Below are 66,817 nucleotides of genomic sequence, written 5' to 3' on the forward strand. Positions count from 1 at the left end.
AAGGGATGCATAGAAATTTGTGGATGTAATAAAGATTGTAGTCATAATTTGGGGTGTAAGCACAAGTAAAATCTCATCAAATTGTACTTTAAATATGTGCAATTATATTGTACATAAATTTTATTTTATTAAGAAGTGAAACTGAAATAATAAAGTATTTTTAAAAAGAAGATAGGGTATCTACTCTCAAAGATTTTTATAATCTAGATCTGGAGATGAGATACAGATGAAACAGTAAAATAAAAAGAAATTAAGGTACAATAGGACCAAAAAGTAGAGTTAAGGACAATAATTTTTAATATTATTCTAGTCCATCTAAAATCTAATTTTTAGATGAATAAGCAGGGTTCATTTACCATTTAATGACTTCGTTCAGGCAAAGGTAACCATTAATCTGATTATTAGTACTCAAGGCAGAAAGCAAGTTTTAGTTGTCTAAGTTTTAATTGAAAAATATTTTAGGGGATGCCTGGGTGGCTCAGTGGTTGTTTCTGCCTTCGGCTTAGGGCATGATCTCAGGGTCTCAGGATTGAGTCCTGCATCTGGCTTCCCGCAGGAAGCCTGCTTCTCCCTCTCTCTGTGTCTCTCATGAATAAATAAATTAAATCCTAAAAAAAAAAATTTAGAATGATGTTTGACAGTAGACCTTAACCGCCCCCCCCCACCACCACCACCAATGCTTACTCCAGAACTCTGCATCTATGGGCCTTTACTTCTCAATTATTGGGACAATGATGATAGAAAGTGACAGCTCCTACTGAAAAAGCATTATCATTAAAAAAAGTAAGTCTAGAACTTTAAGGCACCCTCCATCTAAATCTTTTAGTGAAAAGGACTTTGTTTTAGGTCATCAAGCATTTATAAAATTATCTTAACAAGTCTGATACTGCGCTAGGCACTTTGGGGAAGGAGGAAAAACATGGCATGAGCCCCTGTCCCTGCTCTCATCAGTGTAAAAATTAACCCAGCACACATAGAACAATTAAGGAATAAAAGATAACATTTATTATTATAAATGTTAAGTGTGCTTGTAGTGGTCAAACTATAAACGCAAAAGATTAGGAAAGAAAAAAAAAAACAAGAGAGAAAAATAAGTGAAAGGTCCGTGTTTGGACTTGAGAAAGGTAGATGGGGATCCCTGGGTGGCTCAGTGGTTTAGCACCTGCCTTTGGCCCAGGGCATGGTTCTGGAATCCTGGGATCGAGTCCTACGTCGGGCTCCCTGCATGGAGCCTGCTTCTCTCTCTCTCTCTCTCTCATTAATAAATAAAATCTTAAAAAAAAATTTTTTTAAAGACGATGAGAAAGGTAGATGGGTTTGAGCAGAAATGGTTCCCCCATTTCTTATCATTCATTCATTCATTCATTCATTTAATGGATTTTGAGAATTTCCAATGTAGTAGGCACTGAGCTAAATGCTAAGAACCCATTGGGGAAAAAATGCACATAATCCCTACCCCCTATGTTTCTTCCAGATTAATGGAAGGAGCCATTGTCAAATAAACAAACATGCAAATGAAAACATAATTGAAAAATATGATTAATGCTAGGAAAGAATGGAACATGTGCTAAGAATAAAACAGGGATAATATTTCAGTTGGGAGGGTCCAAGAAAGTGACATTTCACCTGAGACTTAACTGATGGGAAGCAGCCAGGAAAATAATAGGGTTGGGAGTAAGTGGGATGAAGTAAAGCAATCCATACAGAGAGAAGAATCTGTATGAAAACATAGAGGAGGCAAAGGACTTGGTACCTTTGAAAAGCTTCAAAAACAACGTGACAGTGGGCAGTGTGTAAGTGGAAGAAAGGCAAGAGCTGAGAGAAGGTAGGATATGAACAAAACATGTAGGACCCACATGTTCAGGATTCCAGACTTTATGGGCAAATTTGTGACCAACTGGCATAAAACAACATGCCTTTTGAGGTCAAATAAATTAGTGTAGATAGTACACTAGATTACATGTTTCTGAAAGGCAAGCTCTTTTCACCCATGCCTCCTAGCACCACCAGCTCCTCTGTCTCTGCTTCTCTTGGGGTTCACTTCTCTAGCTCCCAACCATCCTTTTCCTTTGATTATTGCCTGATTCACTCTTTACCCCTTTAAAGTCCTGAGAAAGACTCTCTGCCTGGCACAGTTCATTACTTTCAGCCTTGTCTGGGCAGAGAGTTTTATAAAAGGCTACGTGATTCATTATTGGCCAATTTATGAATTGGTTGCCTTTGGGTCACATGCCCACGTGGTATAGAAGTGGCTCCTGGAGACTGCCACCTAAGTAGGAAGAGCAGTTTCCTTTGGGAAGAGCCGTGAGGATGGCAAGCACTGTGATTGATCTGCTGCAAAGTGAGAAACAAGGCTGCTCAAGTATGGTAGGAACAAAACATGGAAGCCTTGAAAAGTCAAAGAAACTGAGACATTTTATGGCAGTGACTGGAATCATATGAAGAGATAAAGAGAAACTGACATGATAAAAGTAGTCTCAGAAAGACAGTAAGTTTATCTTAATTTTCTGCTTCTTTTCCAATTAGACCATGCATTGAAATTTAAAGGTCATATCATATTGCCTTTCTTTTTAAACTCTTGGATCAAATGTGATGAGAAATATGTACAGAAGTCAAAGGATGGAACACCAGCCTCATTATTGATAAAGCTAGAATACAGAATATGGCTTGGCTTCGCCTTTCCCTAGAATTCCTCCCAGGCCCAGGAAGGGTGGTGCATAGACTGAAATAGAGGAGGAGAAGGCATTGTTCCATGGCAGGGCTAACCAAAGACCCAGGGAGAGAGAGAGAGACCCTGGGTCCAGTCTCATCATACAATCACCTCTCTGACCTTAGGAAAGAGTGAGTGGGAGCTATTTGTCATAATGGTACTTTCTGAAAATTTGACAAATGGCAAGTAAGTTCTTTCCCCCAACATCATCTCTATCCTGAACACTTATGATACTTCACCCACCCCTGATTTGTCTGTTTCATCTTCTGCCAATACATGAGATGCCTTCCTCTCCCTCCTCGCCATCATCTGTTACTCCTCTCAAAAATATGCTCAAAATTCAATCTGGGGATGATGTCTCCATAAAAGAAACGCCTTGACTTAGCATACCTTTATTGTGTACCTCAGAATGTAAGTTTTTTTTACAACATAGGTAATTTCCACTTTACATCATCACCTTAACTCAACAAAATCAGTTATAAGAGGGTTCTCTCTGAAGCAATGACATTTTGTCTTTTTTCTAACAAAGGGCCTAATCTGTTTTTTGGATCAGAGGTTCTCAATAGATTGAGTGGAGGGTAGGAGAAAAATATATCAGATTATAAATATAATTGAGAGGCCAAGGGGAGGAGAGAGAATGGATACAATTTGAAATAGTTTTCTACAGCATCATCCTATTAGATACTGAAGCAGTAGATTTTGGGTAGTTTGTTGCAGGAGGAGGAGAAACAATATTGTGGCATCTTTGAACAAGTATCCAATCTTTCTAATGTATTAAAAAAATCTGAAGACTACTCTTTAGGGCATTAACAAAAATGCAGAGGTTATTTCCATGTAGAACTCTATGAAAAAGTTTGGAAAAAAAAAAAAAACCTTGAAGAGAAGTTTTAGCAGAGTAGGGTACTAGAAATTTCTGGCAGGTGAACTGTTTGCTTTATTTTGCCTCACTTACTACTCATCTTGAAGTACCAGCAATCACAAAGGTCTTATAATAATAAGACCTAATAATAATAATATAATTGTTTGATGACTACAAAATCTAAAAAAGAGAAGTAAAATATTTACTTTTAGCACAACGCAGGTACATCCATTCCTGGGACATGTGGTTGTGAGAATTAACTACAAACAGTACACAAATTCATATAGAGCTTGACTCCTTTCATCTCAAACCATGTTTCTTTAATTAAAGTCTCATGCTCTCATTAATGGCATTTACAAATGTCTCCTAATCCTGGCTAAGTGTTTCTGAATACTGGTCTTTGATGCTTAAGTAGTCCAAAACAGTTTACCAGGGCTTACAAATGCTCTAAACTTGAGGGAGGAACCGATCTTAAATGTGAAGTTGTGATTTAATTCATGCATTTCTTAACTATGGAATTCTAGGTAAGCATTTGTGAAGCAAAGGAAACCTTTACTAATGAACCTTCAGGGACCAGTTAGCACAGTTTGTTAAATTGGAATACTAATTAGGTGTAGGCAATAGTCTAAATCAACCTAAATGCTTGTTAGTTTGACCAATTATAGGTGCCCAATAAGTGTTTGTTTAAATCCAATAATTCTATGTCCAGAGGGAATATTCCTGACATGCATGGCTGAATTGAAAAATATAGGCTATTAGTCATGAATAAATTGTGCATAAACTGGGGCATTTCAACATAGCTACTGGAAGGCCAAGGTCATGGCAGTAATGGTTTACGCACATCCCTTTCCTTTGCTAGGTCCTGTGCAGTGATATTTCCAAATGTACCTACATTATTTCGAAGCTTTTCCATGGCTTGTGTAATATAATGAAAATTGCAAGAGGCTTAGAATGACAAGCAGGGATTATAAGGCAGTCAAGAACCACCCAATGCTTTAAAGACAAAGTAGGTCTGGGACCCACTTCACTGACTTGAAAAAAGTCTTCCTTCTATTATGTCCTACTACATCTTCCTGTGATCTAGATTTCTCCCTTTCCTACCCCAAAATCCCACATTGCTTTCCACTCAGTGTATTCTCAAGTACTGATTTCTTTAGGTTCAGACTAATAGCTGTGGTCTACAGCCTTTGATTCAACCATCACAGTGTTCTAACTCCACAAAACCAACCCAGAATTGTTCACACCTCCCAGATGCCAGAAAATGCAAAGGCCAGTGTTATGACAGCATAAACAAAGCTAGCTCCAAACCTCCAATTACACAAGAGTCTGGGGCATGATGGACCAGGTTAAAAGAGACTCCAGTGTGCTTTTTGGGTCATTTAAAAGAAAGCTGGTAAATCATTGTGTTAGGAGAACCTATTTTACTTTGGTGTCAGAAAGAACCACATAAAATGTAGGGCAAATTCCAAACTGTCACTTCAGAGGTTAAGTATTAGATCCAGCTGCATGTGAGTGCTCACTTCGGCAGCACATATACTAAGATTCGGCTGCATGTGACAGCTTATTTGAGCTGCAGCCATGATAACTGCATCCCAGCTAGCTGGAAGAAGGAACTTACAGGGTTTCCTTTTTTCCCGCAAATTTATTGGAATATAATGAATATACAAAAAACTGCTCATAATCAGTGTCTCAATTTGGTGAATTTGGACACATGTAGATACTCATTTTGCCATCATCGTAATCAGGGCAATAAATGTATCTATCACTTCCAAAAAGTTCTTTGTGTCCCTTTGGGGTTGCTTGTTCTATTTTTAATTTTTTGAGGAACCTCCCTATTCTTCTCTATGGCAACTGTACCATTTTACACCAACAGTGCATAAGGGTTCACGTTTATCCACATCCTTGCAAACACTTGTTATCTCTTATCCTTTTGGTAATAGCCATGCTAACAGATATGAGGAATATCTCAGTGTGCTTTTGAGTTGCATTTCCCTGTTGATTAGTGATGCTGAGCATCTTCTCATGTGTCTGTCAGCCATTTGTGTTTTCTCTGGGGAAAATGTCTGTTTAGACCCTCTGCCCATTTATTTTAATAGGTTATTTCCCTTTTTGCAGCTGAGTTCCTTATATTTTTTATATGTTTTGGACACTAACCCCTTACCCAACAGATGGTTTGCAGATATTTTCTCCCATCCCATAGGTTCCCTCTTTATTTTGTTGATTGTTTATAGTGCTGTCCAGAGGCCTCCCTTCTTTTAAAGGTAACTGCCCATAGACTTACATCACTCATACCTTTAGCCCATTGGCTAGAACCTACTGAAGTAGACTTACCAACATGCAAAGAAGAAAAATACCAGGAAACCAAATGTTCTTTTGCAAAGGAAGAAGGCAGAGCAGAGACCAGAGACAAGCACAGTCTCTGTTTCAACCTCTCACTACCTATGGGACTTTGGGCAAAAAAAAAAAACAAAAAAACAAAAAAACAAAAAAAACACTTCTGATGAATATTCTCATTCTTTAAATTAAGATAATACCTCCTTTGTGCGAATTATTTTGCTTCATCTCCCAGCAGTTATCTGTCACTGCTCACCAGGAGCTCCTTCCTGAAACTATCCATGCTTCCTGAGACTTCCATGGCATAACACTGTCTTGATTCCTCTCCAATCTCTCTGGCTATTCTCAACTGTAGCTGCTCTTATTGCCTTCTCTCCCTCTGTCCCTTACTGTTCCTATTGGCTCTCTCCTGGGGCAACTTTGTGCCCCACTTTCCCCTTAAGCCAGTCTCACTGTTCCACATGGTGAAAGAAAGTATAACACACATTTATTGAATAGTTACTATATGCCAGGAACTGTAAGCACTTTATACATAGAAGCTAGCTTAATCTTATCAACCCCAAAGGTAGATGTCGCAGTTGTTCCCATGTTTTACATGGAGGTTGATGGGATTTGTCTACCCTTGGTTTGGGCTGGATGTGTATTTTATCCAGGTTATCTGTTTTTGAGCTTATTACCACATTCCACCATCAAAAACAAAACAAAACACCACATTCCATGGGTATACTCAGTTGCTTACTGCATAGCTCTGTTTGGCCACCTTGCAAGCATTTCAAAACTCAACATGCCCCAGAGTAAACTCATAGTTCTTTCAACAATCATTTAGTGAGCACTTACTGTGCACCAGGTACTGTTCTAAGTGCTGAATCTACCAGTGCAACCTAAAGAGACAATCTCTGACTTCATGAAATCTACTATCCAGCTGGAGAGACAAAGAGTAAAACAAGTAGCATCATTGTGACCAGCCTTGTGAAGAAAAATGAAGGAAAATAAGTAGATGGAGAGAGATGGAGAGGGCCATGTGGTAGATAGATTAATTGCTCTACTAAGATGGTGACTTCACCCACTAAACCCTGGAAGCTCTAAGTACATTTCACTATATGGGAAAAAGGGATTTTGCAGATGTGATTAAGGGTAAGGACTTTTAGATGGGCATCTTATCTAGGATTATGTAGAAGGACCCAATAAAATCACATGGGCCCTTAAAAGTTAAAGAGGAAGGCAGGATGGTGAAATCAGAGCTATGTGACAATGACAATGGAAGAAGAGTCAGGAGAGATTCAAAGTATGAAAGAAGGGATCCCTGGGTGGCGCAGTGGTTTGGCGCCTGCCTTTGGCTCAGGGTGTGATCCTGGAGACCTGGGATCAAATCCCACATTGGGCTCCTGGTGCATGGAGCCTGCTTCTCCCTCTGCCTATGTCTCTGCCCCTCTCTCTCTCTCTCTTTCTCTGTGACTGTCATAAATAAATAATTTTTAAAAAAGTATGGAAGGGACTCAAACCCCCACTACTCGCTTTGAACATGGAGAAAGGGGCCACAAGGTAAGGAATGTAGAAGCCTATAGAGGCTAGAAATGGCCCTCCATTTACAATAAGCAGAAAACAAGGACATCAGTCCTACATCCACAAAGAACTAAATTCTGACAACTTGAATGAATAGAAAACAGGTTCTTCTCCAGAGTCTCCCGAAAGTAGTACATCCTTGCCAATCCCCTGATGCTGGCCTGGCAAGACCTGTGCCAGCTAACCTACAGAACAACAAGTTAATAAATTTGTGTTGGTTTAAGGCACTAAATTCCTGTAATTTGTTATGGGAAAAAACAAATGCAGGCTATTTTGAGTGGTTGGGGAAAACCACTCTAAACAGAGTCCTGCACAGATACCTAGAGGAAGAGCTTACTGGACCGAAACGAATGACTCTAAAGTGAGAGGAACTTGGAATGTCTGAGAAACAGCAAAGAGCTGATGTGTCTGGAGTGCAGGGAGAGCAGTGGGAGCTGAGATAGCAGGAGATGCCAGGGGCCAGCACATGTGAAACTCTGTGGGTCATGAGCTTTGGATTGTATCCTAGGAACGATGGGAAGGCCCTTTGGCAGAGGAGAGACACAAGCTAATACTCTTAAAAGGCTCCCCATGGGTGTTGTAATGAGACTGGACTGCATAGGGCAAGAGGAGAAGCAAGGAAATTCACTTAGGAAGCATTTTTTTTTTTCACTGCATTTTTACAACAATCTAAATAAGAGAAGAAAACAGTTTGGACTCAGATGGAAGAGGCCAAGTTATAAGAAGCGGTCTCATAGAGGATGTATTTAAAAATTAGAGTCCGCTGTATTTTCTGGTGGCTAGGAAGTAGGGTGGGAAGAGAAGTCAGATGAGCAACTGAGTACACGGTGGTGCCAGTTACTGAGATGGGAAAAGAAAGTTAGGGGATCATGAGTTTGCTTTTGGACATGTTAAGTATTAGATGCTAATTAGCTATTCAAGTGAAGATGTCAGATAACTAATAGGTACCTGAGTCTGAAGTCCAGGAGCAATTTCGGCTAGAGGCATGTGGTGTACAGAATAGTGCCTTCCACCCTGAAGATGTTGCTGTCCTGATCCCCAGAATCTATGAGTACATTTTGTTACCTGCTAAGGGGGCAATAAAGTAGGAAAACAGCTTATTTTAAAATAAAAATATTTCCTGGATTATGTGAGTGGGTCCAGTGTAATCAAAAGGGTTCTTAAAGGGCACCTGGGTGGCTCAGTCCATTAAGCATCTGATCCTTCAGCTGAGCTTTCAGCTCAGGTCATGATCTCAGGGTCCTGGGATCCAGCCCTGTGTCAGGGCTCTCTGCTCAGCGGAGTCTGCTACTCCCTCTCTCTTGCCCACTCCTCCCTCTGCTCATATGCACACTCGCTTTCACTCTCTCTCAAATAAATGAATAGAATCTTTTTTTTTTTTTAAAGGAGGGGGCTTCTTAGTTGGGGATGAGAGAGGCAGAGGACTCAGAACGAGAGAGAAAGCATCATGAGATAGATTTGACTAGACATTGTTGGCTTTGAAGAAGGCAGAAGGGACCACAAGACAAGGAATGCTGGCATAGGGCAATAGTCCCTCTAGAACCTGGAAAAGACAAGGAAACAGATTCCTCCTGAGAGCCTCCGGAAAGGACAGCGCAGAAAATGCCTTGATTTTAGCCCAGTGAGATTCATTTTCGACTTCCAATCTTACAGAACTGTAAAATAATAAACTTTGATATTTGAAGTCACTAAGTTCCTGGTAGGTAATTTGTTAGAGCCACAATGGGAAGGAAACTAATCTAACTAACTAAACTAACAAGTCATAATTTCACTGAAACATGTTTTTCTTCAGTGTACCCTATTGGTAAATGGCATAAACATCAGCCATCTGTTCAAGCAGAAACATGTGTCATCTTTAATTCCTTCCTCTCCTTCATGCTCCCATCAAGTTCTTTAGATTCTACCTATATTTACTCAGTTACCCACTGCAGTATTTCTCTACTACAGATCATCTTCATCATTGCCCTCTTTCTTTGGGAGGGAAGAAGGAGACAGTACATACCCACCATTCTCCATTTTGCAAGCCAGAATGAACCTTCCAGATTAAATATTTCTGGTAATTATTCCTCTTTCCTGAAACTCTTCAAAGGGTTGCTGTTTCACTCAGAAGACAGCCCCAACTGACAGACATGTCTTAGAAGGTCCTCCAAGGTTCGCCTCTGTCCTCAGCCTCACTTCCTGACACTCATCCTCACACTAAACTTCAGACCCCAGAAAGCATTTGGAGGCCTTCTCACTTCCCACTGGCCTTCCTCCTCCCTTGACCCCCTCATAGAAAAGCCTCCAATGGTCAACATCCCCACCCACCCACCATCAGGGCCCAAGTTACTCCCTTAGATTGTTCCTGATCTCCTAAATGGTTAGCACCTTGGTATGAGGACCTCAAACATTTGTTTCTAAATACCCATCACAATAGTTGGCTTTGCCTTACCTGTCCACTACTGTTATCTCTATTCCTAGCACCCAGCCTATAGGAGGTATTTGTCAAATGATTGCTCACTGAGAATCTATAAATCACTACCTTTAAAATCTCTACAAAGGCTCCTGTACAATTTTTAGTTACCATTTCCTTTATAAAGCCCTTACTAATGGAGTGTTCAGATACTTTTTAAAATGCAATACTTTTGGGCCTATCACTATTTTTCACATTCTTCATTTGCCCCCAACCCCTACTTTAGATACGGGCAGTAGGAGGTAGGTGGTAGAACGACTTTATGTTTTCTTATATTTATGTCACCCAACATGTAGCTATTGAGCATCTTTTATACGCCAATCACTAGGTGCTGAGAATATAATTAGTCTGGGTTTTTTTGTGTTTTATTTTATTTTTTTATTTTTGCATAGTCTATTTTTATGGAGTTTGCGTTTTATTATAAGGTGAGGGGAAATCCAAAAGTAAAGAAATCGAAAATTATACAGAACATGGACAGTAATAAGTGTCAAAGTCAGAAAAGTAGGTAGGGCGGTGGGGGAGGGGGGAAGGGAGTGTAGTGTTATTTTTATATAGGGTGATCAGGCAAGCTTTTCGAATAAACCAACATTTGAGCAGGGACCAAGAGCAAAGGAAGAGTCCGTATCGGGTTACAGTGAAGCCTGCAGGGCCAGGAATTCCGTTTTCTAAACTCAAACCCCAGCTTTACCAGTTGCAAGGTGCATGCGACTAAACAAGTCAAACTAGTCCCTCTGAGTCTGCTTCCTGGCTGCAAAAGGATAGCAATACTGCAAGCCTCGTCGCGAGTACAAGCTCCGCAAGCAAACTAACACAGACTAGGCGCTCTTGGAGGAATTCCAGGGACAGGGCGAGACCCTAGGAAAGAACCCGGGAGAAGACCCCAGGGGCCTCACAGCACGAGCTCCGCCCCCTGGCTGGGGTGCAGCCGCTGATTGGCTACTCGACTCCTCCGTCCCGCCCCACCCGGGCGTCCGGCCCAATCGCGGCCGGCTTGGCGCCGAGGTTAGGTTCCCAGGGGCCACCAAGGGGGGCGGTCCCCGTTGACGCTACGGTGACGTGTTACGTCACGGTGGGCGGAAGTCCCGGGCGCTGTTTTGAAATCGGGCCGCCGGAGTCTCGTCGGCGTCTTCCGCGGCGGAGGCCGGCGGCACCGGCGGCGGGCGGCCCCCTGACCCCGGTCTCGGCCCCGCCGGCCTGAGGCCGCAGCCTCGCCATGTCCACCCCTCCGCTGGCGGCGTCGGGGATGGCGCCGGGGCCGTTCGGCGGGCCCCAGGCCCAGCAGGCCGCCCGGGAGGTCAACACCGCGTCCCTGTGCCGAATCGGGCAGGAGACGGTGCAGGACATCGTGTACCGCACCATGGAGATCTTCCAGCTCCTAAGGAACATGCAGGTGCGAGGGGAGGCGGGGCGCTCCCGCCCGGAACGGGAGCCGATTCCGTCGTCGCCTGGCGGTGGGGCCTGGGCGTCGGCGGGGCTCCCTGGGCGACCTCCGGTACCGCGTCGCCCCGCTTACCTTCCAAGTGTTCCCCGGGGACGCGCCCCCGCCCCCCCGGGACTCTGTGATGTGCACACAGGTGACGCTCCCCAGGCGACTTCACAAGGGCCGCGGCCTCGTTGTCTTTCTTTCTTTTTTTTTTTTTTTAATTTTATTTTTATTTTATTTTTTTATTTATTTTAATTTATTTTAGTTTTTTTTTTTAGTTCAGTTTGCCAACATCTAGCATAACACCCGGTGCTCATCCCATCAAGCGCCCCCCTCAGTGCCCGCCACCCAGTCACCCCCACCCCCCGCCCCTCCCCTTCCACCCCCCCTAGTTCGTTTCCCAGAGTTAGGAGTCTCTCATGTTCTGTCTCCCTCTCTGACATTTCCCACTCACTTTTTTCTCCTTTCCCCTTTATTCCCTTTCACTATTATTTATATTCCCCAAATGAATGAGACCATGTAATGTTTGTCCTTCTCCGATTGACTTCACTCAGCATAATACCCTCCAGGCCCCTCCACGTGGAAGCCGTGGTCTACGAATACAATGGAATATTACTCAGCCATTAGAAACGCGCAGCCTCGTTTTCTACCTTCGACCGGATTCTCTAGTTCCCTGGGCAAACTCTTGTCCCTTTCAGGGCAAAGAGGTGGCCCTCTCACTGTGTTGACCTCCTTAGACTGCCTTAACTTTCCACCTCTTTTTCAAGCAGAAAGACTTTCAGAGGGTTCGAGGAGCTGAAGACTTCAGATTCTGCTAACCAGTTTTGTTAGACATTTTTGTTTTTGGTATGACTGCCACACGTACATTAAAATGACATTTATATATAAAGTCTTGGCACACGTATATATTGCTTAGGAAAGCATCATCCCAGCAGCCCGGGTGGCTCAGCGGTTTAGCACCACCTTCAGCCCAGGACGTGACCCTGGGGACCCCGGTTGGAGTCCCCGATCGGGCTCCCTGCATGGAGCCTGCTTCTCCCTCTGCCTGTGTCTCTGCCTCTCTCTCTCTGTGTGTCTCTCATAAATAAATAAATAAAATCTTTAAAAAAAAAAAAAAAAGAAAGAAAGAAACCATCATCCACACCCCCAAAAAAAGTTTCCTCAGGTGCCTTTGAAATCTTTGCTTTTGGGGATCCCTGGGTGGCACAGCGGTTTAGCACCTGCCTTTGGCCCAGGGCGCGATCTTGAAGACCCGGGATCGAATCCCACGTCGGGCTCCCGGTGCATGGAGCCTGCTTCTCCCTCTGCCTATGTCTGTGCCTCTCTCTCTCTCTCTCTCTCTCTCTCTCTCTCTCTCTCTGTATGACTATCATAAATTAAAAAAAGAAAAAAGAAATCTTTGCTTTTGGCCTTCCATCCTCAGGCAACTTCCGATTTGCTTTCTGGCACCATAACTGGTTTGCGTTTTCTAGAGTTTCATATAAATAGAATCCTACACTATGTAGTTTTTGTGTTTTGTTTTTGGGGGTTTTTGTGGGGTTTTTTTGTTTTTGTTTTTTTTGTCTGGCTCCTTTGGTTCAGCATGTATCATATAGTTCATATCAATAGTTCATTCCTTTTGATTGCTGAATAGTGCTCCATTGTGTGAATAAATTAGAATTTGACTGTTCATCTGTTGATGGGTATTTGGGCTGTTTCCCCTTTGGAGACGTTATAAGTAATGCTATGCATATTTACTTTGCAAATGTTTGTGTGAACACGTTCCATTTCTTTTGAGTGGATAGATGCTTAGGAGTGGAACTGTTGGGTCATATGGCAAATAACTAGGGTTTGAGAAGCTTTCCCAAAGTGGCTGCCCCATTCTCCATTCCCATCAGCAGTGTTGGAGGGCCCCAGGTACTCCTCCTCCTGACCGCGCTTGTTGGTATGTGTCCTTTTGCTTGCAGATTCTTTCTCCCAGTCTGTAGCTTTTCATTCTCTTCACATGGCCTTTGGAAGAACAGGTATTTTAAACTTTGATGGAATCGAACTTACCTATTTGTTCTCTTACAGATTTTGCTTTTGGTGTTGTACCTAAAAAGTCTTTGCCTAACCCAAGGGACAAATGTTTTCTCCTGTCTCTTTTTTTTTTTTTCTGGAAGTTTTATAGTTTTAGGATTAGGTCTGTGATGCACATGGAGTATATTTTCTTGTATAGTATCATAAATGTGGATTCAAGTGCATTTTTTTTTTTTTTTTGTCATTTGGATATCCAGTTGTTCCAGTACCATTTTGCTTATCTTACTGCTTAATTTTAATGCTTGCTTATCTTACTACTCTGTGATGTGGGTATCGTTCTTGTTTTATGAGGGTTCTGCTAAAGAGGTGAAGTGACTTGTCCAAAGCTAGTCAGTGATAGGGTAAATCTGAAACCTGGTCTTCACACTGTTAGAACTCTGATTTCAGTCGGTGCACTATAACAGTAATTCAGGTACACGGAAATCTCTTCACCATATCAATGTGCCAGTGTGAAACACAATACAGAGGGAATCAGAGAAGACATGAAATTGTTGGCAGTAGTTTTAAAAATTAATATCTAAAAATGATTAAAGTAGGATTAAATGGTTTTTAGAATTTAGTAAATATTTATTTTTACCCTGCTATACACTAGGTACTGAATTAGGACTAATAGATCTTACAGCTAACATTTATCAAGTACTTTCTTGGTCAGGCACACCGTTGTAAAAACAGTTCTAAGACATATTTTTATCCTTATTTTACAGTTAAGGAAATAGGCTTAAAGAGAAGAATTTACCAAACATGACACATACCTAGTAGTTCTTCCTACTAATCTCTTTATAATACTAACATGCTGTCAAACACTTTGTATAGAATTAACAGAGATATAATACACACTCAAGACCTACACTAAAAGAGCCAAAGTCTTTCGAAAATATATAATCAATAACTAGATTACATTTGGACATATATTCAAAACCAATTTGTGAGGGACTATGATAGTTATTTCATTGGGCCTCTTTTTTTTTTCTTCTTCTTTTTTTTTTTTTTTTTTTTTTTTGGTTTGAGGGTTTTTTTTAATGTGTTTCTTTTTTCTTTTCTTTTTTTTTTTTTTTTTTTTAATTGGAGTTCGATTTGCCAACATAGAGCATTAACACCTCATCCCATCAAGTGCCCCCCTCAGTGCCGGTCACCCAGTCACCCTCGTTGGGCCTCTTATTTTGTGAATTCCGTGGTTTAATTCATGTAAGACCCTTTCAGGCATGCCATAATTGGCTCAAAAAAAGAAACAACAACATGATCCTTCATAACCCAATCATTGGAAGAAGTGGCACAAACCAGGACCATACGTAATCTAGTTAGTTCTTAATACCTTTTTTGAAGTATTAAAAAATTTTAAATTGTTTTCTATATTATTAATCCAGAAGGATGAAGTGCCATAAATACAAACTGCTGAGATTATTTCTAAGTGTTTTAGAGAAGTGGTTCCTTATTTATAAGGTCTCCATTAGTCTCTTGAGAATTTGATGAAAAGTATAGATTCTCTTCTGAGAAAAATGTACATGTATATGCTCTGAGTAAAGCTTAAGGGTGAAAAAAATATGAGGGGGAATTTTATTCAAGGATTGCTAGGTCCCAGGTTAAGATTCCCTGCGTAAGAAAATAACTGCTTTGGTTTTGTTATCCTTTAAGGGTTTTTTTTGTTGTTGTTGTTGTTATCCTTTAAATCTTAAAAAAACTAATATTTAATATATTCAGAATTCAGAAATTAAAAGAGGACATGACAGTGAACGATATCTCTCCCATCCCTGTCTGCTAGCTATCTAACAAACAACCCCTTTCCACAGGCAGTGAATGTTAATGCTTTTTATTACTATTCTTGTGTATAACTCCGGATATTCTATGCATATTTAAGGCAATGTGCATGTTTGTTCTTTCATTTTCCCCCTTTTTTCACAAATAACAGTATATTATACACAACACTTTGCACCTTCCTATTTTCACTCAGTATATTTTGGAGTTTATTCATATCTGTACAGAATATATTTCCTTTTCCTTTTAAGGTGTATATACAGGAATACACTGCATGGAAATACTATGATTTATTCAAACAGTTCTCTCGGCATTTGGGTTGCTTTTAATCTCACTATTATACTGCAATGAATAACCTCCTACATAAATGTGCAAGTATACCTGTAGGATAAATTCTTAGAAGTGGTTCTGTGCTTCTGTAATTAGATGAATTTCGATGAATTGCCCTCCACGGAGCATTGTGCCACCTTATGCTACCACGTCCTAACCAAGACCAACAATTGGGCTCTGACAGCAAGGTTCTATTTCTGAACCTTTGATCACATGATAGGAGAAAATCTACTCTATGTTTCTCCTAGTTTGAATGAGTTTGAGCGTCTCTTCGTATATTCATGAATCATTTATATTTCCTTTTCTACTAGCTGCTTGTTCATATTATTTGCCCTTTTGGGGGCGTCTTCTTTAACCTCTCCCTCAGTGTATCGATTTGGCTATGACATATTAGAAAAACTTGATCTGTGTGATAGAACTTGCGAGTATTTCTTTTCCCTGGTCTGTCGTCTGCGCTTGGGCCCTGCTTACGGAAGTTCTGGCATACGTATGTACTTTTTAAGGCAGTTGAATTTATCAGTCTCTTAGGATTTCACATTGTGTGTCAAGTTAGGAAGAACTTTCCCACTTCAAAATCAGGAAGGTCTCTGGGTTTTGTTTCAATTTTACATAGAAAACTTTGACCCATATGGAATTTATCCTTCTATAAAGTGTGAGGTATGGCCCCAGCCCTACATTTTCCAAAAAGGGCGAATAATTCTTTTTCATTCCTCCATGCTACTTTATACAAACAAGTCTGTTTCTGGATGCTCTATTCCATTTGGCTGCCTTTTACGTAGTAATCCCAAACTATCTTAGATTTATTGTGACTCCATAGTTTGTTTACACTTATTTCTAAAATTGCCCTGGATGTCCTTATTTATTTTTCCACCCATATTTTAGAATCAGCTTGATTAGTTCTGAGAAAAACCTGTTAGCCTTTTATTAGGTTGATTTAACATAGAGAGACTTTACATCAGAGTGATGTTGAGTCTTACTAAGAACACAAATATATTTTTGTGTGTGTCCCTGTGAGGAATTTTAAGTTTTCATCTATATCTTGAAATTTTTAAATCTACCGTTTATCTTTATGGCTGCTATTATAAATGGGGTCTTTTTCCTTTCTCATTTTCGTTTTCATATATGAAAGTAAAGCTGTTTTCTCTATATTATTTTGTTCCCACTCTTTACTTTCGTTGATTGTAGCACTGTATCATATCATTTATATCATATCAATAAATACTGATGATTATGTTACTTCCTTTTTTAATGTTTCAAAACGTTTTCTTTTTTTCTAGTTGGCTTGGCCAGAGCCTCCAGAACAGTGTTCACTAGTAGTATTAGTGCTCTTAGTAGACTTCCTATTCTGTTCCTGACTTCAGTGATGAGGTTTTTAATGTTCCCACACTAATCTTGGTGCTGACCTTTTAACCGAGATAAAGGTATTTTATAGTGCTAGGAAGTTTTTTACTCTGTGTTTTATATTTGTTTTAAGAACGGATGTTGAATTTAGTTGAACACCTTTCTGGTGTCAAAGGGTATGATCATATATTTACAGATCTTCGTTAGTAGATAGTAGAGTAGAGTAGTTCTCACTCTTCATTCAAGAGTGAGATAGTTACTGATGAACTTTTCAGCTAAACATGTATACTGTGGATTTATACCAAGAGATCTTAGGCGCTATTACAACTTATATTCTGTGGTAGAGGAACCTTGTCTCTCTCATGTTCACTACTTCCTGTAGCTTCTAGAACACTGCCTGACACATGAAAAGCATGCAGGAATTTTTAGAAGGAATTAAATCTTCCCTTCTTTGAGAATCTGATGCTATCTATGAAAATACCCTGGGATCCCTGGGTGGCACAGCGGTTTGGCGCCTGCCTTTGGCCCAGGGCGCGATCCTGGAGACCCGGGATTGAGTCCCACATCGGGCTCCCGGTGCATGGAGCCTGCTTCTCCCTCGGCCTATGTCTCTGCCTCTCTCTCTCTCTCTGTCTCTGACTATCATAAATGAATTTAAAAAAAAAAAATTGAAAATACCCAAACTTGGTTGAGTGGGTGAACTTGTAGAGGGTGTTCTTTGCATTTCAAAGGATTTTGTTTTTCTTTATGAAAGGATTTACTTATTTTACATAACACACTTCTTAGTGAATCTTAAGTACAGACTTATGGATAAAATCACTGAAGTAAAATAATTCAGACTGTACTTTAAAACCTTCTTCCATGGATGTGCACTATACAAAATACAGGATATAAATGTGAATAACTTACAGTCTTCACAAAGTAGAAGATATGGGCCAAGTATTAAACCTAATAAATATAGATACAGGTAAAGGTATAATTCTTCTTTATGCAAGATGTAATCATTATACCACTTATTATCACCCAAACAGGAAAGCAAGGATCCTTTAAAACTTTTCTCTGATTGTGAAAGTTCATGAGAAATCCTACATTGTATTTAGTTGAACGCCTTTTGGTGGATGAACTTGTCATGCATTTTTTTAAAAGTTTTGACTGGGACGCCTGGGTAGCTCAATGGTTCAGCGTCTGCCTTTGGCTCAGGGCGTGATCCCTGAGTCCTGGGATCAAGTCCTACATCAGGCTTCCTGCATGGAGCCTGCTTCTGCCTATGTGTCTGCCTCTGTCTCTGTCTCTGTCTCTCTCTCTCATTTTCTCTCTCCTGTCTCTCATGAATAAATAAATAAAATATTTAAAAAAATAAAAGTTTTAACTGATTCAGCCTTTGATATTTTATAATGTTTCTTGGAGATACTGGCCTCAGAGTGTTTTAATGCTTGAGAATTTCTGAACTGATTTCAAATAATTTCAGAAGATCCATCTCCTTAACTTTCAAACTGTGACACTGCAGGAAATTTGAAAATGATAGAAAAGAAAAAAATAAGTTATTCAAGCAGATCTCCCTGTTGCATCTTTTATCAACTGTGTGTAGGTTTTTCCAGTCTTTTTTTATGTTTACTGTTTTATCTACTTGTAATGATAGTGTTCTGTTTTCTTTTTTTCCCAAATTCTGTACCATGCACTTTTTTTTTTTTTTTTTTTTTTTGCATTTCTACCTCATATGTTTAAAAAAATAAAATAGTAAACAGGTTTAGAAAGGCTGATCTTCTAGCTATTGGGTAGTAGTTAGTGTCTTGGTCTTAAGGCACTTTAATCCCCAAGATAGTATATAAGTGAATGCTAGTAATCAAACCATCTTGTGTACTAGAAAATATGGTCTAAATGTTAATTCTAATGGTATAATGTAACAGATCCAATTGTGGGAATAAAATGCTGTACAGAATACTTTGATGTACAGAGATGTACAGAGAAAGGAAGATTTTGTTCATGAGATTCAGCAGTGCAAGAAAAGGTGCATTTAGTTACAAGTTCTAAATAATAGTCAATCGCCATGTGTCTGTAATTTTATCCTTTTGGCACATACTTTTGGCATCTTTTGATAAAACTCCTGAATTAAAAAATATATAAGCATCCAAGACAGAGCTATGATTATAAGCAGTTATTATAATAATTTATTAATGATGCCCAAGTACAGATTGATCTGCATCTCTCTCTCCTACTGTTGATTTCCTTTTTGTGGTAAAACTTTTGGTGACAGATTTCTGTTTTAGTGCATGTCTGGAGCATCTTAATTACCTTATAGTTAAGGTATTTTGAGATTATTTTGCTATAGCAGCAGTATACTGTTTCTTTCTTCTGCTGAAAAGCCCTGATCATCACTTTGGACGTTTCTATTGCTGCTTCTTTTTCTTTTAATTGTATTTTATTTTTAACTTCCCATACTCGAGTTCAGCAGCTTGCTGCCCTTATGTAATAATAATATTAAAATTGTGGCATTATTTTTAAAGTTATAATACACAGTTTGTGGGGAAAGTATCTCAGCTGATCAGAGTTTTTTCTAGGGCTGGTTTACAGCACTGAAGCCAGACACCACGGAGCTAACAAATAAGAATTATTCTTAAAATTACCCTTGATTAATTGTGAAAAACAGTTTGCTTTTACACAGTGCTTTAAAAATATTTCTCTTTTGCTAGCTTTACTTACAGAAAATCTCAATTGCCGTTACTTCATATCTGTCTTATTCTTGTTTTGCCTGAAAAGCTGCCAAATGGTGTCACTTACCATACTGGAACATATCAAGACCGGCTAGCAAAGCTACAAGATCATCTTCGCCAACTTTCCATTCTCTTCAGGAAGCTGAGATTGGTCTATGACAAATGCAATGAAAACTGCGGAGGAATGGATCCCATTCCAGTGGAGGCAAGTTATAGGGGTAGAGGGAAGGTGAATGTAAGATGCCAGACCTTTGTAATTTTTTCCCCCTTTTCTCTTTGTCTTCTCACAATATTTTCAGATTTTGAACTATATTGGTCTTACTATTGATTAGAGAAGGTGAAAATATGCTATTTATGCATAGAATTAGTACTGTCTTTTCATGTTAATAACTTGTAGATTTGAACATCCAAGCCTGTACTGAATTTTTGTTGGGAGGAAAGAGTTGTCTTGTGGCAAGTTTATTATTGCTGCCAGGGTCAATTTAATTAAATTAGTGCATGATTTTCTTTTTTTATTTTTTCTTTTTTCTTTTCTTTTTAGAAAGAGTTTTCATAGTATTGTAAAAATATTCTTAAAATGGCTTTCAAATAAGTTCTTTACAGAGGAAATATCTTTTTCATCATTATTAATTTAGATTAGCGGAATCACTTTTGTTTGAAAATCTATTTCTTAAACTTAATCTTGGGTAACATGTATTTTAGTTCACTAGGTATATGATATTTTTATAAGTGGCCCTTGTTGACAAGTTCTGTCTCTGCCAACAAAAGTAGCTGGGAAGGTCTGGATGCTCTCTTACTACATGTGGAGAACAATTTCATGTGACAAGTCCTTTCTTTCTGAGTGATCAGCATGTAAGGGATGAACAGACACTACAAAATGGCCTGAAAGAAGTGATCAAAGTTATAGGAGAAAGATCAGCAATGTGGTCAACATTGGCAGGTGCTGGAGAGAAAGTCAAGGAAAATAAAGGAGGAAAATTATCCAGTAGATTTTGCTCGAGGAAAATTGTTGGTATATATGAGCAGAGCTTTGTTGAGATGTTTGTTAGCCACAAAAAGTCAGATTGCAATGGGTTGAAGATTAAACAGGAAATAAGGAACTGAAGCCAACAAGTAGATAACAATCTTTCAAAAAGGTTAGATAAAAAGAGGAAAACAGTAGATGGAAGGAGGGTTGGTGTCAAGGGTTTTGGGAAAAGGAGAGAAACAAAAGGAAAAAGAACCTTTAAATGAAAGAGACCAGACATGTTTAGATTATAAAGGAAGAAAACAGTAGGGAGAGGTTGGGGATAGGGAGATAAATAATGAAGACAGGAGGATGAAGAAATCAAAACACAGGAAGGGAAATCAATCATCTTTAGGAGGGAGGACAGCTCTGCATTAGGAAAGGAAAGGAAGGAAGAATGGTTGTGATGTGGATAAGTTTATATTTTTCCCAAGAATTTGAAGAAGTTTGGCCAGATGACTGACTCCCGGTTGTATCATTTGTTTACCTCTAGCGTATTCCTGCATTGTTGATATAAGATGGTAGAGACCAAATGATTCCTGAAATCTCTTGTCATGTTTATGAGGAGCTTCAAATAAACCCTATCACAAACCATATGTATTTCATTATAATTCTGCTAGATGTTTCATTACTATATAAATTTTTTTCTCTTATGAGAAACTTTTTCCCAACTAAAAGAAGACCTCTAGAAATTTGCATAAACATTGAGGTTCTAGATAATAAAGTAAATGACATTCATATAATGCACATCCATGAAGTTCTTTTCTTTCTAGTATAAATGAAAGAAAGCCTGTTCTATCTCAAATGGACTGTAATTGTTTTTAGGGGCAGGAATCATATCTTACTTATCATTTTTGCAGTATCTCACCCAGTGTCTGAAAATTAAATATTTGCTGATTGAATAGGTAGTCTATTATTTAACTGTATGCAACAATTAATTTTATAAGAGCTAGTTTGTAAAAGAAACCTGAACGTGTAATGTCTAGGAGGCACTAAAATGATAAACTTCTAATGCTGTTATTTTAGGCCATCACGTGAAATACAGTTTATTTATATACCCCAAGGTGAAAAGCATAAAAATTAACCTTAATCAGAAAGATTTTGCATACAGTGTAATTGAAAACTTTGCATCATGTTTTTGACTTTTAACTCTTGTCTGCCACTCCCAGCAACTAATTCCATATGTAGAAGAAGATGGCTCAAAGAATGACGATCGGGCTGGCCCACCTCGTTTTGCTAGTGAAGAGAGGCGAGAAATTGCTGAAGTGAATAAAGTGAGTTATTAGTCTGTGTACTTTATATTTCAGAATTATGGGTAAGAATTGCAAGGCAATCTATGTAACTCAAAGACATAGTTTGAATTATAGAATTACACAGTTGTTTCTGTGGCATATTTAACCTAGAGTATAACCAAGAACTAAAAAGGTAAGCAGAAATGCACCCAAATTGTCAAAAGAAAGATCACAGAAATCATGCCATAAAGCTCTTAGAAAAGCTTCATAGGCACTGAGTCACCAACTCATTTACTTTTTTCTTTTCTAGACAGAATTCTAGCTTTCTAGCTTACAGCATATATTTGGAGTAGCAAATGATAAAAATTTACAAACAGAAAATGTGAATATCTCAACAGTGGAATAAGAAATTGAGAGTTATCAAAGCAATAAGCCAACCTCACCTTCCATCCTGCAAAAGTTCCTAACTTGAATGCATTTATTACTGAATATTTTTTGAAGTTTAGAAGACAATGTTCAGATAGTTCTCATAAAACAAAGAGAAATAGGAAAAGTTGTCAGTTCATTCTGTGGTAGAAACATGGCCTGTGATTACCAAAACTTAACAGCACAATAAGTAAATACCAGTCTCATTAATTCACTTCCAAACACAAACACACACACACCTGCCACTGCCAGCTCTGATCCTGAAATTCTGAACTCTAGTCAGTAGAATTCATCGAGATATTAACAATCCATCACAGCCAGAAAGGGTTTTTGGAGGTAGATGAGGATAATTTAGTTTACATATATAATACATAGTATCAGTGCATTAAATTGGAAAAAATTTTTTCTCAGATTTAAAAGACATTTGATAGAAATCAAATGTTACTGATTCAAAGAACACTTAAAACTATTAGTCTTAAAAAAAATTTATTTCAGATAAATAGCCAACATTTTCATATGGGTGAAATACAGAACTAATTCTGTTAAAAACGAGCCGAAAATAAGATGCTGTATACCAATACCACTATGTTTATTATTATTTTAGAAGTTCTAGCCAGAACAAAAAGACAGGAAATAGAAACAAACATTGGGAAATGGGTTATAATATTATACACATGTTTGTTAAGTTTGTACATAATATTATAACTCAGACTTGTTAAGTTCAAAGAAACTCAGTTGATTAACAACTAGAGTCAATAAGAGTTTGATAAAAAGACTTAATATGAATGATACCATTTTCTTGTAGTGTTATAAACCGATTATAAGATCCTATTCAGGGATCCCTGGGTGGCTCTGGGGTTTAGCACCTGCCTTCGGCCCAGGGTGTGATCCTGGAGTCCCGGGATCAAGTCACACGTTGGGCTCCTGCTTCTTCCTTGCCTGTGTCTCTACCTCTCTCTCTCTTTCTGTCTCTCATGAATAAATGAATAAAATCTAAAAAAAAATAAAATAAATCCTATTCATAATTACAACTAATATTAAGTAGTTAGGAATTATCAATGATATATGTGACTAAACTTATTATGATACGTAAAAGAAGTTTTGGATAATTTAAAAAAAAAACAAAAAACCAAAGTCTTGCATAGACAGTAAATATTCTAGAAATGACCAGTCTTGAGTATGAATTCTCTTGAAAGTACATAAAATAATAAGATTTTAGCTCAGCACAATGAAAAAACAAATCCAAATAAGATCCAAATTGGAATTTTTTTTTTGTTGTGAGTATACTAAAACATCAAAAGAAATTCCCATAAAATAGAACTCTTTGCTTCAAAAATTAAAATGTAATATAGAGAATATTATAAAAAACAATAATTGTGAAGTAATGGTACAAGAATAGATAGATTAGTAATATAATAGCCAGAAAAATACTTGTCCTATTGTATATAAGAATTTATTGTGTTAGAAGAGGGATTGTGTGGAAAATCTGTCTTTAAAAATAGAAACTTTGGGGGGAAATTACCTAGTTTTTCATTATACCATATGTCAAAATTAATATCAGAGTTGAAAATAAGACCTGAAAAAACAAAATATTGAAAAATTTAGGGAAAATATATATCAAAACTCAAGAGAAAGGAAAAAGCTGGATTTTATAAAATTTTAATTTTTTTCATAAAAGGAGAAATACAAATTAAGAATATTTCCAGCAAAATTTGACACTGATGAATGAGTATAAAGAACTTACAGTAAGAAATTTATAGGGAAGGAGAAGGGGATTGGGAACTTTTAATTTACATCTCAAAGAATAAATGGTGTTTGGTAGTCTAGAGAGATGAGGCATTCATTAAGAAGTGTTATATGTTTCTGTTGATAATCTATGCATTAATTCACAACAGATGTGCTCTATTATTTTTCTCTGTAATAATTATAAAATACAATGAAATATGTATATAAATAAAACGGCATTATAATGGCAACTTTGACTGCAGAGCATATGACATATATAGTTTATTCTCTACCAAAGCTTTTAATGATATTTTAGGGGAAAAAAGCCTGTGTAAATAAAGAAATGTATAATTTTTCTAAATATATGTTTTATTTCACTTTTTATTTCTGAGTTTTTCCTCTTCTTTTCCAATTTGATGGCTTAGGAATAACTTACTCTTGATTTTTTTTTAAAGACCTTTCATATAATCAGAATACAATAATACTTTGACAGTATATAATCAAAAAATCCTACTAGCTATTGATTTAGAATTTTGTGAATTTTAAGGGAAGGGCATAATTGATAGGAAGGATAAGTTATAAAAAAATTTCTTTCCCCACTTTAGGATTTAACTTCCAGTCTCCACATACTTTTCTTCCCCCAGTCTTTTCAATACGGTTATATCATAATTGGGATTCAATAAATATTGTGTTTGTATTATTAAGGCACATAAATATTATTTATTGTTTAGCCACATATTAAACTGGGGTCTCATTTCCTTGAACAATTATTTGTCCTACTGGAGTTAGTAATTCTGTAATTTTTAAAAATTTTTTGGTTCATTATGTATCTGGGGCAGCATCTCAGCACTGTTTTCCAGCTTTTCCACAGAGTCAAAATTATCAGGCAGTTTATTGGTTCTTTTTTTCTCCCCAGAGTCCTCCATCTCCTCAGTAGGTCTGGATTGAATGCCCTCTAGGCCTGCTGTTCAGCACTGTTCTAGGGCTCCCTTCGCCCCTTCTGTTGGCCTCACTGTTTCCTCAGCCTCATGTCTTCCTCTTTCTTGGTTTATTGCCTTGTTGGTAAGGTACATACATTAGTGGGCTTCTTCAGAAGAAATATAAGGACTTAAGTTTTAGTCTTCCCAAAGCTATCCACTTGATAGTTTGGCTGGCTATAAAATTCTATGTTATAAATTAATTTCCCTCAGAAATTTGAAGGTATTCTTCCATAATCTTCTCAAATAGGATTTGGCAAACTCTAAAGGGCCAGATAATAAATATTTTAGGCTTCGTGGGATGGGACATATAAGATCTTTGCTGTGATGTAAAAACCATCCTTAGCTCACAGGCCTTATAGAAACAGGTCATGTGCCATAGTTTGCAACCCCTTTCTATTTCACTTTGTTGTCTTTCCAGATTGAGGCTCTAAATTAAGACCTGATGAACTCTGATGCTTAATCATGAGCCATTTATATTTAAGAATGAGTCACTAGAAAGCTAATAATAGGCTTTGTGAGTGGACTTCACCATGTTGAGATTGGGAAGCAAGTTGGTTTTTTTGCGGGTTTGACCCCAATTATCATTTTCTCAGGATTTTTTTTTCTTTAAGGCTGTTTAGTTTCTTCAGAGAACAATCTTCCAGTGCCTACATAAAGATGCTCTTGTCTTTCCTTCTGCCGTTCTGATGGCACTGAATCTACAGCCATTGTGGTTCAGTTTCATAGAAAAACACAGCTCCTAATCCTTAGAGGTGGGGCAGGGCACAGGGAGAGAGTACTCAGTCACCTGTTCATGAGGAGTAGGAGTGTGCATCTGGGACTCTTGCTAGTCCCTGGAGCTCTTTGAGCTGTTCCTCCAGTTTTTAATCCCCAGGCCTCACCTGGTGCTGTTGCCCTGGCACCTGCCTCCAGTCTCCATGGAGGAGCAGGCCTGTTCTCAGTGGCTGGTGTCCCTAAATCCACCTGGGCTGTAGTTTCCTCCCAAGTCATTTGCCACTCTCCTTCTACTTTTCCTCTAAAACTACCACCTTGCATCTGCTACAGATTCCTTTCTGATCATTTTTCCCCACATAGGATTATAGCTTTTTCATTCCTCTCTTGCCATTTTACTAAAGTTTTGCGGAAAAGAAGAGATAAACGCATGAATTTAGTCCACAGCGTTTATCTGCAACAAGTTTATTCAATACACAGAATAGATACACAGTATTTCTGAAGATTTGTCTATTTATGGAATAAAAGCCCATATTCAGATTTTGTGTTCCCATTATACTTCAGGCATTTAAGAACTCTTTCTTTGATTAAGTCATTGAATCTGATGATTTTGCTGTTTTAAGTGCTTCTAACTTTGGGGTAGAACTTGTTTTAGTTAACATTAAACTGAAGGTTGTTACAAAGAAGAAAGAATCTAGATGTTTGAATTGAACAAATTTAAAGTTTAGCCCTATGTTTCTATAGGAATTATTCTTTTAAAGAGAATTTAGGGGGAAAGTATCTTGAGTGGCAGGGAAAGTCCTCATTTGATGGCTTCTTAACTACCTCTGACTTCCTAGGAACTATTACTATATTTTGAAACAGAAGTAGGGAATTAGTAAATGAGAGATTTTTAAGAAAAAGGGAGGAGGGGAGGACTAAGATTTGGTTAACTCAAACTGAAATCCAAAAAATAAAGAAGAAAAGAATAGTTAAAAACCAAGCAAAGTGGATTTCTTTAATCTAGAGGTTTTTAACTAACTTCTTAAATAAAACATTGTAATTGTGAATTGAATGTAACACATATTTTAACTCTTAATAAGTTATGTATAATTAGTGCTACTAACATTACTTATTCTTTTCTTCCAATTTCATCCAACTGTACTTCCCTTCTACAAGATTAAAATATATAATAGAACATTTTTGTAACCCTGAGTAAGGTCATGATCAGTGGATATATTTTTCTTTCTGCCTTGATGGCTCACACAGCTGAATGTTTCTATGAAGAATGTTTTGTTAATAGCTACCTACAGATGGTAAAATGGTGCCCTAATCTAATTATATAATCACACAGATGCTACTAAAAAATAAAGTTTAAATCCTTTAACTTTTCAACTACTTATAAATATCTATATTCATAAACTTAAATTTTTATATTCCTTTTGTCTATTTTTATCAATTCTCTTCCCTGTTACACATTTTTTTTAAGTTATTAGTTATTAGGTGGTGGTAGTAGGAGAGCTTTAAGGTTCACAGCAATCTGAGCTAGTAATACACATCAAAGTAATTTGATACAGAATATTAAAATGAATAATTTTTAATAGCCATATATGTATTTTTTTTTTCATACCAACAAGCCATATTTAACTGGGAAACAAACAAACAAAAAAGAATAAGCTGCAAAATGACTGCTAGGAATTTTTTTTTCCTTGTTTGTTTTTTCTGTTCTAGGATTTGGAAAGCTTTTGACTTGGCTTTTTGTTTTTTTTTAATAGAATATTAAAATATTTGTATATTTGGGTACCTGTTCTGTGCCAGTCATCATTCTAAGTGTGGGAGTTTCTGTCATGAATCAGATGTGTTGTCTACCACTGTGCATATTTCACACAAATGGATAAATGTCTTCTATGAGGACAGAAGACTAATGGAAACAAAGCAGTACCCTCCTTTCATGTACTCATTTGTTTTGATATTTACAAAAAAAAAAAAAAAAAAAAAAAACCTGGAATTTAAATACTTTAAAAATCAGACCATATTTTTAACACATTGACATTTGCTTTTATATTAAACGATTAAGTTGTTTTATGGACCTATATAATCAGTAATAAAATTGTATTCTTGGCATTCAATTAAAAATACTCAAAAGCTTATTACAATGTGTATTTTTGGTTTTAAATAAACTACATAAAATAAGTAGTTTTATGCACCGCTCAGTTAACTTTCATTCATTTTTAAAATATATTACATCTTTGTATACTTAAAATTGTACAGAACACCACATTGATGGTATGTTTACTATTTAATATGTGGTCTGTCTGACTTCTAACAATGTATATATGCCACCAATACCTACCATAGGCCATGAAATTTGGGAGTACAAAATTTTGTAATCAGTATTTGATGTAAATTCTGGTATGATAGGATGGCCTGAGTTTCAATAGTCAGATTTTTGGCTTAATACTTTTCATTTTCTCTTCATAATTCTGGAATCCATAAGCCCTAATATTCAAGTAAAGACCAAACACCTGTTTGAGACTATATGTTTTAAGGACATCAGAATGAATTCTGTTTTGTTGATGGAGAAATTGAAGAACCATGTGAGTATTTTTTACAGGGCTGACATAATTGAGTCCATGCACTTAAAAATTAAAGCATTTTTGACCAATGGTCACAGCCCTTATATGAATATTAAATGACATGGCATGACTTAACATAAACATATTTTTTTAAGTGCTCTACTTACACATTCACCTGTTAATGTAACAAATTAGGCACAGCTGATGGATTTTGATAATAGCAGCTGTCAACCTCTGTTAAAATCAATCAGGGGCAAGACTGTATATATTAAATCCTGTATCATGTCATGAAAATTTATTTACAATTTAAGCACTAATAAGCATAACTGTCAGCTTTGCTGCTGATAGTGTCATGATGTGTTTTGGCTCTAGGTATCTTACTTGTATGCTAATTTTTTTAATTTGAAAACTTTGTGGCATCTTGAGAACAACTTTCCAAGTGCCTTAAAATATGTTTTTTTGGGCGGCCCCGATGGCCCAGCGGTTTAGCACCACCTTTAGCCTGGGATGTGATCCTGGAGACCCAGGATCGAGTCCCACATCAGGCTCCCTGCATGGAGCCTGCTTCTCTCTCTGCCTGTGTCTCTGCCTCTCTCTGTGTCTGTCATGAATAAATAAATAATTTAAAAATATTTTTTTTAAATTATTATTACCTGTACCTATTATTATATATATAATTAAAATATTTTTTTAAATTATTATTACCTGAAGTTGAATATTACCTTGAAAATGCCCTACATTTTTTAGTTCTCTTACTTTATTTCTTAAGAATGAGGTTAATTTTTATAATAAAACAACTATATTAGAATTTGTATTTCCAAATGAGTATTTAAAAGTCTTATTGGTTAAATTATGCATTTATGCCAGTGATGCATCCATTGTGGAAGCCTTCAGACCTGTTTTGATACTGACTTTAAAGTGTACTTTTAACTATCCAAGAATATAATTTTATTCCTTCTAGTAATTTATACTGAAAATTTGACCAGTGAGCTTATTTTACTAGACTTGGTCTTTGAATAATGGTTTTCAATTGTTTGTAAAATTTAAATCATTGCTCCTTCTTTTTCCATGGACAGCTTTTTGACCAATTATTCAGGAGAATCCATCCCACACATTTGCCCAGTTAACCTCTTTCATTTAAGTTGAAATCATATTTTTTTTCTTCAAGAATTTTAATGGGTCCCTATTACCCACCACCAAGCCCAAGTTTATCCTCCTTCCACTCTTCTCACTACCAATTTTTCTAATCCCTGTGTTTGCTGACCCTACCCATAAGAGGCAGTGTCTCTATCTTTGGGGGTTACACAACATCTCCCTTACCAGATTATATAATCCAGTCATTTGGGCATTATTTTCCTTCTCCTTGATGCAGAATTTCTTCAAGGCAGGGATTGTTCCTTATTCATTTTTCTCCCCTCACAATGCCTAACCCAGAGCCTGGTACATAATATACCCTCGGTAAATATAGAACAGAAAGTGTTACAGTCTCAGAATTCCATTCCAAAGTTCTGAAACTTAGAAGTAAGTATATTCAAAGTATGTCAGAAGGTGCTAATTCAAATAAGACTTTTTTTTTTTTTTAAGTTCACCCACATTGTTTCTCTTCTTTTTATTCTTACTCAGTAGTTCTTTTCCATTCTCCCTGAAAAGTTAGGTTTGAGAGCGGACGTTGCAGGAGCTGTAGTCTCTCATGGCTAGGGGAGCAAGCGACGGCTCAGCGTGATGGGGCAGCTGACTCTGAACCATTCTGAAGCCAGTAATTAGTTCACTGAAATAAACCTAACTGGTTTTCAGCGTGTGTCTGCATAACTGTCCTTTTCAGTCTGGATGTATGGAAAGTAGAATTGGCAGGGGCCTCATAAATTATATGATGCCATCTCATAAGAAAACTGAAGAGGAATTTATCCAAGATGAAATAGCAAGTCAGAGGCAAAGTTAGAATTGGGACTGAGGTTTCCAGCCTCCCAGGATATGGGAGAGCACCTTGACTCTTCTTGCCTCTGTTTGCTACTACCCTTGATTGCTGGCACAAACATCCACTTCTTGGTCTCTAGGATGGAAAAGACTCTATGGGCTTGGTACCAGCCATCTGGTCACCCATCACCTCATCTAGTTATGAGGGTCCATTTGATTAGATTCTGTACACAGTTGCTTAAATAACTGCCACACACTTAGGACAACAGAGCCCAGAAGATGGGCCATCTGAAAGCTCAACAAGGAGACTGAGTAACTAAATACCAACCGTATCTCCTTCCCAAAAACAATGTTAAAGTGAGCCTTATGATACTGTATACTGTGCAGATGCCCTGTGTACTGTGTGTCCTGATATCTGTGCTGTATTCTCTTCTCAAATACAAATTACATTTAATATTAAATATTAAAATCTATGTAAATTGTTTTTCTGTTTTCTAGTAAGAGTTTCTTGGTCCTCCCTTTAAGCTACTTTCTATTACTTCTATAACTTCGTTAATCTTAGTTGGCTCTTTAATGAAATCAAAACGAAGAGTTTTAGGACCCTTTATAATGAACATATATGCTACTTTAGCAGGAGTATATTTTAATATAGTATCTTCAAAATTATCTAATTAAAGATATTATTTCCTAATGTAATGTTTCTAAAAGATTACGGAATAGTAGTAGTATTATAATAACTAGTAAATACTTTGACCAGAAATTCTCTATTTTGTTTTACCTAAGCAGATATTTGCCACATAGGATTTGAAGGACAGATGCTTAAAGAGAAATTAATAAATTGTGGTCTAGTAGAAACCCAGATACAAAGAGCTGTGGGCTGCAGGTCATGGGTATTCAGGGCATCCAGCAGATCTCAGTTGTGAAAAAGATTACATCAGAGACTGCACCACTTGTCTTCAGTTTTCACAATCAGAAGTGGATCATACTTCATGCTGTGGGCAAACAGTGACTTCTGCCACATTTTTGAAAGACTGCTTCCATCAGGCATTGTATTTTCATTAAACCTTATTTCCTATATTGACAGTTTTTTTTCATTTAGTGTCTACGAGGAACATTTGCTGAATGCTTACTTATATGCCAGGCCCAATTTTAAAATGGTTATGTCAATCAAATCTTTTAGTCCTCTTACCAACTCTTACGAGGTAGGCTCAATTATTACCTCCATTGTTCTGATGTGGAAACTGAGGCACAGAGAGGTTAAGTAATTGGGCCTCCTATCTTTAGTTAGTGAAGGAGGGGAGTATGAACCCAGAGAAGCTGACTCTAGAGGTTGTGCTCTTGACCATTACATTATACTGCATCTTGGAAAAACCTCTATCCTAGGCTTTATAACAATTAAATGTTTAGCTTAATTTCTTTGATGGTGGAGACTGGAGGTGGAAACGGGAGGCAGGGACTGGAGCCAGGGGCCTCTGCGGGTGGAATCAGAATTCACTCTGCCTTTCAGAGGGTTCCTGTGGTCAGAGAAGGATTGAGACCTTCTGCAGTCAGGAAATAGTTAGCTTAATTTCTGTCTGGATCATTAGAGTTCTGACTTCTGACATTTTAATCTTCTAACTTCATGGTCTGTAATTCATGAAACGTTTCTGATAAATTCTTTTGTTTCTACAGAAACTCAAACAGAAGAATCAACAGCTGAAGCAAATTATGGATCAATTACGAAATCTCATCTGGGATCTAAATGCCATGCTGGCAATGAGAAACTAAGCTGGTATTTAAATTTCCGGCTTTACACATGTTATACCATTTTTTCCCCCTCAAGTATTTTTTCCCTTTGAAAAAGATTATTTATCTGCTTTTATTCTACTTACCAGAAGTAAAGTTCCTATTTTTACATTGCAGTTTTACATCAGTGTTCACTGGCAGTTTGTTTTTTTTTAAGCTATTAATTCTACAGAAGATTATTGTAATAAATTTTGATGGGGTTTATGTTTTGATTAATCTTCATGAATTGAATTTTTTAATCAAAAAAAGTTTTGTAAATAAATTTTTCAATTTGATCAATGGTAGTTTTGCTCATTTTATTAACCTCTGAGGAGAGTTAAAGGTTTAAACATTTTTGCGAATGAAAACACCAAGTACAGTCTATCTGTGGTACAAACTAATTAAGATTAACATGTAATCACCATTTCAGCTTAATTTTTTTTAATGTGGAGTCCCAAACAAGTTAAAATGAGAAAATAGCTAACTTGTATATTGCTATAAATAGATGAAAATTACTTTTACCATGTGTTTCAAGTGTTGGGTCTTAATTGGAATGGTCTGTCTCTAATGGGAGAGAATAAAATAATTTGAGTCTAGCACAAATTGAAATCAGGAGCACCTGGGTGCCTCAGTGGTTGAGCGGCTGCCTTTGGCTCAGGTCGTGATCCCAAGCTCTTAAGATCAAATCCCACAACAGGCTCCCCATTAGGAGCCTGCATCTCCCTCTGCCTATGTCTCTGCCTCTCTGTGTCTCTCATGAATAAATAAATTAAATCTTAAAGAAAAAAAAATTGAAATCACAACTATGTGCTTATGTGCTACCTGCTTTAGCCCAAGAAGCAACATCCTACCTGATTCTTCAGATACACCCTAAAGTAATCTTGAATCCCTTTTGGAAACAGCAAATTTTTAAGTTTTAAATGAGATTGCTCTGTATGACAAGTGCTTTTGTAGACTGATAGTTGATCCATACTAAGTCCTTTGTAGGTCTGCCTATGGGAGCTAATCTCTCAGATTATAAATAATGTATCCTCAAATAAGAGATTCAGCTTTTCAGATTGATCCAGAAGCCGCTATCTCTTGCCTGGTTCACTCAATAGTAAATACTGCTATTCGACTTCTCTTATGTATGGATAAAATTTCTCCAGAAGGTTACACAAGAACCTGGAAACACTTCCTGGGGAGGAGACCTTGGGTGATTGAGGATGAGGGTAAAGAAGATGCTTGCTTTTCACTGTAAACCCTTTGGTACCTTTGAAATTTATACCATGCAAATACTACCTATTCAAAAATTAGGTTAAATTTTATTTTAAGTTCTATAGATTCCCACCTATACCAACCATAAGAAGACAAGCCTAACCACGTCTATGGGTTTCTTTAGACCCTCTAACTTACATGTGTCAAGGCAGTTCTGAGCAAGCCCAGTGTTAGATGAGGAGTTAACTGCCCACACTAGGAGGCACTGCAGTTTCAAGCACAGGCATAAGAAGCTAGGACAGGGATAAGAATTAGGGCCGATAATTCGATCTACCTCAGAAATCTGTAGTATCTAAGGGTATTACATTTTATTTAACCTATCACCAATTGGACATGCAAGGTTTTTACAGATGTTCACTACTAGTACATTCGTTGCATGGTAGATTGCTGGTTACTATTGCAAATTTGGTGTTTGTATTGACTAATTAGTATTGATTAATAAAGCAGTTACAAAACTTGTTTTAAGCAAATGTTTTTTTGTTTTGTCATATTCAATTCCTTAGATCATTCAAGATGCCACAAACTCACTCAACTCTTGGAGGGAATGTGGGAATCGCCTCTTTTGGGCCTTAGTTCTATGGGGGTAGCTCCACTGTGAAGCAATAATCAGTGCAGCTACTACACTCAGCTGCAGGGCTATAGCCCCAAATTCTGGGAGTGTACTCCTAGCCCTCAGAACTGATACCGGTTTACCCAATTACAAGTCTACTTGGGACCAATTATGACCGTGTTGGGGGTTATTAAACACACACTAACTAACCCTGGGAGTTCCAACTTGAGGGAGAGCATGCCAGTAAGTAGATTGAAGAGCCAGAAAGGCAATTCAGTTATGCTATGTGGCCTTGGGCAAGTTAACCTCCGTTTTCTTCTCTGTAAAAGGATAGGTGGCATTTTGATCTGTATTAGAATTTTAGTTGCAAATTTTAGAAACCCAATTCAATGTGGCTTAAGCCAAAAGGGATTTATTAGTTCCTGTAGCAAAAGAAAGGATGCTAGAAGAGCTCAAAGGATCAAAGAAACACTGCCGGAACTTGGGCTTCAGGAATTAGAAGCAAGATTCAATGCCTCAGGATTGCAGTGCCTCTGATTTCTGCTTTCTCTCTGCTCCAGTCTCTCTACTGCAGATAGGCTTTCTCCAAATAGTGGGAAAGATGGTTTCCCACCTTTATGTCTTTTCTGTACCCCAACCCCCAAGGCTGGGCCACTTCTCCCACTCCAAACAGAGAAGTCTAATAGGCCCTGATTAGCACAGTTTGGAGCCATATAACTAACCTTTGGACCAATTACTGCATACGGAGGTGCTATGATTAGACTTACCCAGGTTATGAGCCAATCTCTGAAACCAGGAATTGGGTGTGAGGGTCATGGAAAAGTTATGGAGCAGGTAACAAACGTATAGGGGAAAAAGGCACTAATTAGGAAAATTTGCAAGAAAAACAACGGCAAACAAACACAGTCCACTGATGCTCACTCTTCCTTATAGTATTACCTTAATGAGTTACTCAACTCTCAAAAACCCAAGAAGAGTCTACAGAAAATCAAATGTGTTACCCACTACTATGAGAAGATTGTTAAAATGTTTTCTGAATGTGTAGACTTCTGTGTTGACATCTTTCTTTGCAGCTGTTTTAATTAATGACAGTGTGATCTTGTCAGGTCTTGGTTAGCCTAGCCTGGGAAAAAGCACAGATAGGGAAGAGCTAAGAAAATAAAATGAAAACTCTAGCATCCTGGTAATAAAATTATCTTTAAAATAATTTGGAAACCTAAGGCCCTGATCATTCAAACAGTAGATCCCTTGGCACCATTACAAGCCAAAATGTGTTAACTTGACATTTTGATATAGTTCCAGTTTGAGTAATTCATTTTATTTCCTTAAATTCCCAAGGAAGTTTAAGCTAGATAGAAGAGTCTTTCAGCCTTAAACTAAAATGTGTGCTTATCCTACAGCTCATAGAATTTGTTATCCTGAGTGTTTTTAAATTTGTCCAACATGACTAGATGCCTTAAAATCTTTCCTATTCCTTCCTATAAGACATTTGTGAACCAAGGACTAACTTTTTTCAGCATAAACTGAAAGGTATTCCAAATGCATATATATTTTGCTGACATGGTAGCAGTCTTGAATTCTTTCACTTTTTTTTTAACTTAAAAGAATTAGATTTAATACTTCTTAAGTTTGTATTTTCACATAGGGTTAAATTATGCACTACTGCTTTTACATCAGTAAACATATGCATTAATGGTTCACACCTTGTTTTTCAAAAATTCTTCCTGTTGTCAATATGTATCTGCATTCCAAAACTAGAATATTTAGACATTTACAAAAAAAAAAAAAATGCGAGCCTGTGTTTTCCCTATACTTTGAGGTCTTATTCTTCTACGACACCGGGATCACCAAGTGGCATGTTCCTTGTTGGAAGTACCACGACCTGTTTTAACTTACTCAGATGTCTTTTTGTGACGATCTCTTCAGTCTGGTGTGCACAGGAAATCACTCAAGTACACTTCTTAAAATGCAGATTTTTGGATTTCCCACAAACGTACTGAATCAGAATGCCTAAGGTAAAAATCTGCATATTTAACAAGTTTTCCAGGTGATCTATCACTGACACTAGAAAGATATTTTTCTATGCAGTTTAGTGCTAGTCATTATGAATATTGTCATGTGGAAAAACAGTTCAAAAATAGCTATATTAAAGTAAAACAAAATGTATTATGCCACATTTAGACTTCAAGCCTTTTGAGTATTTAAAAATAATATTCTATCATCAGGAGTTCTCAACCTTGGCTGCACATCAGAATCAACCAGGGAACTGTTAAAATCCCCTGTGCCAAGGCCACACCTCAAGCCAATTAAATCAGATCTGGGGTGAGAGGCAGGCATCAATGTGTTTTAAACCTTCCCAGGTGACTCCAGTGTGCAGCCAACGTAAGAACCATTGCTATCTGTATATTCATGTGTGCTATCATGTGGAAAGGATCTTGAGCGATTGGTTTTTCTAGCAATAAATACTTGGAGCAAAGAACTTCATTAGGTCAAAATCCTAAAACTCACTTATACGCAAAGGTATTTTTGCGAGGACACTTGACCAACTCTACATTCTTGGATGTCAGAGGCAAAGAACCCTCAGTCTCATTATCCACAAGATGCCATACAATCACCAACTTTTATAGGCAAAGGGAAAGATGGGAACTGATGCATGGTCTTCCATCCTCATAGGTCATATATACTTCCAAGACATTAAAGAGGTTGGGTGAAGTCAAAAGGAAGGCAACCTTCCCCTTTGTTCCCTATTCCATGCAGAAAATGGCCTTATCTTCTTTTATATTGATAAAAATAACCAACCTGGACTTATAATTTATTCCTCTAACAGTAATTTATTGATCACCTCCGGACTCCAGGCACCAGGGTAGGCTCTGGGTACAACAAAATAGAAAGGACCCTTCACTCAAAGGTTATGGAATATAAGGTAGAAACTCTATACACAATCTCTAAGCTAGTCAGAGGACTTTTGTGCATTCACCAGATGAATGCTCACCAACTATGCCAAAGAACCAAAGAACTCTGTGGAACTCATTCCACTTGCATTTTCATGATGCCTGTGGAGCAGATCACAGAGCTCAAGTTCGAGATCTCCTTCCCATGGGATACCACACACAAAAAAATAGTATCTATGGAGTTAAAAAGTTATATTGTTGTGTATGCCCAGAACTGTTTAATAGTCTAACTTAGGGTAAAGATGCAAGAAGACAACACTATAAAAATGTTCAAATCCGGAAGATGAGAATGTTGCACAGATTTAATTGCAATAAGGTGAGGGAAATAGTTTTCAAAACAGCTTTCAGAGGGGGAAGGAAAGTCATTTGTGAAAGCTCAGTACTTAAAATCTACAGATGGCATAGCTAACAAATAAATCAATTAAAGAATGCAAAGTGTGAACAGAAACATAAATGTGAATTAAAACCATACAAACTTGAAGTTATGTATGAAGTAAGTATTTTAACCACTGGCACTAAAATTTTAAATTGAATTCTCTGATGAAACAGGAAACTGGTATAATTGCCTGAGTAAAGGGTGATTTGAGAATTACAGCTGGTGGGGAAAAAAATAAATGTGTTTCTGTGTTTTGAATAGACAGTAAAAGCATGACAGATGAACAGAAAGGGCTTGCCAAGGAACCAACAATAGTCCAGGTGAGAAATAACTAAGGCATAAAACAGGCATAGCAGTAGACCTTGAATTAAGTAGTAGCAAGTTTATTTCCTATGATGCTCACTTTGATGGATTCCTACGTGTTGTTTGTTCTTGCCAACCCATGCAAGGTTGTAGCAATACAGTCCATTGGCCTGGAAAGACCAGCGAGGGCACTTCCTGGAGCTGCTAGCCTCTCCTCTGAGCATCTAACTTGGGGTGGGGGTGGGACTCTACAGGATTTTTGTACAAGTACTGGGTTATTTATTTATTTGTTTACAACACTCTCTGTAGGAGGGTATTTGCAGAGGAGGGGAGCAGGAATGGGTAGGGAAGAGTCTTCCACTCTCAGATGGTGGAGAATTAGGATCACGTCGGCTCTTAGAGAATTCTCACCCTCTCACATGACTGAGCCCTGAACAGTGGGGGAAAGTGTGGGGCCTCGAGACAATCTGCCTGCAAGCATGGGTCTTGAGACAATCTGCCTGCATCCCATGTCTGCTGCTTACCAGCTGCTTCCTTGGGTAAACTGTTCAACTCACTTAGGGCTTGGCTTTCTCCTCTGTAAAATGGGCAAATAGTATGTTCTCATATGGATTTTATTGTTTTTTAAGATGTATTTATTTGAAAGAAAGAGACAAAGCAGGGGGAGGGGAAGAGAGAGAGGGAGTCTCAAGCAGACCCTGAGCTGAGCATGGAGCCCAGCACAGGGCTCGACCCCACAACCCTGAGATCATGACCCGAGCTGAAACCAAGGGTCTGACGCTTAACCAACTTAACGCCCAGGTGCCCCATATGGATTTTATTTTTGAACAGCTCTGAAACAGGAAAGTTTATGTTTACAGGAGCTAAATACCACCATCTACCACCACCTCACCTAACAGCTGAGTAATTTACTAAGATGAGAGGAGAGGAGCTCATCACTGTGCAGCCCTGTGCCCCCACAGAGAAGAGAAGGGGGTCCACAGACGTCATATACTGTTATCTCTACTTGGCCTTCAGTCCAAAGTAAAGATTTTGAAAAACGAATTCATCATCATTTATTTCTCTCCCCTCCACAAGCCATCCTCCCTCTAAATGCCCCCAGTAAAGCAGTACTAAAGGTTCCTCACATTCACAAGGGGATTTCAAAAACTCAATTAAATGCATCCCCATTGCCACTGCCTGTCAGCAAGGCCCTGACTCCTCACGCCACCCCAAGCTTTCCTGATCACATCTGTGTCGTTCCATCACTCTTACCCTGTCAGTCTCTAATTTCTGGCTCTCTCTTATCTTTTATTCCAAATGTGTTTTCTAAATGCTAACATTCTCCAGATGCACTCAGGTCACTCCCATGGCTGCCATTCAGGACGCTCCATGGTTAGCCCACCAATCCCACGTGTTGACAAATCCAACACCTGAATGCCCTTCCTTTCTTCCCTCAGTCTGGTAAGATCATTAAACATCCTGAGATTCATCTGAAAATCCCACTGCTGCCCCTGACATCTTTCCATACTGATTTCCAACAACATCTCTGAGCTCTGGGGGCTCATGGCCCAATCGCACCCTGCCTTCTGCTCTTGTGTTCCGGTTTCGTGTGTGTGCGCTGTCTGCCTGGGTAGATGGAAGCTCCCTGGGGTCAGAATTAATTCTCCCTCTTCCTTCATCCAGCACAATGCTATGACCATCACAGATAACCAGTTAATAGACGCCGAGTTTGCTGGAGTCAAAATCCATTGCAGTTCACAAGTCCCCATCAATGAGGAAATGATCTTTTTACACTGCCTTCTTTAAACAGTTCTTTTATTTTTTCATTACACTTGATGCAAGAAATAATTCTTTTGAGGTCGAAATAATTTCTATATTAAAGAATATATGTATATATATTCATTGAAAAGTTCAAGCTCGTTTACTGAGAGATTGTATTTATGAATAGATAGTATATAGGGTAATACCTGAAATACATTAAGATAGGAAATCATTAAAACAATCAGAGGAGATAGATACCATTATTCTCTTTTTATAGACCAGGAAGCTTAATACCTGCAAGAAAAGACTGAACAGGTGAAATACAAAGAATGTATTTTTCCTCAGGGACCATATCCCAATCAACAAAGACAAGAACTTTTGTGTGTCGCGCTCTGTACTACATGTAATAACTCGGGCTGCCCAAACAACTTCATGAAATAGGAAGTGCAGACTGGGACCCAGGAGCCCAGACAGGTTAAGTCACTTGTCCTGGGCCACTGAGCCGGAAGGGAGCTGCACTGGGTTCAAATCTGTCAGTCTGGCTCCAGGTCCTCACTGGTGGCTGGTATGCAGACTTGGAGGAGACAAAAAGCAGGGGTGTAACACAACTGTGTCGATTAAAAGTGCCCCTGGAAGATTTAGACTGTTCAGACCTCGAACTCCTCCTGGCAATCAACTGAATCCTTACCCGAGGGGGTAAAAAAATTAAATGTGCTAATATTTGTCCATCTCTGAGCTTGGGTCTGGTTCATACCAGCACTTAGTACATAACCTCATTCCACTACTACTTTCCCTTCCAGGGGTGGTGGGATGACCAGCACCACTCAAGAACCATGGCTCCCTACAACATAAAAATGGCATCTCATTTGCCTTCTTAGGGTCTTTTCACACAGAGGGACTTAAAATCCTTTTTCTTATTTTCTCCTGCAGTGTTTTAGAGGCCTCTTTGAACAGGCAGGTCATGGAAAGGAAAGAGAACATAATATCTGAAAAAAAGAGACCTAACATCATCTTCCCTTATATTTTCTGCCCCCAGAAATCCTTTGTACTTTCTTTCATCTATTTTCCTTGTCTGTGGTTACATACTTGCTCAGAAGCCACCAGGCATACTCGAGGCATTTCACCATAAGGGGAGCCAAATGCACCTAGCAAATCAAAGCAGTACTTCGGCTGAGCAGAGCGCTTCACTATGTGAGGCCTGTTAGGTAAAAGTCCAGCAAGTCATGTGCTCCCAGAACTCTCAGCAGATCTGAGACGCTCTCACAAGCCAGGTTTGGTTACAGAGCACAAAAGCTGGCTGAGACCGGGTTTTACTCCGTGGTAGGGGATGGACTGCCTTCTTCAGCCGGGGCCATGCTTTCTATGGGAAACTGCTGGAACGGCAGATCCTTGGAGGAGATGGAGAGCTGATGGGGATTGCAGGCCACACTCTTTCAAGTGAATGCAGCATGGTGAACATTAGCAGGAAGCGGATAATTCCTGGCATGAGAACAGTTCCTGAGACATAGTAGGCACTCAAAGATATTTGTTGAATTAATGGTATTTGATAAGGAGATTATAAAGAATTTATGAAAACAGTACATAAGGGTTGTGGGTTTCTGTACCTTGTGGATAAATACCACGGCCTCACCTTGTCCTTACAGGCACTACTAGGAGATAGGTTTCATTAAAACCCTCGTTTTACAAATCACAAAGTGGAAGTGAAAGAACTTGACCTGGGAACATGGACCTAGTAGCTGACAGAAGATTCCCATTCAGGGCATCATAGTGTAAGATGAATGCTCTTAAGAACCAAGCACCACTCTTGAAGTTCTTTTGCTTGACTAGGTATGTTTTAGAATGTTCTGGAAAATAAGTATTGAAATATATCTGCCTCCAGGAGTTGATACCACTTGTGAAAGCTACCTTTTGAGCTATATTCAAATTCTGGATTTAGGGAGATGACACAATCATATGACTTCTATCTGCATGGCAAATGTTGGTAATGTGGGTATGTGAATGAGGCTCCCCTGCCCACCTCAGCACCAGTCCATGCCAGACCAGCTGCCACCGCCACTTCTACTAAAGAGATAGGTCTTTGTATCTTCGAGTATAGTGTACTACAGGTAAGAGGAGAATATAAGAAGTTGTCGATTCAACTCCTTTTGAAAATTTCCCAGTGACAACAGGCCATTTCATAGACTTTCTTGAGAAAGAAGACACAGGAGTACTTTCCTCAGACACATTAGGAGCAAAACTTCAGCTGCTTTCTGCCCCTTTGAAATTGGAAGAGACCAGTGCTTTCTGAATCCCACTTGAAGACAGAGAGAAGGCTACAAGAGCCATTGTTGGTCTGACAATGGAAGATGATTTTCATAGACAAGTTGATTGCTTTCTAAGAAGCAGAAAAATAAAGCCAATTTCAGCAACCACCCAAGAGTCTGTGAGAGCAGCAACTTCTGAAGGGACAAAGAGAAGGGAAACAAAGGAGAGGCAGCTTTACCAGCAAGTGCTTTTCCCCCATCTGGGAGAAAAATGGATTTCAAAATATTTTCATATTAGATCAATGAGCATTCTGCACAAAGTTCTAGTAAAGCCTGTGGCCTGCTGAAGCTTATACAATCTTGGAAAATGTTACCAAGAAAATCTGATACGAGGAGGCTTAAACCAGCCTAGACAGATGTAGAGGGAGTTCTTAAATGGAGAGCTATTGTAAGTAAACAGACTGTTTTCTGAGCCTTTAAACTCTGCTGTGATAAACCTTCTTCCCCAGAGAAAGAGGAAGATTGCTCCCTAACAAAGCACTGAAAAAGATGTTAGAAGAAAAAAAAATAATAAATGTAGGTTATTTATAAAAATGAATAAATGCATATTTATACACACAAGGTATTTATAAATCAAATAATAACATAAAGCAATACGAAGCCAAAAAAAAATCATCGTACTGTTCATTCTCTACATCAGAAGCCTTATCAAGTAGCTGTGGCAATATTCATATTCAGCCAAAAGCAGTGCTTCCCACTCCCAATTTTTCTTCACACTTAACTAAAATGTACTGAGTACCTACTTGGAGGCAGCATTATGTCAGGTGACCTACAAAGATCCAATTCTTTAATTATCCCCAACTCTCCTAGGTGGTGCTAGCATCACTTTTTAGATATGAAAGCTTAGGTTCAGAGAGATTATATAAATTGTGTATCACTCAGGATGCTCTGAACCGCAAGTAACAGAATACTGAACAATGACTTCAATAAAAAACATAGTGAGTTATCACCCAGAACAAGCTGTCCTGACATCTGGGCCCCAGGGTTGGGTCAGGAGCTTAATGATGACATCAAGGACCCTGGCTCTAACAAAGAATCCAATTAAACATGGGCAGAGGACCTGAACAGACATTTCTCCAAAGAAGACATACAGATGGCCAACAGACACATGAAAAGATGTGACATCACTAGTCATCAGGGAAATGCAAATCAAAACCACAACGAGGTATCACCTCACACCTGTCAGAATGGCTAAAATCAACAACACATGAAACAACAGGTTTTGGCAAGGATGTGGAGAAAGGGGAACCCTCTTGCACACTTGGTAGAAATGCAACCTGGTACAGCCACTGTGGAAAACAGTATGGAGATTCTGCAAACATTTAAAAATAGACCTACCCTATGACCCAGTAATCATGCTATTGGGTATCTACCCTAACAATACAAAAATACAAAATACAAATACAAAAATACTGGAGGATGGCTTTGCCAGGGAGGAGGAGAACACCAATCTGGCCAACACCAACAGTGTCTGGTACATTTACAAAGATTAGAGGTCAACTCGTGTCAAAACACATGTACCTTTTACCCCCAAAGCATGCTGAAAGTGGGGGAAGCCCTTCCTAGCGTAGGTGCAGGCCTCAACTTCAATACCAGTGCTGTGTGCTTCGAGGAGCAGTAAAGGGCTACCAGGAAGACTGCTGACAGCTGTGGAGAGAGGGTCTCCCTTTCCTGAGGGTCTCTTGAGTTTAAGGTCTCTAGGGAGCCAAGCAGACTTCCTCTTGGCCCACACAAAGTCATCCAGGCCTTGCCCAACCTGCTCTGGGGTCTGAGGAGGAAAAGGAAATCCGAGAAGGGCACCTCAGACCTGGCTTGGCTCAGACTTCTCACTGGGTCAAGGCACTTGCCAGGCTTGTAAGTGTCCTTCGGTTCTGTGCCCACTGCAATGAAAACTGTTTCTCCAACTCCATTCTGCTGTTAGGCTTGATGGTTTCTCCCTGAGTGGTCCAGATGTGTGTTTTCATACCACACACATAACATTTCTTGTACATCATTGGTGGAGTCTACCAGTTGCATATTGAAAATTACATCCAATAATTATAAAATAGTATTGGAGTCTTTTGTGGCACAATGACTTGTATGAACATATAAGTATATAAATAATGTGATTTTAACATTTTTATTTTATTTTTATTTGCTCAGTTATCAAGCCCCAAGAAACAAAGCATTGCATATAGACTTTTTTTGTGCATATAAACACATGAGCCCACACATAACCTACCTGGGTACTCCAGGATGAAATAAAAGAAAAAAGAAAGGGCATAATCCTTATTTTCAAAAGTTTATAGGTAGGAAGAGGCAAAAAGGTCAAATATCCACAGATAATGCAGAAACAAACTTGGGTTTAAATTCTGGCTCTCCTACTTACTCATACCTTCTTCACATGAGCCATGTTATATCATCTCACTGTGCCTTAATTTCTCATTTGAGAATGGGGATAATACCCACTCTGCCTGATTGGTGGGAGATTTGGAGAAAAAGCAGATAAAACATCTAGCACAGTGTTTAACGCCCTTAAACACTCAAAAATATCTATTATTCAGACAGTGGAAGGAGATATTTATTATTTCAATAACAAGGCTGGTTTTCTTGGCCCCAAAAGTCAGCTCTAACCCTTCAAAGATGCTTTAGAAACTCTAAAGTGGTGTATTTAAAAGAGGGACATGAAGCAGAACCCCTACTTTCAATGGATGCCCCTGTTCCTCCAAAGTCCTTTATGGCCTCTCTAGTAAAGTAGATTCCTGAGTCAGCCTTTGTTAATGATCCCCATTTTCAGACACCCACCTAGGCAAGGGATTGTCCTTTGACATTGGTCTCTGGACAAGAGAAGCCTTCCTTTCCTTTCTAGTTACTCCATTCCAGAGGAGGAGCACAATGGAACTGGTTGGCCAAATATTAGGACAATTCATCTAGTATTTGGAGCTCTCAGTCTCTATTTCCTCTGGCACTGGTTATAGCATGGCTTTGGACTTCTTAGAATAGTAAGTTTTGAGGCTTTGATTAGTGTTTGGGCAGGAGGGCAAAGTCAGTCAACTTGCTTTGGTTCTCTAAGCATAGTCCTTGGACTAGCGTCAGTAGCCTCACCGGGGAGCTTGTGAGAAACAAAGACTCTCTGACTACAGTCTAGATCCTACTTAACCACAATCCATCTGCATTTTAACAAGACCCACGGGTGACTCATAAGGACATTCTGAGAAGCCCAGCCCAAATCTATAAACTGCACACTACATTGGGATTTGGTTTAAATTTCTACTTGGTTCAAAAAAAAGAAAAACCGGTATTATTCCTTTATGTAGCAATGCCATTGTTCCCTGCACTTAAATTCCCCTCTTGGGATTGCTGCATTAGGGGATGTCGGGTGAGCTGGAGCCAGCTGGCACAGGCTAGTGACAGCCAATTCTTCATGTCTCTTCCCATCTTCCCATTCAGTGATGACACACTGGTGGCATGAAATTGGCCATGATGGGAGTATGTGCACCACAGAACCAGGAAAACACTACAAACAGGAACATTGTGCCCCCAGAGAACCAGGTTACGGCACACCATATACACCTAGTCTAAGTCAGGGGTGCTTTCTCATGGGCATAACACCATCATTCAAGCATCTCAATCCTACTGGCATTTCTGAAACACTCTAATTCTTTCTGAAACAGATCAAGTGCATTTCTGTTTACTCTGTCCTAGTAGAAATGGAGAATAATCAATTACCACCTAAAGCCATCTTATTCAGATGCTATAGTTATATAATTTTAATACACATAAAAGTGATCTGGGGTATCTGTTAAAAGTGCTTTTTCATGGCTTCCCTCCCTAAATCTACTATTTAGTAGATTTAATCACACCTGGAATTATGCATTTTAAAAATGCACTGCAAGTCTTCTTAACACAGGTGGTCTAGACAACACCTTGGAAATCATTCAGTTCTGGGGCACATCCCCAGGGAAGCAGCTTACTACATTCACCTGGGGATTCTGAGCCATCCTGTTCCTGCCACTGCTCACCCCCTAATGCCCTGCATCTTCCTAGACAAATAAAACTCTGTTAAAAGTCTATCATCACCATGTTTTCCTGGCTCTTTATTTGAGCAAAATTGGAGCTATGACTAGCGTGCCTGGGACAGAGTAAGGTTTCAATAAATATTTGTTGAATTAAAAAAAAAAAAAAACCTCTATTAATCAAAGAATCTGAACTCTGTTGTAGATTCTGAAATTGCAAAGCTTGTAGTAGCCACCTGTTCAGATAGTAATGCATGGTTAGGCAGGGTGTTTTCTGAACCCTTGGATTCGCCAACAGAAAAATCAAGACCCCATTGGAAAGCTGCAGGTTGCCAGCTTTGCACGAGTATCAACTGCAAGTGAAATCAGCAATGTATTCTGAGAGCCTTTGGTTCAGGTCTCCTAAGCACATCATTATTATTCTAATGGATCTGGGAAATTACATGTTCCCTAATAATAACCCATGAAAGAACACACAAATAGAAATACGGAGAGGAGAAGTGACTTGCCACAGGCCCTTTTGAGGAGCTGGTGACTGAGTAAGCTCAGCTGTTATTAGCTGATAGAATTAGATTTAGTCTACTGGGCCTCACTGAATAAAAATCAGGAAATTTTCCATTAAAATGTATATTCTGGGCTTCTACGAAAGTCAGAAGGTCTGACAACACCAGGCCCACATTTCCATGTGGCAACGGTCCAGGCTGAGGAACGGGAGCTGGCTTAGAAAGTAGCATGAATTTTCTGGTTGGCATGGCTCTCATCCCTTCCACATTTGTTCCCCTAACTGGCCTTGTCCCTGTCAGCATCTGACTTTGCAACTTCTGCTGAGTTTTTCTTCCTCCCCTGCTTCTCTTCTTCCCCTCCTTCCAAGGTCTTCACAAAGGGCCCATAGTGTAAACTCCTCAGAGATTTTCCTTTGCTTTCTGCTGCAGAGTGGCCTAAGCCCATCTCATGCTTCACAATTACTAGATTTTTGGTATAAACATCTAAAGTCAGAGGTAGGTGAAGTCTGTAACAGAACTCCTCAAACTTTAATGTGGGCATGAATCGCCTGGGATCCTATTAAAATACTGAGTTTGATTCAGTAGGTCTGGGGTGGGCCTGATTCTGTATTTCTAACAAACTCCCCAGTGACACCTGTGCTGCTGGTTGCATGCACCACATTTTGAATAGCGAAGGTATAAGTTTCTGCCCCCAAAACTTTGCTCCTGGGTTCTACCGGAAACAGACCTCAAACCAAAGTTGGCCACGTGTGAGAGTTTATTAACAAAAGAACACGACAGTCATACAACCTGCTCTAGAAACTAGATGAGGTCCCAGATCTTTGCTATCAATTGTTGTGACCATGCCTTTGCATAAACTAAAAGTGACAGTGTTCCTGAAGAGGAGGTTCAGTCAACCTCAGAGGATGCAGACAATCCCAGACAAAGGACAGTTCAGAGTCAAACTCTGAGCACTGCTGTGAAGGGTGCAGGATGCAGGGGTCTCCTGATTGTTATGCTCTATGAAAGTACAATTAGGGTTTCTAGAATATCCGTACTATTTCTAGAGTCACATATTTTGAATACCAGGAATTTTCATCGATGCAAGCCCATGTATAAAACATGCTAATATCTGAAACTGGTGTCACTGGAGATAAAGAGAGCTGGATGCTTGCAGTAACCCTACAGCGAACCAACATTGCAATGTGTGTCCCAGTTGGGTGCAACTAGCAGCACCTATTTTTACGATACCATCTTTGGCACTATACATTAAAGTACAGACTACGTGACACACTCTTAACAAGAAATAGGTGCTCCAAAGTGGCTTCCACCCATAATCTGAAGCAGGAAGGATTAATTCTGCATTTGAGAGAGATCAATGTGAAGGAGGCCTAAGGAAACGGCCCCCCTCTGATACAGAACCTCCTCACTGCTGCCTCCTTCGTAGGACCCAAGGGATCCCTGAGCCAAAGCCTTGAATCCTGCACACACTTGTTTTTTCCAATTTATTTTTATCTGGGCCCTTTTTTTCCACCATGCTTTCAGCAAAATATATTCTCATGTCATCTCCTGAGAAACAGAAACAGAAGATAAGAGGCAAAAGCAATCTAGAGATGGCAGAAACAATGGGTTTCCAGCCTTAGCCTTGAAGCCCTTTTAAAGACCTCACCTCGGACCCCTGGGTGGCTCAATGGTTTAGAGCCTGCCTTCCGCCCAGGGCGTGATCCTGGAGACCCCGGATCCAGTCACATCTGGGGCTCCCTGCATGGAGCCTGCCTCTCCCCTGCCTGTGTCTCTGCCTCTGTGTGTGTGTGTGTGTGTGTGTGTGTGTGTGTGTGTGTGTCTCGTGAGTAAATGAATAAAATCTTTACAAAATAATAAATAAATAAAGACCTCACCTCGCCCATAGCTCAATCACATGGTTCATGGAGAGAGCCGTTCTGGATGACGCAGGCATACTGTGAGCAAGGCTGAAACACAACATTCCCCCACATTTCCCATCCCTTCATGCCTTTGTCCTCAAATGGCTCCCAAAGGATACTTCCAATAACACTAACCGGATCCGAAGTCACTCTTCTCTCACCCGTTTTGGAAATAAGGCAGCTGAGTCCTTGAAGGGATAAACAATTTGCCCAAGTTCACATGGTTAGATGGGGAAGACCTCACTCTCCTTCTTCCGCGGGTCATGGGGCACAGGCTCAGGGGTGTGAGCACCCTGGTCTTCACACCAGTGAAGCTCTGCAGGGCTCAGTGGAACGAACAAGTCACGGGCCTGCCTGGGTGTCCATCTCCCTACGCTGCTCCCAGAAGAGCGCTCATGCCTTTCACGTGCCGTGTTGGTCAGTTCGTCCTTTCTGGGTTTCAGACTCATCTCCCCAGTTCTAGATGACAACTTCTCTCCTCTCTTGTGTCGCCTTGAAACCTATATAATAAGGATTTTTCACTCTCATCAATGCTCTCCAGCACTTTATTTTTTTTTTCCTTATTTATTTATGATAGTCACAGAGAGAGAGAGAGAGGCAGAGACACAGGCAGAGGGAGAAGCAGGCTCCATGCACTGGGAGCCCGACGTGGGATTCGATCCCGGGTCTCCAGGATCGCGCCCTGGGCCAAAGGCAGGTGCCAAACCGCTGCGCCACCCAGGGATCCCAATGCTCTCCAGCACTTTAAAACATACCGCCTGCCACACACAAGTAGCTTGCCATGGTGAAGATGACATAGCTGCTCCCCAAAAGGGGGAGCATTTCTTGACTTTTCCAGTGTGACTAAATACTTTTTATCCATCTCGGTTGCAGCCCATTAGCTGAAACTGTATCAGCCTGTTCATCTCACTTCCCTAGAGGCTTCCATGCTGTTCTTGGTCTCCACTTCTCACTGTATTTTACATCTTCCCAGCCTTTCTGGTGGCCTGGAAGGACCTCATGCATACAAAAGGCTTTCTGGAAGCCCCCACTCATATTTTAGGGTTAACCAGAGTAGTGGTGATAGCCAAGGATAAATTCCCCATCACAAGATGATAAAGTACTCTGGAAGATGAGTCCACTTTTATGCTCTTTACACTGTGGTATGTCCCTTAAGGGCTTCCCCACCTCTGGCTCCTCCCTCCTCTTCCCTCCACTCCCCTGCCCCTGTCTCCATCCACCTCCTTTCTGGGTGAGGGGTCATAAAAAGACTGTGCGCACATCCCACTCGCCACATTATTTACCAAATAAGGTCACGTTATTTACCAAAATCAAGTGGGTCTACAGCCTATTCTTAGGACACAGTAATAATAATGACATGATGGTGATAATAAAAAAGAAATTAATAAGAAGAAAGAAATCTTAAGAGGAAGAAGAAAAAAGAGAAGGAAGGAATTAAAGAAAGAAAGTAAGAAAACTATAGCCAATAATAATATGAATAACATTGATTATGGAATTTTTGTATCAGGCACTACTGTGTATGTATATAAATGTATTTACATTGAGCTCTACAAGCCCTCTATTTTTCCCCCTTATTCTACGAATGAGGAAATCTAGGTGCATCGAAGCCTAAGCAGCAAATGAAGAGCCAGGATTCAGTGCCAAGATCCAGATACGGGCAGTCTGATTCCAGAGTCGAGGCTCTGCAGGCCCAGTGCCTGTGTGTCACGGCTCAGAATTATGACATAGGAGCATCCATGTATTAGGATCGCACCCACCAGTGGATCAGAGACTCAAAGGCCCAAAGATGTCATAATGCCCTGGGTTCCTCCACATTGAGGACACAGGATGATGAGGAGTCTGAGATGTTAAAGACAAAGAGAGTCCAGAGGATATGTTTTTATAGCAGGTGGAGCAATGAGGAGGAAAAGGCTAAAGCCTGGTGTGCGAGACACTTGCCTATTTTAGGAGGCACAAGCTAATTTGTTTTCTTTGTTAAATCACCTCATAAGCTCTAAAGGTTGTTTCATCTCTACTGCTGCCTTATTGGTGTAGAATTTCAGCCACCTGCTGGTCACATATGAATTCTCTGGCCTCTTGTATCTGCCTCGGGGCTTTTGCAGTTGCCACCCTCTGCCTAGAATCCTCCTTCCCCAGACATCTGCTCGCTCACTGCCATCCTTCTCTGATCAAACATCATCCATCAGAAAACCCTTCCCTGCCAGCCCAGTTTATAACATTTTCTCCTTCTTACTCTGCTTATTGTTTCCTCACACCACAGCCCAGCTTTTTTATGGCATATTTCTTTACTTGCCTGTTGCCTATCTTGTCCTCTAGAATGTAAGATCCATGAGCTTTGTCCATATTAATAAAACAACAAAACACTACCATACCCTCAGCACCTACAGCTCCCTTGGGGTGCAGGTAGTATTGGTTGCATGAATGGATGGATGCTGAACTATGTGGGGGAAGAACACCTGCATTTGTGGGAAAAGCACCAAAACTCTAGCATAAAGTACTCATAAGTTTTGGGGTCTAACCCTGCCCCCAGTCTAACCCTGTCTCAGTGCTGAACTGCACATGAGAGAGTCTTCTCCTCCTTCAACACCTAGTTGTGCAGCAACTGCCATTACTGAACACTGACTCCCCTTCTACTGGACAACTGCCATCTTTTCCCAGAATGGTTGCTCCCACTCATCCTGACAAAAAAAGACTTTTGCCAGACAGACGATGGTTCTCACACGGTCGGTGACTGCCTGGTTCTCAATTCCCACTTCCCAACCCTCCTTGGGCCAATCTCAATCTGCCTTTTCCCTTGGGCTCCCGTGTGCACCGAACAGAAGAATTCTGGAAATTCAGGGGGCCAGTCCAGAAGAAGTCTGAGAGACTTGGCAACATAATTAGCGTCTTGTTCCAAGCACAATGCCAAGTTCAGAACTCATTCTCTTAAGTTTGGAATCGAATGTGAGCACTTGAGTGGTACCTGAAACACAGACCTACAATCCTCTTCCCACCTCTCAGCCTCAGTTCTGCTCCATACCACAATTGCCTACACCATAGTACATTTTGGGGGGCAGGCTTTAAAGCCTGAGAGCCCTGTGTTCAGATCCCAGTTCTGACAATACTATTTGCATTCCTTGGAAACTGGACAACTTGGAATCCCTCTTAGGAGCTAACATTAGTAGCTACCTTGGTTCTGTGTCAGGTTCTGTGTTATACGTTTCAACTCTTTTCCTAATCCTCACAATTCTGAGATTGGTACCATACTTAACCATGTTTCACATATATGAGAAAACTGAGGCTCGGAAGCTTTAGGTAACTTACCGAAGAAAAAATATCAAGGCAAGGATTGGAACCATTTTGCTATATTATCATCATTGTCATCACCATCATTGTAATTATCATTTGTGATGTGACGAGATCCTGGTCCATAAGCCCAAGCTATCCTGCTCTCCTCCTCAAATGCCTCTTTGAGATTCAGCTACTCTACCTTTGTGTAAAGGAGCCAGATCATGTTCTACTTGTATAGCTGGCACAAACAGCCACAAGTCCTGGGAGAGTGGGCCTTCCACTCTATCAACTTATTTTCAATAGAAGGACACAGTGTGACATCATGGGCAAAGGTTTTATCAGGGACTCCTACTTTCTCTGGGGCACGTCCTTAGAAAAGGCAGATCTAATCTCCAGATGCCTCAATATTCTCAATTAGTAAAGAAGGCTCTGGATGAAAGTCTCAAGAATATTCATAAGTGAATAAATGCTGGGGGTTATTCTGTATGTTAGTAAATTGAACACCAATAAAAAATAAATTTAAAAAAAAGGTAACTTGAAAAAAAAATAAGTGAATAAGTGAATATCATTGATTCCCCCACTCCTAAAGATTGTATAATCAACATCCAACTTCTGATGGGTCTGGGTTCCATAACCCTCTGGGCGGTTTGCAGAGGAACCACTTCTTCCAGCACAGAAGTCCTCATTCAGATCTTGACGCTTCACTTTGAGCAGATAATAACATAGAGTAGTCCTGGTCACCCAGCTGCCTCCTTAAGCAAACTATAATTTCACTCTTACGTCCTCATCGATCTTTCAAATACTGATACAGCGACTATCACTATGAAGGATGGCTGATGGTATTGAGCTGCCGTTCATTGTTCTAATACCTTCCATTTAATTAAGAAGGCCCTTAATCCTCACAACAACCCTGTGAGGTGTTACTATTACTAATATCCAGCAGTCCAAGAAGGGGTCGTCATCCCAAATCATTTAAACTCTTCTCCTGCAGAATTTTCTCAGCCACCTTTGGCTGCCAGCCTCAGCATGTTGTGAGGGCCTTTGGAATCAACAAGAGGAGCGGAGTCTGCCCACGCTCCACAAGGAGAAAAGCACAGGGAGGCCTCTTCCTAGGGTCCCTGCAAGAAGAGGCTGCCCAGCTTCTGCTTAGGGCTCACGTGTCCTTTCAGCAGCTGTTTCTCACCAACCCTGCATAAATCCGGGTGCTGCAAAACATTGCCGGCCTCCCTCCTGTTGCATGGGAATCTTCTCTCCCTCATGAGATGTCCTGGAGACTGAAATCTCCCTCTGTTCTGGAGCATCAACAAAAGAGTCTGCTGCCTCGATGTTCTTGTCCTTCTTTTCCCCCAAACACCCCAAGGAAGCCAAATGTATAGCCTCCCCTTGGAGAGGACACCTTAATTAGTCATTAGGATGTGGTGGACATCCTAATGGTGGAGGTGGTGACTTTCTGGAAGTCAACAAAGATGAGAAAATGCACCAAGAGGGAGCTGTGAGCAGCTCTGCTCTTTAACCAGCTGTTATTTTATAACTTGGGGATGGATTTTCAGGCTTGGTGGGAAAGGGGCTGTATGTCACCATCCATTCAAAGAGCCCTGGGGACTTAGTCTCAGTGAGCTTTGCCTAATGAGGCTGCAAGATGGCCTCCCCTTTATGTTTACTTCCTCCAGACTTAGTACACGTTGCTGTTTTCCTGCCAGTAAAGGCAACTCTCACAGTTACATTATTTTTGCAACCAGAAGGGTCGGAAATTTTTCAAAAGTGACATAAATTCACCTTTAACTTTGTTCAAAGGGATTGATTTTTCTTTCCTTAAAAGAAAAAAAAAATGTTTTCAGTGATTTGGAGGTTTCTTAATCTCAGCAGTTTCCAGTTCAAGCTGAGAGAGTTCATGTGTTTGGTCTTTGCATTCAACAGTTGTAAATATGCAGCCTGCTTAATAGAGCAGCAGGTCTGCTCCTCACAAGTAGCATAGATGTCAGACTTTGGGGAAGGAAGTCTTCTCCTATTAACCCACACTGCAGTGCCAGAGCTGCTGTGTCTTCTCTCTCTAGAAATCAAGGAGCAGCAATAATTCCTACCTCTTTTGATTTCACTCTTCTTTTGATCCTCCCTAGACTCCTTGCTAGAGGTTGATATGTACTAATACTTCAATGTACCAGGGGAGGCTGATATTTAAAGAAATCCACACAAACACCTTGATAAGCAAAGGAAGTCTTTCCTGATGCCAAAAATCTATTCATTAAATATTTGGTTTGTTTGTTTGGATTTAGTTCAATAAATCTTTGACATTCACAGGGAAGTAATCAAAGATCTTCAAGAACCTCCAAATGTGAAAAAGACATGATAATATATGCTTTGCTTTGTGTCCCAATAAAATTCAGCAAAGTATAATTGAATACTGTAAGTGACATCTTCAGATGTTTTTTTAAATACAGTATATCCTACTTTTGAATAGAACCAGTCAATTGCATAGACCTATTTAATATCTTTTTTTAGATGTTATCAATGCTCTTTATTTTTTAATTAATTTTGATTTTTTATCAAAGCAATACATAAGCATTGCTTAAAAATCAAATAGTAGTACAAGATTTATAAAAGAAAATAGCAGTTCTGCTTCCCAGTAACAACCACTTTTGACTTTTCGTTGTTTGTTCCAGAATGTACTTCCATAATTTCACAATGTACTGACTCCATTTTTTCGTGTATCAATTTGAGACACTCACTACTTATATCCTGGCAGACAAAGGTTAGCTCTCCTCCTCCTCACAGATGCTGACCCGCACAGTCTCATTCACATGCCTGTCCTTTAAAGATATTTCTGTCCACATATTTTTGGTTAAGTCATATTATATATTTACATTTTATGACTAAGCATAGTTTCCTTTCTTTGTATAATCTTTATTTTCCTGGAGTTAATTGTTGTCTTTGTTTTTTCCATGTGATTAATTTTCTTACGCATCAATCAATGACTCTTCTCTATGGCTGTTGCAGATCTACTCTCCCTCTCTGCCCACAACACACACACACACACACACACACACACACACACCATTCTCCACATGGTCAAATGCTTCCAATAATCTATCAGCTCCAACTCTTTCCTGGATCCCTCATTTTCCTGCTCAACTCTGAGCAGTTGCCTTTTAGGCCAGCTCACTACCTGTTCCAGGACTTTGCTTCCTCTCATCTTTATACTAATGGCCTGTTCCTTGGTTTAATGTCTTGTATTTTTTTGGTTCACTATCTTGTTTGGCAAGAGCACATCTTCCAGCACTTTCTTAAGAAATAGGGCCTGAGAGGTAAAATGTTTGAGTCTTTACATATATGAAAATACTTTTAATGCTATGCTACCACTTAATCAAGATCTGGCGGGATTTGGAATTTGAAGTTAAAGACACATTTCCTCAGAATTTTCCTCTTGCTGTCTTCTGGGCTAGTTTCTGGTGTTTCTCCTAACCCACTTTCATTCTGATCTTGGGATCTTTTCTGTATCCCTGGTATCTGAAATTTTATCATGATATATTTGATGTGAATTTTCTTTTGCTCATTGCGCTGGGCATGCCACAAACCACTTCAACCTGGAAACTCATTTTCTTCAGTTCTAAGCATTTTTTATCACATCTTCAATTATTTAACCTCTTTTCCTTTCTTTCTTTTCTTCAAAAATTTCTACATGCTGGATTTTTAAACCATTTCTTTAAACATTTTATTTAACTGGCAGAGAGATCACAAGCAAGGGAGAAGGGAAGAGGGAGAAGCAGGCTCCCTGCTGAGCAGGACTCCATCCCAGGACCCTGGGATCATGACCTGAGTCGAAGGCAGATAGATGCTTAACCACTAAGCCACACAGGGGACCCCATGCTGAATTTTTTTTAATTTTATATTGAATTTCCAATTTTCTTACATTTTTTCTTGAATTTTCTTTCTATTGTCTTTTTGTTCTGTCTTCTGCAGTGTTATCTCAACCTTATTTTCAAAATTTTGAATTGAATTCTTTTTAGCAATCATGCTTGTTTTTTTTTTTTTTTAATTTCAAAGTATCCTTTCTTATTTTTTGACTGTTCCTGTTCCCAGAGCAGGAACATGTATCCTTATATTTCCCTGAGGTAAATATTTGTGCATTTTCTTTAGCAGCTTGCATTTCTTTGCCCACTCATGTCATTCTCATCCCAGTTCCTTTATTATTTTAGTCTCAGTCTTTCATGTCAAACATTTTCGCCAAATGTCACAGAATAAGTGAATAAGGCAATAGAATTTCAAATTTGTGTTATTTGGTGGGGCTTGATGGCTGGCAGAATTTACCATAAGGTGACTGAGCCCTGATTTGGCTTCTCCATTGCAGGGTCACCTGCATTACAGGTACCAATATTTGTAAATCTTTTCTGTAGAGCTGTTTGGTTCCTCTACTGACAGTTCCATTTCTTACTTTTGGCTATATACGTGTCCGTGGAGATCCTAGAACAGGAGGGAAATGGAGCTGAAGGTCCCTTAGTTCTGGAGGCTTTCAAGTAGCTCCTTCTTCCCCATTTTCAGCTTCACCTTCACCTTCATACTTTTTCTGCTATGCTTGGTTCAGTTCTGTTTTGCTTAGTTTGAGTGTCTAAACCAAACAGTACCTCTACCTGTGGGCATTCAGCATGTAACTCCTAACTCCTCTGTTCTCTAAGTCAGTTTACTACTCCTTAATCCACTGCCAGTTTTCAAAAAATCTGTTACAAGGGCAGCCCGGGTGGCTCAGTGGTTTAGCACCGCCTTTGGCTCAGGGCCTGATCCTGGAGACCTGGGATCGAGTCCCACATCAGGCTCCCTGCATGGAGCCTGCTTCTCCCTCTGTCTGTGTCTCTGCCTCTCTCTCTCTCTCTCTCTCTCTCTCTCTGTCTCTCATGAATAAATAAATAAAATCTTTTTAAAAAATCTGTTACTCTTCTTTGCCTTAGCTCTCGGTTCTGATCAGTTTCTACTTTATAAATTCCCTTACTCAATTTTAGAGACATTTCAAGCAGGAGAAAAGATGCACACCTATGTATAATCTTCCACATTTCACCCAGAGTTCTCTTGACTTCCCTTGCTGTTCCCAGTCTAGCAAATGGCATACAGTTCAGGACTTTTTGTTTGTAACAAAGAAGTCAAGTCATTACTCTATCTTATGAGTTGTTATTCTTTTTCCACAAAGCACCACTCTGGTGTGCTTGTTGAGTTGGCAGTTAAGTTCTCAATAGATAAATAACTCAAACCTTGCAAGAAAAACTTCAAGTTTGTGCCTTGGCCAAAGGACAGATCATCACATCAAGAATTTTGGGTGGTCTTGTGAATGGTTAACATCTCCAAGGTTAATCATCCCTATATACCATTCTATAGGCCCAGTTCAGATGTAGACACAGGTAGAGGAGACAGGCATATTAATACTTGTTTCTCTATATCAAGTGAGAGAGCAATTGATAATATGTGTGAGATAGAATGAGCCTCTAAAATACAAGTGTGTGTGGAAGTTAGGCAAGCCTGTGAAAGACTTGTAATACATGAGTACACACACACACATACACACAAATGTACGCATTTGCCCTAGGTCCTAATAAGTAAAGAGTATCTGGGTATAAGAAGCTGTTTTTTGTTCCCAATACTTCTGAGAAATAGGTTTGCTTTAAAAGACAAGGCACTTATTATCTATCCTGGGACTGTCAGTTCTGTCTCCGTGCCTTGTAACCTTGCCTCTGGGCATCTTTCCTGATTGTTGTTCACCTGGAATGTGTCCTTGCCAAATAGGGCTACATTTGCTTTCTACACCTTTCTTCCTCTGCCAAACAAGGACGCAGCTGCAATCAATAACAGACTGCTTCCAACTTCTGATGCAGTGCAGCCTTCCAGATGATGAGGGGCTTCAAAACCCAAGTCCCATAAAGAAAATTTTGAATCCTTAAGGGAGGATAAAGCATTCATGTTGTTCAACCATCAGAGGCCTCTTCCCCCCTCTTCTGACTCCCTCTCTGGCTGCATTCCAGAATAATGGACACATCTTGAGCCAAGGGCAATTGGGGACCAGTGTCAGAAAAATGTGTACAGGAACCCATCACTGTCAGTAGGATGTTGAGAAAAAGCACCTTTACTTCTGCTTAAAAGCATCATAATCCGGTTGTAATGAATCTTATCTATTCTAATGCGTATTCTTTTCCCTTTTAAAAAGAAATCGAAATAGTTATTTTTATTTGCAGTTATCAGAGTGAGAGACAATAGACATGGTCCATAGTAAAGTTGAGAGGAGCTTTTAAATGGACACCAAGAGTTGAGACGGAATCTTCTGGAAGCTGTGAACTGAAGAAGAAAGACCTTGTCATTCACTCAAATGGCCAAAATCAAGTGTATTTTATAGAACCACCATCATAAAAAGCTTCAATGGCAAGGTGTTTTCTTTGATGTGATAGACACTTGGGGTCTCATATCCATGTCTTCAATTTTGTGAAATATATCTTTTTTTAATAAAAGTTTTAGTTGCCAACCATTCAAATGGGGATGATACATTAATACACCATTACATTACCAATTCAGACTGAGTCAACAACAGCTTGATGAGGCACCTGATTTTGCATACAGAGCACAGCACATTGAACTCTATGTTCCTTGAACAAGCAGAGAAATCTGTTCTTCTGTTTATCAACATTAGGTCGTTCTGAGGTGTGGTGCCAAGGGTTCCATTCTAAACCATGTTTAGTAGCTCCTGAGACAGCCTGGAAATTAACTGGTCAATTAGACATACAGCCTGGATGTACATCTAATTGACAGTGAATACATTTTGATACTATATCTGCTTAGGAAATGATCTACAAATTGTTTTATGCATTGGATGGCTCCAAATTGTTATATGGACATCTGTTTTTGTTGGCCATGAACATGCTATTTACAAAACAGTTTTATCATTAACTCAAATCATGGCCTTACCTACCATATTGTTTTGTACATTTTTAACTTTCTTACAAATACCTGGTGTGTGTGTGTGTGAATGAGTGAGATTTCTGTAGTGAAGGATTTCTTATGAAATGTGTCCTTCTATTCATTTATCCAAAACAACGTAGCTGTCCTTGCTGTACATATGTACACTTTTCCTAAATGGCTTGTTTAAAACTGACCATGAAATAGCACAGAAGAATTTTGTACCTTCATCTGCATGCCTAGGCTTTATAAAGCTTATTCAAGAAACCCTCCTAATAATGTTATCATGCATTTGCTTCACAGTCAAAAGAGATCCCAGAGAAAATCGTCAGACAAACCCACACTAAGAGACATTCTACAAAATACCTGTTTGGTACTCCTCAAACCCGTCAAGGTCATCAGCAACAAGGAAAGTCTGAGAAACTGTCAAAGTCTAGAAGAGCCTAAGGAGACATGATAATTAAATAAAATAGTGGTTCTGGATAGGATTCTGAGACAGAGGAAGGACATTAGGCAAAAACTGAAGAAATACAAATATTACAGAAATTTAGTGAATAATAATGTAGCAATATTGGCTCATTAGTTGTGACAAATGTGTCATTAATATACGATGATAACAGTAGGGGAAACTGGTTTCAGGGTATATGGGAGCTCTCTGTGCTATCCTTGCAACTTTTCTTTAAGTCTAAAACTATTCTAAAATTGAAAACGTGTTCTAAAAAAGGCAAACTTATTTTAAAAAGCTAAATAAAAGCTAAAAAAAAAATCCCAACAAGAGGGATTTTCCAATTTACTTCTGAGAGGGACATTTCAGCCTGACTGAAAATTGTGAGTCTCTAATTTAATTTTTGTGCTGTGGTTGAGAGTACAGATCTGGTCTGAAATCACGTTAAATGAGTTACTTAATTTCTCTGAAGTTCTACCTCCTTATCTGTAAAATAGGAGTAATGATGCCCACCTCACAGGTACCTCCAGAGAATCTTATAAGACAAGGTTCAAAAATGCTACCATGGTGCCTGCAAATAGAAAGTGTTCCTAGAAACCGTAGGTCTTGTTACAAAAAATAATAAAAGAAATGGGATTTTCCTATTGTGCAGCCACAGGCTTCTAGCTGAAGATCTTAAAGAACAGCATTCGGTTTTCATGCCAACAGAGCTCCAGGGTCACTACAGGCTGTTGGGGGGATGAAGAAACATAAGGCATACCCTGTGTAAATGAGGATGGCCAGAGGGATCACTGTGAGGGAGGAAAGTTATTCAACGCAGAAGCCTCTGCTAAACTAAAATGGAAGAAATGACTTAGAAGCTGCCTATAGAATAGTCACAGATTATTATTTGACTTAAATTCACTGACACTGTCAATGGCAGATCAGAGTGGTAGGAACAGAAGGTAGGAACAGAGAGAAATCAGTAAATAAAGCCAACCTTGTCTGTTCTTCAAGTATGTCCTTCTCTGCAATGCTCTACTCCTTAAGGCATGGCCAACTGCATGCTTGTGTCTATGATGGGCCATTGATTTTCACATTCAGTTAGGTATCTGCTTGGTGATTTGTGATTTGAAAATCCATTCTACTCTGAGGAAGCCACAAATGATTACCAAATATAACAAATCTTGAACTCTACCCAAGGAATGACAGCCTCTAAAATTGATGACCTGATGGTCAAGGGCATTTTATCTTCTGTTTTGAAAACTCCAAGAAACATCAACTCTTTTAAAGAGTGAACATATCCTGCATTTTTCTAAACAACTGACAAATATAAGCTCTTCAAAACCATTTGTCTGCGTCTTTTAAAAGTCTAAAGTAGGACAAACTTATTTTAACATGCGATAAGATGATTACTCATTTGGGTTAGTACCTTATATTCGACAACTGGCTCATTGTACATCCAAATAGTCTCCTGTATCGATAAATATGAAAATCAGTGGCTAGAATCAATAGCTTAAAAAGTAGGTCAAAGCCAGTGGGTATCTAACAATCTACTTCTCCTCATTTTCTCATTGTTAATTAGTAGAGAGGCTCAGTAATAGGCCATTTCCAGACAGTGTTGTCACCTGGTTTCACAAAACCCAACTAGAATAGCATTACATTTATTAATGTTTAGTTCAAGGCCGTCCTAGTAAAAGGATCACAAGAATATAAATGATCTCTATAGATAGGCCAGGAAAAAACTAATACATTTCCTAGCTTGAAAAACAATATTAAAAATTCACAACAAATGATGCAAAGCAATACTATTCCTTTCAAGTAGATCAGAGTGGCTGATCCTATACAAACAAAACCAGAGTAGTAATAAAAATGGAGCCAACTTACCTATTAGGATAAGCTAGATGGCTTGTAGGTAAGAATTCATCTTTAACAAGCACCTATTAGAGAATTACGTATCATATCATAAAAAGACTCCCAAGCCCCAACCAACTGGGTCCAATTGTCTTAAGTCATCATCCATTCAAGAAAATTCCATTATAGGGGTAGAGCCTCTCTTATTCATCAGGTGTTTTAGCAAAGACTCTAAAGGAAAGGAAAAACAAATTTATGGAAGGGAGAGTTCAAACCTATTTCAGAATCATACCTATTATATGAAGTGAAATACATGCCATGGGATTGCGGCTCAGAAAAGATGACACACTTTCTCCCTTGAACTCTCTCTAGATCACCTTGTACCCTTGCTAAGAGAAAGCAATCAGACGGGGGCAGGGGAGAGGTGTACTAACTGTCAGGTTATCCTCAGTAAATACCAGCCTCACAGTTGCCTGGAGCCTGGGCGCCATGGCAATACCCCTACCTCTCTGTACCTCAGTTCATTCAACCTTAAAAATGGACATCATAAAGGGCATGTAATCTGTGGGTTGTGGTGTGGATTATATGTGTTCATGTATGCAAAGACATTTGACAAGCATTTACCATCATTATTTTTATGATTATTGCCTAAGCTGAAGAAGATGATTAGGTTGCCCCATGCTGTTCTAGCTTTAGGATGAAGAGAGAAATACAAAGTATCATTTAGATAGTGAGATACTGGGAACAAGGCAGAGCTGTCCTCCAATATATGATGAGTCTTGCTGGATGGCAGCAGGAGTCTCCAGTCCCCTGAACAAAGCAACTAATTCAGGAACACACACCCTACCTTTCACCATTTCCGGTCAAATGGCAATCAGAAAGGGCAGAGGCTTCAGTTGCCTTGCCCACTGCTGGGTCTCCTATCACTTGTTTGAGGAATGTTACATGAATCTTGGGACTTAAAAAGAAAGAAACACTCTCTTTCCATTGAGGATGCTGAACTGATGGAATATAAGCTTTGAGCTACTGATGGCCATTTTTGCTTTTATGAAGGGAAGGCCAGCAAGAGAATGAAGCCGAACCAGAGGACACGAACGAAGAGAGAAAAGACAGGTTCATGAAGACATATTAGCACCTGGGTACAGCTGTGCCTGAAGGAAATTACACTTACACTTTTTTGTAGAAACTTTTTACAAGTGACAATAACATTTCTCCCTCCCTCTCTCTCTCGTTCTCTCTCACTGTTGTTACTGTTATTATTGCCCTTTTAAAATCAATTTGAGGGATCCCTGGGTGGCGCAGTGGTTTAGTGCCTGCCTTTGGCCCAGGGCGCGATCCTGGAGACCCGGAATTGAGTCCCACGTCGGGCTCCCGGTGCATGGAGCCTGCTTCTCCCTCTGCCTGTGTCTCTGCCTCTCTCTCTCTCTCTCTCTCTCTCTGTGTGTGACTATCATAAATAAATAAATAAATAAATAAATAAATAAATAAATAAATAAATATCAAATCAATTTGAATAGGGCTCCTGTACCTTGCAAACTCAGAGTCCTGACTTTTACTATCTCTGTGCCTGGGTGTGCTCAAACACTATGGAGTATATTGAACTGAGAAGCGCGGAGAGCAAAGTTCACAATCCCAGAGGAGTTGGCCAGGGTGTAGAAGAGACAAGTGAGGGTCTTCAGAGCCCTGCTTCAGATGGAGTCCTGAGGCTGCAGCTTTCTCTTGTCTCTTTAGGAGCTGCACGAAGAGGGCAAGCTCCCTCACTACAGTTTCCATCAGAGTCCTGTGGCCAAAATACTTTCTAGATAATCCAATCTTGCCCCAAGTTTTTATGGACAAAGGACCCAGGGTAGCCTTGCCCAACTTTATGTGGCCAGACAATCTTTGCACTGAATAGTTTTTATTCCAACCCATGCAAAGCTGACATATCTGGAAGCACCTACGTCTGGGTCAAAATAACATCTTTTTGAAAAAAAAATTTTTTTTAATTTTTTTAAAACTAAGATTCTCCTTTGAACTGTCCTCGGGTTACTTCCACTTTAGAGGGAGGAAAATCTCTCAATCAAAATCGCTCAAGTTCAGGACAACATGTTGTTCACATTTTAATTCCTATTCGGCAGGCTTCCAGTAAGCAAGCAAATGCCTCCTTTAGTCAATTCCTGCAGTGGCCAAGGCAGACATATTTCATCTTCTGATTGGGCCCTCAGGGCTGAATTTGCAAAGAATGCATCTTAGGCCATTAAGCCAATAAATGAACCCATTTTCAAAAGGACTGTTTAAGTAGTTAGTTCAGTTACTTATAGGGAATTGAAAGGTGTAAAATCACTGGCATAGGAATGGAGGAGCTGTGGATCAGAGCTCATCCTCCACTGGTGCTGAGCTGTCATGGCCCTAGTGGCAGCCACTCAGAAGAGTCGCCCTGACCAGTCACTCTGGCCACTTGCAACCGGAAACACACAAAAAGATGTCCCTCTGACGTCTCTCTCAATAGCAACTTGTCTAAGGAAACACTGAAACTGCCTATCCTAAGGCTGTCATCACACGGAATTTCAACAGAAAGGGAGTGGTAAACAATTTCTGCAAGAAAGAATTTAACAGCTTAATCGAGGTTCAAAAGCAACAGCTCTGAAATCTCTGCAATTTTGCTTCAACCTGTGCTGAAGTCCAATAGTTCTCTTTCCTGAAATGCCAGGTGTTCCAGGTTCCAGGCAAGCTGAGCCCTGGACCTAAGGAGACCTGCCAGGTGTTATATAAAAACTGTTAAAACACGGTGTACTCTGTGAATTGCCATTTCAAAGTTTCAAAAGGTGAAACAATCAAAGGAAAAAAAAAGAATTAAAAGGTTTAATTCCATCCTACTAATGTGAAAATGGTGTCAATGTCTTCTCTTCCTCATGATCAAATCCGACCGTTTGCTTCTTATAATTAGCTCTATGTTAATTATGATCCATTTATCAAATGGAACCTGATAATCTGACTCCTCTCTCACGTAAGGAAAGTCAGGATCTCTCCACTTGGCTTTCTCTCATATTACATTTCAAATCTTCCCCCTAAAGATCCTGGGCATCTTTGAGTTTTCATTCATGGATGTAGCCCCACACAAGAGTCATGTGTAATGCTCCTGTTTCTCACGCAGAAATCATTCACACTGATTTATACTTCTCGCTAGTGTTCTCCAGAATGTGTTCCACAGAAAACTAGTCTTACAGATGCCCTTGGTAAAAAGGGGGTACGGGGGTTCCCTGGTGAAATCACTTTGGGAAACGATCCATGCTATAGTCTCCCTTCAAGATTCCCAATCCCTGGCATGGCATGCTAACGGCTTGGAAAGTCTTGCACAAAACAAAAACGAAAACTCTGTTAGTTAACTGAGTTTCACTGGGCATTCCAAAAATGATTTTTGTCAACAGGTACTCTTCGTCATGGACCTCTATTAAGAGTGCACAAAGCGGGGCGCTTGGGTGGCTCAGTGGGTTAAGCGTCAGGCTCAGGTCATGGTCCCAAGGTCCTGAAATAGAGCGATGCGTAGGGCTCCCCACTCCATGCGGAGCTTGCTTCTCCCTTTGCCTACTCTTCCTGCTTGTGCTCTCTTTTCTCTCTGTCAAATAAATTTTTAAAATCTTAAAAAAAAAAAAAGTGTACAAAGGTAACAAGTTTGACAACTCAGGTGTGAATCTGGCTTCAGAGACAGATGCTAAAGCTCTCTTGATGCCCAGAGCTAAGGAAAAATAATTTAAAAGGGTATTAATGGTATGTCAGTTTTTATGCATATAGACTACATTGATTTACTGAAGACCCTCAGCTTTATTCGGAGGTGTTTCAGGTTGAAAACGACTGGTCATCATGGTTTCCTGATCTATAGTACAAGACTTCTGCTAAAATATTTTTAAAGGATACTTTGATATACCAGACCACATGGTTTTTAAAAATAGTGCTGGCAATACAAACAGAAATGCAGTTCATAAAAGTTCTTATCACTGATTTTATATTTTTTCTCAGCAGGATCTGTGGTTGGCTCCTCTGGAAGCCTACGTCTAACCAGGGCCCACCTTCCAACTCAGCCAGCATCACTTTATCTTCTATCCTCACCATTTTGTCATTTGGGTGATGATGGAGAAGCAAGGAGGCAAAAGATGTGAGTATGAAAAAGAAGACACAGAAAGGAGAAGTGGGAACAACTCAGGAGTAGCGGATGGAATTAAAGTAACAGGTAATTAAATTAATTAGTTAATTAATTAACTAAAGGTAGAAAGCAATATCGGGGGGGGGAGACTACATTTGGATTCTTACTATATTTATGATGCCAAAAGCTTACAATGTTTTCATATGTTATATATATATAACATTACTTACTTTATTTTTAATTATTTTTTATTTTGAAAAGATGCCTGTGCCATTTGGGTATGGATGTTAGTGTCCTCATTTGATCATTGAGATCACAAAGTTTATTCAAGGAGTCAACTGCCCAAGGTCACAGAGGGAGGGGCATGTGTCTCCCATTTCTTTCTTTTTACCCAATATACTCAATTCTGTTACCACACACAAAATAAAGCTAATACACGTGGTTTTAAAGTGCATTCTTACTCACTGTCAGTGAAGTATCATCAGATGTATATCTGTCCTAAGTATTCCTCCCTTTCTCCTGTTTCTCATTCCCCACCCCAAATCATTAAGTCATGATGTATTTCTGAAAGAAGTAAAAGGTTAACGTCTGTAGAGTATCTTAAATATCTAAGGGCATTTTATATAACAGCAAAAACCACCATCAAAAGCAGAGGATATTCAATATACTTGCTGTGTTCTTCTACAAATGTCAAACAGCCAAATACTTGGTTTGATTGATTTTCTAAATTGTGTTGATTGAGTGGATTGTAACCAACACGCCACTTAATCGTTCTCTTTCCTAAACATAGCTTCGTGTTCAGCATCAAAGTCCATTTTCATGGTTATTAGGATGTTCATGTTAGGAAATATTCTCCACTCTGAAATATGTCATTCCATTGTGTCAAGAGATGTCTGTCTGTGATGAACTTTTTGGTAGATGAAAATTTTGACAGATTTTTTTTTTTGAGGAGAGAGTCTCTGCATGTCATTGTGGAAAAGACAAAGGTCAAACACACATGGCCTCTGCCCTAGGAACTGTAGAAAGAGATGATCCTTACGTGCAGCTATCATGAACAATAGAAGTAAGGATATCACAGGGCATCCTGCAGATGTGGCATTTGACTTAAGCCTAGAAGTGGAGGAAGGATTTGAATAGGTTGACAAGACCGGCACAGTGTAAACAAAATCACAGTAGTGTCAACATCACATTGGCGTAGCTAAAGGTCAGAGTGTGACGGCTGAGGGTGCTAAGTTTGGAAAGATAGGTTGGGGCCAGCCTCTGTAGTCCTAGATGTTTGGCTATAGACACTGAGCCTCATCAGGTGTGCAGGGAGAATTTTGATTTTTCACTGCTCCCTCAGAGAGACACAGAACAGTGGCTAAGAGCAGGGGCTCAGGCCCCAGGGCCACTACTTCCTGGGATGATTACTTAACCTCTCCAAATTTAAGCTGTCTCATCTAGAAAATGAAAAAACAAAAACAAACAAACAAAAACCCAATAGCTCCATCCTCCTCAAGTTAGGTGAGTTGATTCATTTATGCACAAATACTTATTGAGCACTCACTATGTGCCAGAAACTCTTTGAAGTGCTGGTAATACAACTATGACCAAAAAAGACAAACACCATCATCCCTCAGGGGTCTTACATTCTAAGGGGGGAAATAGGCAGGACACCAGAGAAGTCAGGCAGATAGATCACGTTAAGTGCTGTGAGGAAAATATAAATCAGGAAAGGAAGATCTGAAGTAATAGGTTAGTAGACTGTCCAGAAAAGACCTCACTAAGAAGGTGACTTTTAAGACCAGAAGAAAGTGGTCATGTAACTAGAGATACCGGTTGTCAAAACATCTCATCCAGACTAGGGAGCTTATGCAAAGATCCTGAGGCAGAAACGTGCCTGGGCTATTTGAGGGAGAGCAGGGAGGTCCAGCATGGCTGGAGCAGAGCAGGAGATGAGTTCATGTAGGTTATAGTGGGATGGATGGAAGAGTAGGTAGGGGAACCACACAGAGCAACTAAAAAAGTTATCTTTGGAGTCATAAAGGAAGCTATTAAAGAGTTTCAACAGTGGGTGACATAATCTTCTGTTTTAAGAGAATCCTTCAGGCTGCTGGATAATGCATACAATGTAGTTAGAATAGAGGGGGCAATCAATACAGTATGAATTGAATAAACGTTGATTATTATTCTTATTATTTTTCTTAATACTGACGTTAGAAGGTCCAGGGAATACCAAGATCTGCAGGACATCAAAGTCTGTATAAATCCTTTTCCCAGTCCTGTTTTATGAGAAGGGCTTGCATGACTGTGACAAATGGGCTGCCCACCTTGATAACAGGATCCAACAGATATGGCTACTGGATATGCCTTCCTGGTGATAGCATCCCCTGGATTTGCAGAGTGAGGTGATCACACATGTAAGTATCAGGCTACTGTCAAGCTGCCATGCACAGACCCAGTTAAAGTGTGTAGGCAGGCATTGGGCAGGAAAACACTTTCCCGGAAGTGCCAG

At 39.4% G+C, this 66,817-nt stretch overlaps 1 protein-coding gene and 1 long non-coding RNA gene across 2 annotated transcripts; one reads left to right on the forward strand and one right to left on the reverse strand.

Annotated features, from left to right (window-relative positions):
- Positions 1–11,016: 11,016 nt before the first annotated feature.
- Positions 11,017–32,142, forward strand: MED30 (mediator complex subunit 30). The gene is made up of 4 exons (XM_072774301.1): positions 11,017–11,308; positions 19,580–19,738; positions 21,709–21,813; positions 31,754–32,142. The coding sequence occupies exons 1-4, from the start codon at positions 11,132–11,134 to the stop codon at positions 31,847–31,849; spliced, it is 537 nt and encodes a 178-aa protein (XP_072630402.1). The 5' UTR covers positions 11,017–11,131; the 3' UTR covers positions 31,850–32,142.
- A 15,591-nt stretch (positions 32,143–47,733) lies between these two features.
- On the reverse strand, positions 47,734–60,658 carry LOC140603385 (uncharacterized). The gene is made up of 4 exons (XR_012006361.1): positions 60,237–60,658; positions 59,350–59,498; positions 58,292–58,368; positions 47,734–48,228 (listed from the first exon to the last, which is right to left on the reverse strand). It is a non-coding gene; the product is annotated as an uncharacterized lncRNA (long non-coding RNA).
- Positions 60,659–66,817: the final 6,159 nt, after the last annotated feature.

Source organism: Canis lupus, chromosome 14, assembly GCF_048164855.1.
Source record: "Canis lupus baileyi chromosome 14, mCanLup2.hap1, whole genome shotgun sequence".
In the NCBI taxonomy this organism is placed as follows: domain Eukaryota; kingdom Metazoa; phylum Chordata; class Mammalia; order Carnivora; family Canidae; genus Canis; species Canis lupus.

Coding starts and splice junctions, on each gene's coding strand:
- MED30 (XM_072774301.1), top strand. CDS start 11,132: ATGTCCACCCCTCCGCTGGCGGCGTCGGGGATGGCGCCGGGGCCGTTC. Junction 11,309..19,579: donor AGCTCCTAAGGAACATGCAG/GTGCGAGGGGAG, acceptor TTGCCTGAAAAG/CTGCCAAATGGTGTCACTTA. Junction 19,739..21,708: donor TGGATCCCATTCCAGTGGAG/GCAAGTTATAGG, acceptor TGCCACTCCCAG/CAACTAATTCCATATGTAGA.